Source organism: Saimiri boliviensis, chromosome 2 (genome assembly GCF_048565385.1).
Source record: "Saimiri boliviensis isolate mSaiBol1 chromosome 2, mSaiBol1.pri, whole genome shotgun sequence".
NCBI classification, from domain to species: Eukaryota; Metazoa; Chordata; class Mammalia; order Primates; family Cebidae; genus Saimiri; species Saimiri boliviensis.
Window position 1 is genome coordinate 132,057,089 of NC_133450.1, and position 60,948 is coordinate 132,118,036.

The 60,948-nt window shown below is 60.3% G+C and overlaps 2 protein-coding genes across 7 annotated transcripts; both read right to left on the reverse strand.

Annotated features, from left to right (window-relative positions):
- Nucleotides 1-16,867: 16,867 nt before the first annotated feature.
- JAG2 (jagged canonical Notch ligand 2) lies at nt 16,868-42,962 on the reverse strand. 3 transcript variants are annotated; one of them, XM_039462849.2, is made up of 26 exons: nt 42,860-42,962; nt 42,263-42,613; nt 32,251-32,308; nt 30,288-30,539; nt 30,126-30,186; nt 26,731-26,861; nt 26,507-26,626; nt 26,197-26,310; nt 25,863-25,976; nt 25,557-25,670; nt 25,431-25,477; nt 25,138-25,311; nt 23,955-24,090; nt 23,709-23,861; nt 23,521-23,634; nt 23,144-23,257; nt 22,902-23,015; nt 22,586-22,702; nt 22,303-22,330; nt 22,135-22,220; nt 21,354-21,467; nt 21,129-21,244; nt 20,493-20,735; nt 19,715-19,846; nt 18,597-18,753; nt 16,868-18,353 (listed from the first exon to the last, which is right to left on the reverse strand). In XM_039462849.2, the coding sequence occupies exons 1-26, from the start codon at nt 42,923-42,925 to the stop codon at nt 17,857-17,859; spliced, it is 3,723 nt and encodes a 1,240-aa protein (XP_039318783.1). In that variant the 5' UTR covers nt 42,926-42,962; the 3' UTR covers nt 16,868-17,856. The 3 variants fall into 3 exon arrangements, with proteins under 3 accessions (XP_039318783.1, XP_039318782.1, XP_039318784.1); XM_039462848.2 differs by having other exon boundaries at nt 23,940-24,090; XM_039462850.2 differs by lacking the exon at nt 25,557-25,670 and having other exon boundaries at nt 23,940-24,090.
- Nucleotides 42,963-48,157: 5,195 nt separating this feature from the next.
- Nucleotides 48,158-56,414, reverse strand: NUDT14 (nudix hydrolase 14). Of its 4 annotated transcripts, XR_005577558.2 has the most exons (6): nt 56,249-56,414; nt 52,598-52,641; nt 51,776-51,840; nt 51,358-51,595; nt 50,065-50,833; nt 49,459-49,545 (listed from the first exon to the last, which is right to left on the reverse strand). XR_005577558.2 is itself a non-coding variant. In XM_039462852.2 (5 exons), exons 1-5 carry the CDS (start codon nt 56,327-56,329, stop codon nt 48,238-48,240), a joined length of 669 nt encoding a protein of 222 aa, XP_039318786.1. In that variant the 5' UTR covers nt 56,330-56,414; the 3' UTR covers nt 48,158-48,237. The 4 variants fall into 4 exon arrangements, 3 of the variants coding, with proteins under 3 accessions (XP_039318786.1, XP_074250489.1, XP_074250490.1); XM_039462852.2 differs by lacking the exons at nt 49,459-49,545; nt 50,065-50,833 and adding an exon at nt 48,158-48,478; XM_074394388.1 differs by lacking the exon at nt 49,459-49,545 and having other exon boundaries at nt 49,718-50,833.
- Between the last annotated feature and the right edge of the window lie 4,534 nt (nt 56,415-60,948).

The window sequence follows — 60,948 nt, forward strand, 5'->3', positions numbered from 1 at the left end:
CGAGCCCAGTCATGTGAACCAACCCCAGATTATCATAGAGTCTGACTCCGTTTTTTTCTCTTTGATGGCTGACAGCTTTCAGGTAAGCCCATCCCCTGCAGCCTTTTGCCCTGCATCTGAGCAAGCCAATAAGAAATCCTGTGTTGTGTCTCTCTAGGCAGGAAGTTCAAACCACACAAACTCCAGCCCCAGCCCCGTCCCGAAGAAACACCAAAGCAACCCATGGCTCTCTTTGCTCAGCTTGTGCCTGCCCCGCCCTCCTCAGAAAGTTCATTGTGTGAGCAACACAACTTCCCATATGCTCACCGGGACCCATTCTGGGTGGTGCGACTGCAGAATGCAGATCGGGGTCCTTCTCTTGGGTGCACTCCTGATGCTCCGTGTAGATCAACTTCGGTGCAGACAGGAAAGAGAGACCACTCTATGTGTTTCTAACAGGAAGGATTTAATGCAGAGAATCTGTACAGAATACAAGGGAGTGGGGGTGCTGCCCAGCGAGCCGGACTGTGGGAAGTAGCGAGACGTCCGCAGGAGCCTGACCTAGTCATCCCAGCTACTGCACAGCCACCACCGGGGATGGGCTTGGATGGCCTCCACCCTGCAAAACCTCCGTCATCTGAGCCTGAGCTCCTCTGCCATGATGTCACTTTGAGACAGCTGCTGCTGCTGCTGCCACGGTCAAAAGCAACGTGGTCCTTCCTTATCCCTGCATTCTTTTTTTTTTTTTTTTTTCAGATGGAGTCTTGCTCTTGCTGTCCAGGCTGGAGTACAATGGCACGATCTCAGCTCACTGCAACTTCCACCTCCCAGGTTCAAGCAATTCTCCTGCCTCAGCCTCCAGAGTATCTGAGACCACAGGCACCCACCACCACACCCGGCTAATTTTTGTATTTTTAGTAGAGATGGAGTTTCACCATATTGGCCAGGCTGGTCTCGAACTCCTGACCTCGTGATCCACCTACCTCAGCCTCCCAAAGTGCTGGGATTAGAGGTGTGAGCCACTGTGCCCGGCCAACCCTGCATTCCAACCCTGCACTAGTGCCTCCAATTACAGAACCCCACAGGAATCCATTTGGCAGGGGGCCTGGGGAATGTAGTTTTCAGACTTCCAGCCCCAGTGGTACAGAGGAGAGCTGGTAAGGGCTGAGTACACCAGAGACAACATCCACTATAAATCCTGCAGCCACACAGGCAGAAAAATCAACTTACCACAAGGAAGGAAACACCAGCTGACCCCAGGCTTCTCCACAGCAATATGCAATGCTGAAGGACAGCAGAGACTGAAGAATTGTACAGCACTCTTTTCAAACATGTCAGAATCCAGGTATTAGGGCACCTAGGAGTTCTTATTTCTCTCTCTCTCTCTCTCTCTCTCTCTCTCTCTCTCTCTCTCTCATACACACACACACACACACACACACACACGCACGGAAGCGCTGTACTGAGCCATGACCATGCCACTGCGCTCTAGCCTGGGTGACACAGGGAGACCCCATCTCTAAAAACAACCCCAAAATCCACTTGATACTGAACTGTAACGGCAAAACTGACGTGAAGCAGGTGCAGGAGATCCTGGGTTGCCAGCAGTGTCCTGTGAACACCCGCAGGCACCAGCAAAACAGGAACAACAAAGGGAACTTATGAAAAGTAATTGGATACTGCTGTTCATTCATTCGTGCAGGCAGCACCTGCTGGGTGTCTGCGATATACCAGGTCACACCCTGGGACAGTACAGGGGAAACTCAGTCTAAGTCTCTGCCCTCCTGGACCTTTGGTTCTGGAGGTAGACAGACAATAAACAGCTCCAGCAATGAGAGGCGCGTGGGGCCATGAATCACACAGACACTCCCGGGGCCAGGGAGGGGTGTGGGCGACAGGCAGAGGAAGTGGGCAAGAGCACAGGCCTGGGAGGCCGCCCAAGGAACCAGGGCAGGCTGGAGGCGGGGGCGCTGGACCACGGGACCTGGGCTTTTTCTCTGAATCAGGTGAAAAGCCACTGCAGGGTTCGGATAGTTCTAAAGGAGAGGAAGAAGGATGAGGAAGCTGAGATCTCCTTGCCCCTCTAGCTGCCCAGGGTAGGATGCACTTGATCAGGAAAGGCTGCTGCAGGGAGGACTCCTCTGTTTCTCCCGCTTTGGGCCCTGAAGGGTTGCTTGGCCCTGGGAACTGGGGCATTCTTACGCTGAGGAAATTGGTGCTGAGCACCAGCTGGACTTAAATTATTGCGTTGAATTATATGAAAGTGCTGATGGGTGGCTGTTTTTTTTTTTTTTTTTTTGAGACGGAGTTTCGCCCTTGTTACCCAGGCTGGAGTGCAATGGCGCGATCTCGGCTCACCGCAACCTCCGCCTCCTGGGTTCAGGCAATTCTCCTGCCTCAGCCTCCTGAGTAGCTGGGATTACAGGCACGTGCCACCATGCCCAGCTAATTTTTTGCACTTTTAGTAGAGACGGGGTTTCACCATTTTGACCAGGATGGTCTCGATCTCTCGACCTTGTGATCCACCCGCCTCGGCCTCCCAAAGTGCTGGGATTACAGGCTTGAGCCACCGCGCCCGGCAAGGTGGCTGTTTTGATTAAAAAGAATCCATTTCTTTTTTTTTTTTTTTTTTTTTTTTTTTTTGAGGTGGATCTTTGATCTTGTTGCCCAGGCTGGAGTGCAATGGCACAATGTCAGCTCACCACAACCTCTGCCTCCCAGGTTCAATTGATTCTCCTGCCTTAGCTTCCCAAGTAATTGGGATTACAGGCATGAACCACCACACCTGGCTAATTTTGTCTTTTTAGTAGAGATGGGCTTTCTTCATGTTGGTCAGGCTGGTCTCGAACTCCCAACCTCAGGTGATCTGCCCACCTCGGTCTCCCAAAGTGCTGGGATTACAGGTGTGAGCCACCGCACCCTACCTGGCAAAAAAAAAAAAAAAAAGGCAATTTCATACCATTCAATCAAGTAGGAAGAAAGGCCACCCAGCTGTGGAGGTTAGGTGGGCGAGCAGAATGCAACGGACTGGACCTGCTCAGCAAGGACTGACAGGAGGGTGAGAATCGGGGCGGGAAGTCACCTCTTCATCCCTCACTGCACGCTGCCTGACCGTCCAGTCCATTAGTTCAACACCACCAGATGTCGTATTTAGACAACAGCACAGAAAGTGTCCTTTAAAATGACACTCCATGCCATGCGCACAGGAACTCACACAGGGCCCTCTTTCCATTTGCTGATACTCAGATAAATTGCCACCGGACACCTGGAAAAGCTATGAGGACAATGCTGGTAGGGCAGAGCCTGGTGCAGGACCCGGAGCTGTTTCCCAGACAACCCCATGGCTCGGCCCCACATCCCACAGCCTGCCTGGTGGGGGTCGGGAACACAGGAATGCCCCTGCTGTAGTATAAGTCAGCAACTCTTTTTGGAAGCAGTTTGGCAGCACTTATTCAAAAGACTTCCTTGTCCTGCAACCTGGTAATTTCATGTCTAGAAATGGAAATAGCAGATTGGCTTAGATGACTCAGTCAACACCTCCATCATTAGCAGAGCGCCTGTCGGTTTTCTAAAAGGCAGAAGCCAGAACAAGGGAGTTTAGCAAGGTTGTCGGATGTAAGGGCATTAAGCAAAAATCAATTTTTTTGGAGACAGTTTCACTCTTGGGGCCCAGACTGGAGTGCAGTGGCGCTCTGTGCCACTGGAGGCACCGCAACCTCCACCTCCCGTATTCAACAGAGTCTCCTGCCTCAGCCTCCCAAGTAGCTGGAATTACAGGTGCCCACCACTATGCCCAGATAGTTTTTGTATTTTCAGTAGAGATGGGGTTTCACCATGGTGGCCAAGGTGGTCTTGAACTCCTGACCTCAGGTGATGTGCCTGCCTCAGCCTCCCAAAGTGCTGGGATTACAGGCATGAACCACTGTACCAGGCTAAGTCAATTGTATTTTTATGTACTTGCAAGAAACAATTGGAAATTGAGAAATTTTAAAACACCACCCACCAAGGCATCACCCAGTATGAAACACTAAGGGTAAATTTGACAGAAGCTGTGTCAGGTGTATAAACTGAAAACTAGAACGCGTGAACTGCACACTTACAGATGGTTAGCATGGCAGATTTTATATTATGTGATTTTACCACAATAAAAAATTTTAATCAAATAAAAGGGCAGACAACAAAACAACAATCCCAAAACCTTAACTGTGGTTGTCTCTGAGTGGTGGGATCATGGATTTTCCCCCTTAGTTTCTGTATTTTTGTCTTTTTCAAATCCTCTCTAATGAACAAGTGTTACTTTTGCAAGACAAAGGAGTAAATGTAAGAAGCCATGTGCGCTCCTTTCTGCTTGCAGTAAAATTCCACAAACCCCTGGCTCTTCCAGACGTATAGCTCTCCGGAAAGATGCTTTGGAGACAGAGCAGGGCAGAGCACCTGGCCTCACATCTCTTGTCTGACTCACATTCCTTCAAAGATAAATGACCCCTGCCAGGCCGAGTGCCTCACACCTGTAATTCCAGTGCTTTGGGAGGCCACTGTGGGAAGATCATTTGAGGCCAAGAGTTTGAGACCAACCTGGGCAACATGGCAAGACCCTGTCTCTATTTCAAAAAAAAATTTTTTGGAGACAGAGTCTAGCTCTGTCACCCAGGCTGGAGTGCAGTGGCACGATCTCAGCTCACTGCAACTTCTGCCTCCTGGGTTCAAGTGATTCTCCTGCCTCAGTCTCACAAGCAGCTGGGATTACAAGCATGCGCCATCACGCCCGGCTAATTTTTATATTTTTAGTAGAGATGGGGTTTCACCATATTGGCCAGGCTGGTCTCAAACTTCTGACCTCAAGTGATCCATCAGCCTTGGCCTCCCGAAGTGCTGGGATTACAGGCATGAACCACTGTGCTTGGCCTTAAAATTTTTTTTTTAAGTAACTGGGCATGGTGGCTCATGCCTGTAGTCCTAGCTGCTTGGGAGGCTGAGACAGGAGGATCACTTGAGTTCAGGAGTTTGAGGTTACACAGTGAGCTATGATCAAACAAGCCTGGATGGTCGGCTCTGAGTCCCTTCATGGTCACCATGATTGTTGATTAAATTTTAAAAAATCAATCACTGCACTCCAGCCTGGGTGATGGAGCAAGACTGTCTTTGAAATTGGTGGTAAAGTAAGAAATAGAAATGTCTTCAGAATTGTCAGCATACATTTTTGTCTGCGTTTAATGGTCAGACGGGTTTATACTAATCTGATAAATATTTTAAGGTGTCAGGGTTTGGCACAAAGACTATAAAACTATAAACGTAGCCAGAAACAGAATGATCTTTGTGTAGTATTTTATAAGAAAAATTGTTTAGGGTTGGGTGCGGTGGCTCAAGCCTGTAAACCTAGCACTTTGGGAGGCCGAGGGAGGTGGATCATGAGGTCAAGAGATTGAGACCATCCTGGTCAACATGGTGAAACCCCGTCTCTACTAAAAATACAAAAAATTAGCTGGGCATGGTGGCACCTGCCTGTAATCCCAGCTACTTGGGAGGCTGAGGCAGGAGAATTGCCTGAACCCAGGAGGCGGAGGTTGTGGTGAGCCAAGATCACGCCATTGAACTCCAGCCTGGGTAACGAGCAAAATTCCGTCTCAAAAAAAAAAAAAAAGTTTACTATTATTGGTTTAATAAAAACAGCTAAATCTTCTGAGTTATCAGAAAAATATCCAAATATTTAATGTTAATGTTCTTACTTAGGTGAACATCTAATACTCACAGGCTATAAAAATGGTTAGCAGGAAAATAACTCATAAAATGATAATTCACTTTGATATCTCAGTTTTTATAATTAACCTAGGCAAAGACATTATCTTGAAGGTCTAATAAAATGATTTACTAAATAAGTAAATGTCAATGAGATAAATGCCTATAAATAAATTTTTTATGTTTGAAATCTTAAATTCAATAATAGATATTCATATCTGCATTTCCTTTTTTTCTCTCTTTTTTTTTTTTGCATTGCCAACTAAGAAAAATTATGTTACATGTTTCTAAAAATTATCATATGAGCCAGGCATGGTAGCTCATGCCTTAAATCTCAGTATTTTGGGAGGCCGAGGTGGGAGGATCACCTGAGATCAGGAGTTTAAGACCAGCCTGGCTAATATGGCAAAAACCCATCTCTACAAAAATACAAAAATTAGCTGGGCATGGTGGCACACACCTGTAATCCCAGCTACTCAGGACCTGAGGCAGGAGAATCATTTGAACCTGTGAGAAGGAGGCTGCAGTGAGCCGAGCTCCTGCCACTGCACTCCAGCCTGGGTGATAGAACAAGACTCCATCTCTAAAAATATATATAATACAGTTCTCATCAATAAAATTCTAATATGTGACAGACAATTCAAGATTTCTTGCTTCCTAGGTTTTTTTCTAAAATTTAAGCTTACTAAGAGTTAAAAATTCTAGGCCAGGCATGGTGGCTCACACCTGTTATCCTAGCACTTTGGGAGGCCAAGGTGGGTAGATTGCCTGAGATCAGGAGTTCAAGACCAGCCTGGCCAGTATAGTGAAACCCTATCTATACTAAAAATATTTTTTAAATTAGCTGAGTGTGATGGTGTGTGCCTGTAATCCCAGCTACTCAGGAGGCTGAGGCAGGAGAATTGCTTGAACCCAGGAGGTGGAGGTTGCAGTGAGCCAAGATCACACCATTGCACTTCAGTCTGGGCAACGAGACCAAGACTCCATTTCAAAAATTTTTTAAAATTCTAATTTATATATAATTCTGTATATAAATATGCCAAAATGTGCTTTTAATTTAAAAATTATTTAAAAGGCATAAAAATCTGTTCTTTATTGAGGAAAAATAATTTTTGTCTCATTTTTCAGGTTATTTTTTTAAAATATGAAACAAAATTAAAAGAAGTCAGTACGTAGGAGGGAGAGATGTAAAGAAGCTTATGGGTATGAAGTTGTATTTTTGGCAATAAAAGTTAAAAAAGAGAGAGATAGAGAATTTTGTAAGAGAAAGAAATTTGTATGGTGAATTTTTTGTCCTGAAGTAAAATGACTGATTATAGGACAAAGCAAAAAGTCCACGCATGACTTAAATGGCCTGTGTAAGTTGTGATAAAGTTCATGAAAATAAAATTTTATAAAGGGAATTTTGCATGTAATTAAGTTAGCTATGATTTTAAATATTTACTTAAAAAATACTTCTAAGGTTTGAGCTTTGATATTAAAAATACGCTACTACAAAACTAAAAATTGGTTCCCTGTATTAGAACAAAGTTTTCTTAAAATCTTGATTTGCTCTTAATAAAATTACAAGAGGCTTTGGTTCTTATCTGTTTCTTTTTTTAAACTTCTCAAATTTATATCTCAGAAGTTTAACTTTTGCCATACCTCACTGTATGTGATGTGCAGTCATATATCATTGCCTTCTGTTCTGTTCTCTCTTGAAAAAGCGTATCTTTTTGTTTGGCTGGGATTATAACTCTCTCCTTCAATCTTTTCATCAATTCCTGTTCTAACTTTGCTGTTATCATCCGATGCTTAAATGTTTATCTTGTCAGCCTAGAAAAGCAATGTTTTCCTCCAGTGTAATTTGATTTTGTGCTGTTGGCTTTTTCTCTTTGTTTCCTTTCTTTTTCTTTTTTAGAGACAGGGTCTCACTTTGTCACCCAGGCTGGAGTGCAGTGGCTTGGTCACATTTGGCTTTTATTTCTTTTTCTTTTTCTTTCTTTTTTTCGTGTGTGTGTGTGTGTGTGTGTGTGTGCGTGTGCAGATAGGGTCTTGCTATGTTAATCAGACTATTCTGAAACTCCTGGCCTCAAGGGATCCTTCTACCTCAGCTTCCCAAAGTGTTAGAGTTACAGGCGTGAGCCACTGTGCCTGGTTAGCTTTTCTTAATATGTCTGAATTGTTCAGTGTAACCAGGATACTTCCCTTGCTGTTACTAAGAGCCATGTATTCCCCTGTTCAAGGTACTAGTTTTCTTGTTTACATTCCCCTGTAATGTAGTGTATACTCATTACCCTGGACACACTCTGTGTCTGATTAAGTTCAAATACCCTTTCTTAATGAGGTTTGTTTTTTAGGTTACCTAAATGGGCTTCCCATAAAGAGAAGCAATCACATATTACGGGAGGTTTTTCTTTACCTTTTTAGTCACTGGCCTAAAACACACACACACAAGAGTTTACATTTTGTCAAGATAATTCCTGTGTTGTCTTTATTAGGTTTTTGATTACTTAGAAGAACTGAACTTTTAAAGGGTTAGGGCTTTTATATCCATGTAAATTTTTTATTGCCTTTGAGGTCTTTTAATTATCACTCTGGTTAAACAAATAACTATTATTTTTAAATGACCTGTGATTCTATTTCAGTCAAGTGCTTTCAACCTTTTGACATTTTTTAGAGGTTCTCCAGGACCAAAATCCTAAAGTAAGCCTTTTTGAATTACATGATTAGGTTTATGTGGTAAATTGTATGGGAAATATTGTCAAATGGTAAGTGATGCTAGACCTTCTTTCAATTATATTTATGGGTGTATTATTGATATAAATGTTCCAAAATGATATAAATTTATAAAAACCAAGGATCAGTCATAACTTTGTTATATTAAAACCTATTCTAAACCTACGTTTATATGGATATGTTACTAACGTATTTTAAAGATTGCCTAAAATTTGGCTAGGCATTATAGTTCATGCCTGTAATCCCAGGACTTTGAGAGGCTGAGGCAGGCAGATCACCTGAGATCAGGAGTTCAAGACCAGCCAGACCAACATAGCGAAACCCCATCTCTATTAAAAATATAGAAAAATTAGCTGGGAATGGTGGTAGGTGCCTGTAATCCCAGCTGCTTGGGAGGTTGAGGCAAGAGAATCATTTGAACCTGGGAGTGGGAGGTTGCAGTGAGCTGAGATTGCACCACTCCAGCCTGGGCGACAGAGTGAGACCTTGTCCCAAAAAAATAATTAAATCCCAGCACTTTGGGAGGCCAAGGTGGGTGGATCATGAGATAAGGAATTCGAGACCAGCCTGGCCAAGATGATGAAAAAAAAAGAACACAGATCATCTCAACATCACTAATCATTGGAGAAATGTAAATCAAAACCACAATGTTATACCACCTCCCACCCAATAGAATGGCTGCTACTAAAAAAAAATAAAACAAAACATAACATAACAAATTGAGGCTGTGGAGAAACTGGAATCCCTATGCACTGCTGGTGGGAATGTCATCTTGGAAAAAGGCATGGTTCAATGCAGAATGACCACACAGCGGATCCCACAATTCTGCTTCTGGGTATACACCCAGCAGAACCAAAAGGAGGGTCTCAAAGGGAAGTTTGCAGTCACGCTCACAGCGACATCAGGCACAGAAGCCATGAGCCAGGGCCGTCAACAGATAATTGAATAAGCAAAGTGTGATCTGTGCATCCCAGGAATTATGATTCTGCCTCAAAAAAGAAAGAAGTTCCGCCATATGCAACAGCGTGGATAAACCTTGAGAACGTGAAGCCAAGTGAAATACAAAGGGCCCGGAAAGACAAACGCTGCTTGACTCCACTTACATGAGACATCCAAAGTAGTCAAACTACAGAGACAGACAGTAGAATGGGGGGCGCCAGGGGCTGCAGGGAGAAGGAAATGGGGAGTTGGTGTTGAATGGAGACAGCGCTTCAGATTTGCAAGATGAAAAACTTCTGGAGACCCAAGGTGATCAGCAATGTGAATGGGCTTAGCACTGTGGAATTACACACTTAAAAATGGTTAAGAGAGATATTTTATGTGTATTTACCACAGCGGAAAATTTTTTAGGCCAGGTGCAGTGGCTCAAGCTGTACTCCCAACACTTTGGGAGGCCGAAGTAGGACAATCACTTGAGGCCAGGAGTTGAGACCAGCCTGGGCAATATAGTGAGACCCTATCTCTACAAAAAATTAAAAACTAGTCAGGTATGGTGGCACTCACTTGTGGTGTCAGCTAGTCGAAAGGTTGAAGCTGGGGCGGGAGGATCCCTTGAGCCCCAGAGGTTGAGGTTACAGTGAGCCATGATCACACCACTGCACTCCAGCCTGGGTGACAGAGTGAGACCCTGTCTAAAAAAGAAAAGAAAAGAAAAAACTGTTAAAGGTCAACCATGGTAGCTACGTAACAAGTGAATGTAGCTAATGCCACTAAACTGTCTACTTAAGAAGGTCTGAAATGGGGCTGAGCAAAGTGGCCCACTCCTATCATTCTAGAACTTCGGGAGACTGAGGCAGGAGGATCACTTGAGGACAGGAATTCGAGACCAGCCTGGGCAACATAGGGAGAACTCATCTCTACAAACCAGTTTTTTAAAAGTTAGCCGGGCGCGGGGGTGTGCACCTGTAGTCCAGCTACTCCCAAGGCTCAGGTGGGAGGCTCGCTTGACCCCAGGAGGACAAGGCTGAAGTGGGCTATGATCGTGCCACTGCCTTCAAGCCTGGGCGACAGAGTGGGACTCCATTGCTAAAAATAGTAATTTTTTAAAGTGATTAAAATGGTAACATTATGTGTATTTTTCCACAAAGAAAGTAAAAACAGAAGAAACCCCAACAAAAACCAAGCACAGAGGCCAGGCATGGTGGCTCACGCTTCTAATCCCAGCACTCTGGGAGGCCCAGGTGGGTGGATCGTTTGAGGCCAGGAGTTCGAGACCAGCCTGGCCAACCTGCTGAAACCCTGTCTCTACTAAAATTGCAAAAAAATCGGCACCTATTATCCAACTACTCAGGAGGCTGAGGCAGAAGCACTGCTTGAACCCTGGAGGCGGAGGCTGCAGTGAGCCGAGATCGCCCTACTGCACTCCAGGCTGGGAAGCAGAGACCCCATCTTAAAAAAAGAAAAAGCAAGTACAGACCATATCACAGGGTGCCTTGGTTCTGAATCCCTCGTTTCCAGTTCCTCCCGACAGCGCAACAGCTGGGCAGCTGCAGCAGTGTGCTCACTGTGAGCCTGTGCACTCCCCACAGCCCGGGGGCCTCCGCCGTGGCCTCTCCCATGGCAGACGTTGCCTGGCGCCTGGTACCTGCCAGCCTGGCTGTGCAGCTGCAGCCCTCTGAGGCCTGGGTCCCTTGTGGCCGATGCTCCAGGTTGCTGCACTGAAGGGCACCTGCGCTTGACACCGGTGGCTTTGCCAGGCGCCGGCCGAAGGGACGGGTGCATCTGCCTTCCTTCTGCAGGCTCCGAAGTGCCGCGGCCTGCCACCCGCAGTGGGGCGGAGGTCCCTTCCGTGGCACTTGCCGCATTGGTTCACCACACGTCCATTTTCTTTTCCCTTAACGGATGGTCGGCCTGTGTCTTTGGAAGCTCTCCCGTTCCCCAGGCCCTGCCACAGCACCAGGTTCCCGCCAGCACAGCCTGAAGCCAGGGGCCCGTCGGCTGGCTCGGGTCTCCACCGAGCTCAGAGAAACGCTCTTTCATGTAATGCTGTCCCCTCGCTCTGCAGCTCCTGCTACTCAGGGGCTGTGTCCCGAGTCTCCTCTCCCAGGAGGAGGCTCCAGGCCCTCCAGCAGGTCCTTGTACCAGCTTCCCCGGTTCTTCTGTGTTGCTGCCCAGTTGTTCGTCGGGATGTCAGGGCTCTAGCTCCAGAAAGTCCTTTTGTGCCACACTTTGATCGCGTCACATGAGCACCTTTGATGATGAGGCACGTGGCCACACCTCTGCAGCTCCACGCTGTGGGCCCAGGCGGGGCCTATCTCTGGCTTCCCAGCCCCTCAGGGCCATCATGGCCCGCGTGGCTGGGAGGGTCCTGGCCTCCAGAGGCCTGCAGGAGTGGAGGGCGTAGCAGCCTCCACCGCACGTGGGGAGGGAAGACAGGCCGAGCTCCTGGGGACCTGCACAGAGGCAGCAAGGGCCCTGGGGGCTTCGTGGCCCAGGATGTGAGCTTCTCTCCACACAGCGAGAAGCTCAGCTGCAGAGTGGGGTGGGACAGGTGTGGACATGCGGAGACCCGACCCATTTGTGGAAATGGGAAAGTGTGGGGTGAGGGCTATGGGGCCCACGGGTGCTCCTGGCCACTGTGGGGGGAGGCTGTCTTCAGGACCCCAGGCCACGCAGCCCTGCCCATGTGAGGCCTCCCACCTGAGTGATGTGTTCCATGGCCTGGGCGCTCTCCCAGGACTCATTTCTGCCTTGTCCATGGTTGACACATGTGTCCTTGCCAGTCCTTGGGGTCAGGCCCCCTTGGGCCCCCAGAACCCGTGATGGACAAGGAAACGAGCTGGCCGTTCCGTCAGAGCAAGGATGCCAATGCTCTAGCCCCAGGGGCCTCTTGGCAGCCTCCTCCGTGATTCTAGAATCCTCCTCACCATGTGGGCTTCCTTCTCCCATGGAAGGACTTCAAGCAAGCGCTTCCCAGTTCCCAGATCCACAACAGGATGACGACCTTGCAGCTGAGCCGGTGGCCCGCAGAGGCCACTCCTTCCAGCCTAGAGTGAGCTTCCTGGAGCCCCTGCCTCTGCCTCTGCAGACACTCCACAGGGCCTCTCTGCCCAGAGGAGAAGGTCCCCGTGCTGCCCGGCTGCCACCCCGGCCCCCTAGCCCAGAGCTGCACTGACTCCACTGCCACCGACCTGGAGCCACCGTGACTCTACTGTCCCCAGCGAGCCCTCCCCTGGCTCCATGCCTCCTGGTGGCTGCCCTTTTCTGAGAATGCCACCCCAAGACCCAAATTCTAGCCCCTGAATCCACCAGGGCTGGGGAGCCATGAAGAATGTCACAGAGCAGGTCCCTTCGTCCCAGGCCTCAGTTTCCCCTTTTGTATAAAGAACTCCAAGCCCTGGCATCCAGATGCTCTCCATCCAAAACCCTCACAGGTCCCTGCTGACATCGGGGTCCCCTTGGAAGACCTGGGTCTCAGGGTCTGATGGAGAACGGGCAAGCCCTGCCAGATCTTGGGGCAGCTGGAGTTGGGCCTGTGGCCATCAGGAGCCCCACACCACCGGTGGTGCTGCCTGGCCTGCAGGGTTTTTTTTTTTTTTAGATGGAGTTTCACTCTTGTTACCCAGGCTGGAGTGCAATGGCGCGATCTCAGCTCACCGCAACCTCCGCCTCCTGGGTTCAGGCAATTCTCCTACCTCAGACTCCTGAGTAGCTGGGATTACAGGCACGCGCCACCATGCCCAGCTGATTTTTTGTATTTTTAGTAGAGGCCGGGTTTCACCATGTTGACCAGGATGGTCTCGATCTCTTGACCTCGTGATCCGCCCGCTTCGGCCTCCCAAAGTGTTGGGATTACAGGCGTGAGCCACCGCGCCCAGCCTGCCTGCAGGGGTTAATGGGTCTGGCCACCCCAGGGACCAGGCTCTGTGTGGAGTCTCCTCTCTGCGCCCTGGGGCCCGGTTTCTTCGGAGACGTGGCAGTCAGAGCTGTCGCCAAGCAGAGCCAGCAGGCGCAGTCCCAAGGGCCAAGCAGCAAGGATGCAGCGGGCGGCCCTGGCAGCAGTGGGTGTGGGAGGCACTGCTTCGCAGCCTGAGGGGGACCCTGCACCCACAGCAGGCCCCTGCTGTGACTTGGCCCCAAGCTGGGTCAGATGGCAGAGTCAGGACGCACCCCTCCGGCCAGGCCAGGCAGGGATCGCTGCTCCCTGCTCTGACGGTATGGCAGCCCAGGGAGGCGGGCGTCTCCAGGGTATGCGTGCACGCGACCCGCCCACACCATCCAGCCTGCAGGTTGGCCTCTGTGCACAGGTCACTCTGCCTCAACAGTGGTGGCACCCTGTGTCCTCTGCCTAAGTGAGCACTTGCTGTCCAGGGCCTCCTCAGCCAGGCACCCCCCTGGAGCCACAGTGGACACCTCAAAGTTCCCTCTACCTCCAGACCCTTCCCATCCAGGCCACACAGCCAACAGCCAGGTCGCCCATGGGCCCAGCTGGGAGCAGCTCTGAAGTGTGGGGACAGGCCCTGCCCCCTCCCCATGTGCCTCTGAGCCTGGTATCCTGGTATCCCCCAAGCTCACTGTCCATCAGGCTTGGGAAGGCCCAGGAGCCCACTTTGGTGACATGCACCCCAGTGACAGAGGAGCTCTCCCCCTGCACAGTGCGTCAGAGCTCTGACCCGTCAACAGGGGGCCTCCACTGAGGCCAGGGTTCCCCCTACTTCACAGCAGTGCAGGACACAGCAGGCTCCAGGAACTCGGCAGCCAGGACAGGTGGCAGGGCATGCCTGCGAGTCCTGAGGAGCAGACAGGAGCAGAGGGGGTCCCAGGCCCAGCGGCCAGTGTCTGGGAGGCCGCCAGTTCCTGCAGCCACAGCCAGAGAGGCCCCAGGAGCCTGGCCCCAGCCCAGGGGTGCCAGGGAGCCTGCCTGCCTTCGCTGGACTTGCTGACCACACAGCACCCTCTCCAGGGGCAGCCACCCACCCGCCCACAGGGAACAAGACTTTGGTGGCAGCAGGATGACCCTCAGGCCTAACCCCCACTTGTGGACCCTGGCCTTAGCATAGCAAACTGTGTGAGGCAGGTGAGTGGCACTCTGGTGGCGTGGAGGTGGTCTAGGGGCCGAGGGTGGGCCCTGCCAGGCTCACCCCAGGAGACTGGGCCAGAACCCAGCCCAGCTTCATGATCACGCCACGGGGCAGTGGCACTGAGATGAAGAAAAGCCCCATCGTCTGCCCTGGCGTGGCATGAGATGGTGAGCAGGAAGCCTGCCACCTGGGCCTGGACCTCTTGGCACTGCCATCCACACGGGCTGGCCATGGCCAGGCACCAGCCAGGCTTGAAAAGGCACAAGGTCACCTGGGTGGGAGTTAGGACTGAGTGTGGGGTGGAGGGAGGCCATGAACTCCCAGTGGGCTCAGGACACTGGACAGCAAGCTCAGAGTTGGGGGAGGCAGGCCTGCCCATGATGGACACATGCCGGCAGCTGCAGAGGCTCTCAGCTCAACCTATGCACACATGGCACACACATGCCCCATGAGTGCCCTCCACCTTTAACAGCTGCACACCCTTACACAGGCACAGAGGCCTATGTCCTGTGAGACTCCAAGCCAGATGCATCTCCCCGAGGCTACAGGGCTTCCCCAGAGTCTGGGGAACACACTGGCACAACCAGGAAGGGGCAGGCCTGTGGGACACTTCCTGCAGAAGTGATTGGGCAACCCAGCCCCACCCATGACACCTGCTGTACCTGCTGCACCTACTCACTGCTCACCCCACACCTGATGGGCTCCCGTGGGCCTCAGTACAGCCCCCACTAGGATCTTACCTGGGTCCCCCTCCTCAGCTGCCGATGCTATTTTCTATCTGTTGTCCTGGGTTGCAGCCTGGATCATTTCTTTTAACTTATGTTCTAGTTCACAAATTTTCTCTTCAGCAGTGTCTAAGACTGGCTGCCAAACTACTCCTGGAGTGTTTAGTTTGAGGGTTGTATCAGAAGTTCTACTTGGTACTAGGTGGAAGTTTGTTTGGCCTATCAGCATTTGCAAGCCTGTCTTGGAGCACAGCAAGCTTTTTACAATCCATGTCAGAGACTTCCAGTACACGTCCATGCCTCTGCACGTTTCCCATAGCTCTCAATCACGGCACCAGGTTCCCACGTGCTTGGTGTGCTTGTGGTCTACTCACTGACATTGAAAAACCATTCATGAGGCATACAGGCCTAGGACAAAGGTGATTTCTACTTGGTTCTACCAGGAGCCGGGGGAACCACAAGTTAGGGAAACACTGTTTAAACGGAAACCCAAAGCCTGCCGTCTTTCTGGCCAACCTGGTGGTGGGAACATGGGCTTCATGTCCACAGAAGTCATTGTGTACGACTCCTCGGGGCCACCCTTCTGCCTGAATTGCCTGGGCAACCCCTCAGGGCCAAGGCAGGAGGCAGGTTTAACCTGTCCCCACCCTGAGGACACAGGCCTTAGGCTTGTGAGCAGGGTCTCCTACCAGCATGTGTCCCTGCATACCTGGATGAACACAGTGGAGGAGCTGCGGGGACAACCCCAGCTGGAGAGACCGTCCCTGGAGGGCACACCACAGCTCACTTGCACGGCTTCGGGAGTCCACAGCAGCAGTGCTCAACAGCAGACATCCAGGGTAACTTCTGCAGCAACCAGCAAGTCTTAAGAATCACCAGGTCAGAATTCGCATTCATTCATTCATCTGTTCATCTGCTTGACCTGTGCAAGGCAGCCTCCCTCCCCGGCTGTCAGCAGGGATTCTTCCTTCTCTTTCGTACAGATGTGGTTCTTGGCTCTGCTCCTTGACTCAGTTGACCTCCTGCCCCTCACAGCAGGGTAAAGACTTGCATCTCACTGACAGACGGCTCGAGTCAGCCTTCCATGCCCAGCCCTGCAGCCACCATGCCACGTTCCAGGTGGCTCCGTCAGTGAGATGCAAAGCCAGCTCCAGGGCCAGGTGGAAGGGCTGCTTCCCTCCTGCCCGCAGTCTCTCCCATGTTGACCTTGCCTCCGAATGGACAAGCGTAACAAATGAATGAATGAATGAATGAATGACAATTTTGACCTGGTAATTCCTTAAGACCTTGATAGTTCTTCAGGGGTAAGCAATTTTCTATTTTATAAAACCACTTTCAGCTGTCTGTCATCAGGGTCCACTGCAAGGCACCTGCAGCTCCCTCCTGGTACTCGGAGACTCTGTCCCAGTCTCCTCTCCCAGCGGCTCCAGGCCCTTGCATGGGTTTCAGGACCAGCTCCCCCATTCCCAGGAAGGTTTTGGCCAAGCCTGCGTCCACCACCTTGGCATGTCAACATGTTTGAGGCCCTGACTCAGCAGAACGGTCTCACCCTCCACGGCCACCAGAGCCACGTGGACCAACACCCAGCATGGGCCCCAGGGCCCCACGCCTCTCTGCCGGCATCGCTCTCCCAAATCCGACACCAAATACAAAAGGAACAGCATCCAAAGAACAAGGGAGGCTGGACTGTTGAAGTTATTAAATCAAATATACAGAGTGCTTCCTTTAATATGTACACATTTACAAAAATGCACTTTCACGAGGAGGGGCAGCCGGGGCCGGCAGGGGGGCAGCGCCTGGTGCCACGGCACACATGGACAGTTGCAAGGGGTCTGTGTGAAGGCACTTGTCACAAGCTTCAGTACTGCCGCTGTCCCAGGAGGGGAGAACTGCGCAGCAGGAAGGGCACTTCTGAAAGCACAGTGGAGAGATCGCTGGAGCGGGCGTTCTGGGCAGGAGGAAGCGCGGGCGGCAGGCGGGACGGGGCTGGACAGCGAGCGTGAGGTTGACCCGCTGGCCTCAGGCCACTCCGATGAGCTCAGGCCCCACTGACAACCACAGGTGCTGCCAACAGCCACGGACCATGCTGGGAGCCGGGGCTGCATCAATAACCAGGGTCCCACTGACCACGTAAGTCCCACTGATGGCCACAGGTCCCATTGACAGCCACAAGTCCCACTGAGAGCCACGGGCCACACCATCAGCCATGGGTCCCAATAGCCACAGGCCACACCATCAGCCATGGGTTCCACTGACAGCCACAGGCCACACCAACACAGCCATGGGTCTCACTGGCACTTTGGCCTGGAGCCACAGAGAAACCCAAGTGAGGAATAAAAGGAAGATTCTGTAAACAGTGCACAACCTCTGGTAACAAACGCTACACGATTTGGTGAGGACGCAGATACCCTTTGCTCTCTCCTGCCACACAGCGAGTGCCATGCACGGGAACTTTACAAAAATAGCAACTATCCGAGAATTCGCCGTTGCCTTCTGCCTGACAGCTACTGAATAATTTATACAAGGTTAAAGAAAGGTAGAAAATAAACATTTGTTTTTTGTTTTTGGTGGTTTTTTACACAAAATAAAGAAACTATGCACATGGCCTTGGCCTCCAGGTCTGGCAGGTGGCGTGGCTCCCATGAGGGTCCCAGTCCCGGCCCAGCTGGTGGCCGCCTCTACTCCCTGCCGGCGCAGCGGGTCTCGTTGATGCTCCTGACCGCGCGGTTGTCCACTTTGGGGCCTGAGGCCCAGCGGGCCGGCCTCCCCGGCGAGTGGCCAGGATCTTTGGTGAATTTGTGCGAGAGGAATTTCTCCGCTTCCAGGGAGTCCTCCTCACCACGGCCCAGGTCCTCGTCCTCCTCGTCCTCCCTGACGCCGGCGTGACTCGCTGGCCCAGGCAGCGCGTCGTCCGCCCCGCGCGGTGGCGGTGTGAAGTTCTTGCAGTGGTAGAGCACGTCCTTGTGGCCCCCGCCGCCCCAGGGGCCGCCCCCAGGCCGTTCAATGGGGTTGCGGATGGGGTTGAGCGGGGCCCACTGGTTGTTGGTGCTCTCCTCCCGGGGCAGCCGGCTCCTCTCTCGCTCTTTCCTGCGCTTGCGTGTCCACCACACGCACAGAACCACGCATGCCAGCCACAGCATGCTGAAGGCTCCACATAGCACGGGCACCAGCAGACCTGGGGGCCAGGGAGAAGGGCCAGGGGTACTGAGGCCAGGGCAGCTGCAGGCTGCTAGCCACACACCCAGACCCCACCTTCTGGTTCCTGGCTTGTGGGGAGAGCCCCAGGACGGGACCTGGGGGGCGGGGCAGCAGGTGCCAGGGATTGCTGTGTTCCTGGTGGCTGCACAATAGGCCGGCTCTGTGCCCCAACGCCTGAGCTGCCTGCCTGGTGCCTTCCCAGGCCCACCTCCCGCCTCACCTGTGGAAGAGCCTCCCACGACAAGCGTCTCCACCTTGACCTCAGTGACAGCCAAGAGCAGCGAGCTGTTCCCCCGCTGGGTGATGGCGGCCACGATGGCGTGGGCTGCACCCTGGATCAGGCTGCTGTCAGGCAGGTCCCTGGCAGGGCTGAAGGACTGCAGCAAAAAACAGCATTGTGGGCACAGCCCGAGGGCCCCAGAGCCCACCCCCAGAACTGAGGCCCTGGCCACGCGGGAGCATGGCGCATGGGAGAGCCTGGGGTCCTGTGGTGGGGACCTCAACATCCCAGACACTGAGTGTGACGAAGGGGAGGGGGTGGGGGGTGGCACTGTCCAGTGACACCTGCCTTGATGGCTGTCCCTTCCCATCTGCTCCCAGCCCCGACCCCACCTGGGGCCACGCCCCAAGGGCACCACAAATCTAGCACCTCCATGAGGCCACGGTGACCCAGGGATGTGCCCTTGTCTCCACCACGTGCCTGATGGTGCCGTGACCCATGGTGGCTCACTTCTCACATCTGTCCTCTGCCTCTACTGCCTTTCTGTCACCTACAGCACCCACCCATGTCCCCCGACCCCATCTGCAGTGGCTTTAGGACACCAAAACGCTGTGTGTCCCTCCCGTGCCTGGCCATGACCTCCGCCCGTCACACTGTGTCACGGCCACACCCACTGCTCTGCACACACCACAGCCCACCCCCACCACACCATGATCCGGAACATTCCCTCTCCTCTCTGGGCACATGCCCACCCCAGTCTCACTCGACTCCCTTGGTATTCACTCACATCTGATACCCCCCAGGGCTGGAGCAGTCCCAAAGCAGGCCTTGCAGGGCGGCCTGAGCCCGTAGACTCCCCTGCTGCCTGTGATGTGAGGACACAGAGGCAGACGGAGCAGGGGACCAGGCGAGGACACAGCTGCAGGGGAAGCTCCACCCCACAGCCCTGCCCGTCCTGATACTGGCCCGGCCCGGGGAGCAGTTCCTGCACGGACCACAGCCCCAGCCTGGGGAGACATGCCTGTCTCCAATCCCTCCACACCAGGACCAGCCTTGCCAGAGCCTCTGCCTAGCATAGCCAGGACCCACCCAGGTGCTGCACACCACTAGGCACTCACCACAGCCACCTCCACGGCGCTGGCCTCTGAGGACGCCCGGTCACAGACAAGCACTAGCAGGCGGTCCCGTGCCACAGCCCTCGTGGCTGGCAGAGAGCGGATCCCAGAGCAGATGGCACCCACCGTGGTGCCCTGGGTAGAGACAGGCAGCACGTGGGCAGGGCAAGGCGGGGCCGAGAACCTGACACCTATGTCCCTGGACCGGCGCTGTGGGTACACGCAGGACACACCCCACAGCCTGCCCAGGAGAGTAGAGCAGAGATGCCACGGGCCTAGTGGGGGCAGCTTCCCACCCAGCTGCGCCCTACACCAGGAGGCAGGGGACAGCGCCCCCCACCCATCCTCATGGAGGAGCCAGCTCCACCTGCAGGCGGCAGGAGGAAAAGGCAGAGGTAGCTGCAGTGTGTCTCCTGTTCCGAGCCCCTCCTGAGACGGGACCCAGCTTCAGGCACACAGCAGACAAAGGCAGGTCCCTGGCCAAGGCAAAACTGCCCGTGGAGCTGCAGCCCAAGAGCCAGGCGGAGGCAGCCATGGCACCATCAGGACAGCTGGACAAACAGGCACCCCACGCTGGCTGCTCTCACGGCCCCCTCTGCCACCCCCACCCAGCACTGAGCCCAATGTCCCTCGCATCTGACCCCACAGGGTCACTCTCTGTGACCAAGAGTGACTGTTCGGCCAACCAGGGCCTCCCTGCCCCATGGGGCTGGGCTCTGGCCACGCCAAGAGCAGATGCCGACGGGTGTGTGGCCTGTGCAGACGCCGCCAGGTCCCTCACCTGTGGCACATGGTCTCGACTGAAGCGCAAGGTGAGGCGGGCGCAGTTATTGTCCAGGTGGCCGGAGCGAGGCAGGCAGGGGGTGCTCGGTGGCTCTTCTGTGCCGCACTCTCCCCAGGCCTCACAGGGCGGTCGCAGACACTGGCCTGGGGCCTTCTCCAGGCACCTCTGCCCCAGCGGGCACTGGGCGCTCAGGGCCTCGGGCTGGCCGGACAGCAGACAAGGCTTCCACCCGCACCACACCTGGACAGGTGCACACAGGAGAGTCAGATGCAGGCACACGAACCAGGACCCACAGGCAGGTGCAGGTCCCACATGGCGGAGAGACACCGTCCAGGTCTGCAAGCCCCAGGGCCCCAGCCCGGCCGCCCCAGGGGCTCCCAGGGAGGCAGGTCAGGCTGGACAGCAGACAGGGCAGGCAGAACACGGCAGGGACCAGGACAGGCCTCTGCGTCCCAACCTCACATTGAGGCGTGGGGCCTAGCTGGGCTCCCTTTTCCCTGGGTGTCCCTCAGAGGTGAGCAGATAGCTCTCAGCCCACCCAACCTCAGAACCCGCCTCCTGATCTCACGGAGTGGTCAGGGTCAGCGAGCACCAGCCTCGGGCAGGGCAGGGAGGCTCCCAGGCAGCCCGCACCTTGCTGCAGTCACGGTGGCCGTCCAGGCAGCGGCAGCTGTTACAGTCTTCCACCCAGGAGCTTCCGTGTGGGAAAGGAGTGCCCCGGGACCAGCAGGACCTCCCGAACCCGATCACTGTGGGGAAAGGGGGCTCGAGGGTCAGCCGTGGGCCTCTGGCCCTGGGGCCGGGTCTCATCCATGCCCCCTAATCCAACCCAGCCCAGGGCAATCACACGGGGCCTACCTTCCTGGCACCGGAGGCCGGCTCGGCCGGGTGGGCAGCTGCAGCGATACCCGTTGATCTCATCCACACACGTGGCCCCGTAGGCGCAGGGTGAGGACTGGCACTCGTCAATGTCTGCCGGGAGAGCGGCCGCTGCTCAGCGAAGTGAAGCCAACGTCCACCGCAGGAGCAGCATGGCCTAGGGCAGCAGGGAGCCAGGGCACGCGGGCGCAAGCCCCAGGCTGATGAGCAGCCCCTGGGCCGGCACGAAGGCCTTGCCAGCCCTGCAGGGCCCACCTACCCCACTGCCCAAGCTGCTGCCTACCCGAGGCCTTCCTGAACCCAGCCTGACCCTGGCCCAACAGCACCCTCCTCCATCTATCTGCCTCTGCAGTGGGTCTGTCCCATCCTGGATTAGCCCCAGTGGCTGGGTCAGACCAGCCAAGAGGCGCTGGACAGACAGTGGGGCCGACACCCAGGGCGACAGCCCTCCAGCCACAGAGGGTCCCACGTCAGGCCATGTGCTAACCCCTACGGCTCCCGTCCTTCTCCTCCCTTAGCCTCAGAATGTTCCATGGGGCTGGGGCCCCCTACTTCATTACTTGGCAGGGTATGCCCCAGGAACCCCACAGGACACAGACGTGGGGAAACTAAGGCTGAGAGGCAGGAAGTGGTTGTGGCTACACTGGCCTTCAGGGGATATGGACATTAATGTCCCCAGACTCCTGCAGACTCCTGACCCCTCAGCTGGGCTGGAGAGGCTCCCAAGGCTGAGGCCCACAGCCCCCGACAGGCCACTCACTGATGCGGCAGTCAGGCCCCGCGAAGCCAGGCGCACACTCGCAGCGGAACCAGTTGACGCCGTCAACACAGATGCCACCGTTGTAGCTGCAGAGCAGAGGGTGGGCGTCAGGCGGCCCCTGCGGTAGGCCAAGTCCCGCCCCTGCTGCAGCCCCAGGGTGCCACTCACCAAGGCAGAGGATTGCAGTCGTTGGTATCTGGTTTGGGAGAAGAAGGCAGAGAATCAGTACCCAGCCCCAAGCATGCCAGCCTCTGTCCAGCCTCAGCGTGATCACACTGTGGGGCTGGGGCTGGGGAGGCTCAGGGGGCTGGGCACGGCCATCAAGGAGGGTGCCTTTTGTTGGGGGCGGGGCAGTAGCATGAGGGGCTGGCAGAGGGAATGAGGAGAGTCAGGGCAGGAGGTGTCTGGGTGGAGAGAAGCGACCCCCACCCACACACGTTCCCGCACTCACTGTGGGTGCACGTGCGTCCCTCCCAGCCATCCCGGCAGATGCAGGAAAAGGAGGCCCCACTGCCCACGCAGGTGCCCCCATTCACGCAGGGGTTGGGCAAGCAGCTGCTGTTCTTGGCTGTAAGAAGAGGAGAAGGAGGAAGGAGCGTCTCACCTGGCCCTGGGGCAGGCTCCGGGTCTCCAAACCACACCGCCAACCCAGACAGGGCAGACAGACCCGGGGCAGGGGGCAGGTGTGGCCCTCAAAAAAGACGCCTCGGCGAAGCATGGGTGAGGGAGCGGCTCCTGGGGTGGCAGGGGCATCAGGGGCTCCTCACCTACAGTGCAGGTGCCGCCCGTCCAGCCAGGGGGGCAGGCACAGCGGAAGGTGTCGCCGCTGTCATAGCAGGTCCCACCGTTGCTGCAGGTGTAGGCATCGCACTGGAACTCGCCTGTGGGCAGATGGGCCGCTCAGCAGTCGGGCCCCAGACTGCCAGGGCCAGGGTCCCGGGGCAGCCACCAGCAGCCAGGGCCAGGGTCCCGGGGCAGCCACCAGCAGCCAGGGCCTGTGGGCACTCACGTGAGTGGCAGGTCTTGCCCTTCCAGCCGTCGTCACACGCACAGTAGAAGTCGTTGACCAGGTCGTAGCAGCGGCCGCGGCTGTGGCAGGGATCGGGAAGGCAGTCGTTGGGATCTGGGGGCGAGGACGCCGGTCAGCGGGCGGGGGCTCACCGGCGCTTAGGGAGGGCTTCCCGGGGGAGGAAGCACTGGAGCTGGGCCAGGGAGGACAGAGGGGCAGGGAAGGCACGTCGGGGTGGGGAGCTGGTCCCGGGCACGGGGCAGCAGCACCCTCTGGCTAGGCCCTTCCGGCTACCAGCCCAGCAGCGCCCAGGCAGTGGCCACCTCGGGTCGCTGAGGGGCCACAGGGGCCGCGTGGGCGGGCGCCGGGACACTCACTGGTGTCGCAGAGCTCGCCCTCCCAGCCGCTGGGGCAGAAGCAGCGGAAGGCGTCCACCCCGTCGATGCACGTGCCCCCGTTGCGGCAGGGCTGGCCCAGGCAGTCGTCGATGTCTGCGGGGGCGAGTGGGTGAGCCGAGGCCGCAGGCCAGCCCAGCCCCACCCCAGCCCCTGTCTCGGCCACTCACTCTCATGACAGTAGGTGCCGGTAAAGCCGCTGTCACACACGCAGGAGAAGTTGCCCCCGGGCTGGCTGACGCAGCGTCCGTGGGGGCCGCACACGCCGGAGGCTGCCGCCCTAGGAGCCCCGGGCCCCGCGTCCAACCCGCAGCCGTCGATCACTGTGGCGGCAGCATGGTCGGAGTCAGGCCTGCCCCTGCCCCACCATCTCCCCCACCACCCCATGCTGCAGCCAGCACCTCTGCAGGCCCCACCAGGGCACGGCTCCCGGGGCACAGAGCAGTTCTTGCCAGCAAAGTCATCGGGGCAGGCGCAGTAATAGTCGCCCTCCAGGTTATAGCAGCGAGCACCGTTCCGGCAGGGGCTCGGCTCACAAAGGTCAACATCCACCTGTAGGGTGGGGGGACTCCTGTGAGAGCCCAGGCCAGGGACACAGGCCAGGCCTCTGTAGCCATAGGAAGGCAGATCCCAGGGAACCTCAGGCCCCTCCACCCTGGCCTGGGCAGTGCCAGCCAGAACCCAAGACCCCTGCCCAACTGAGACTGCCCAGGCCTTGTCAGTTGAACACTGACACCTGAGGGCCCCCACCTCCACTGCAATCCAGCTTCCTCTGCCTCCCTCAGGAGGGATGAGGCCTTGGCACCACTGCTGGCAGGAAGAGCAGCTCCTTACCCCCTCACATACTGCCCGGCCACCCTCAGAGCCAAGACTGTGGGTTTTTCCAGGGCCATGGAAACAGGACCTGAGGTCAGACTCCAACCCCTTCCCTGGGGCCCAAGAAGCCCTCTGGATAGGAGGCCCATCCTCTGCACCAAGGTGAGGGCAGGGTCTTGGGCTGCCCAGGGTGGGAGGGAGGGAGGTCAGGGGAGGTGGGGGAGGGGGTGGTGGGAAGACAGGCAATGGGGAGGCAGAGTTTGGGGGGTAGGGGAGGGGGTGGTAGGGAGACAGGGGTTTTGGAGGCAGGGGAAAAGGGGAGATGGAGAAAGGGATCCAGCACAACACACGCTCAGAGGGAGACGAGAGCGTCAGCCCGGAGAGAGATGCTCACTGGGACCCAGGACTTACCCACGGCAGGTGCATGCTCCTCCACCATCAGGCACCCACCTTGCCCCATGTGCTCTGCCCACCAGAGCGCCCTGCCCTCCAGTCCCAAGGGGGTACACAGATGGACAGATGGGCCTGGGCAGCCAGCAGCCTGGGGGCTCCTGGCCTAGGACACCAGGATGGCCTGTCACAACAGTCAAGGCCCACAGGGGGCCAAGCCTGTGACAACTCCACGTGCCCACCCAACACCCAGGGGGGCCTAAGCCCGGGACACCACGGGGACAACTACCCCTGCATCACCCCATGGTCACTCAGGCCCTGTGGTCAGGGGAAGAGGTCTACCCTACAGATCCCAGAGCAGCAGGTGGGGCAGGGTGGCCAGGCACACCTCACCTCGCAGAGAGGCCCGGAGAAGCCCTGGGGGCAGTGGCAGCGGAAGCCGTCGGCCAGGTCCTCGCAGAGGCCGCCGCTTCGGCAAGGGCTGCTGGCACACTCATCACGCTTCAGCTCGCAGTGCCGGCCTCCAAAGCCCCGTGGGCACACGCACTGGTACCCGTTCACTAGGTCCTGAGCAGGCCAGCCGGGTGAGCCTCCTGCAGGCACCCCAATGGCCCCACAACCCCCACACCACACATTCTCCGGGCCCCACAGTCCCCGTGCCACACACCCTCCCGGCCCCACCTCACCTTGCAGGTGCCCCCGTGCTGACACTGCCCACGACAGTCGTTGATGTCTGGGGGCAGAGGAGCAGGGTCAGAGGCGGAGTCCCATGCGCCTCGGCCCGCCTGCCAGTGCCCACCCCCCATACTGACTGATGTGGCAGTTGGTGCCTTTCCAGCCCGGGATGCAATCACAGTAATAGCCGCCAATCAGGTTTTTGCAAGAAAAAGCATTAAGGCACGGCTTCCCTTCACACTCATTGGCGTCTGTGAAAGAGACAAGGGGGAGCCATGGGCTCGGGCCCTGCCTGCTCTGCAGCACCATGCCTGGTGCCCGCAGCCCAGCAGCACCAGCAGCACAAACAGCACCCGCAGCAACCGCAGCACCAGCAGCACCAGCAGCACCAGCAGCCCCGCATGCACAGCCCATGCTCCTGTACACATGCTTGGAGCCCTTACCCAGCTGGCAGGTGGCTCCCACCCACTGCTCGGGGCAGATGCACTCGAAGCCATCCACCTGGTCCACACAGGTACCACCGGCTGCACACGGGTTCGAGGCACACTCATCAATGTCTGCAGAAAACAGAACGGTGGGGCCACGGCAGTGTGATCCACGGGGATGAGGTCCCCGTGAGCAGGAGGGACCACAAGTCGGGGTCTTCCTGCCACTTGTCCTCGCCAAGACACTCACAGCCACACAAGGGGATTTGACCACTGAGCCCCACCTCAGTGAACTGCCCCACTCCCACCACTGATGCCAGGCAGGGTCCCCTGCCCATGTGCAGACACTCACCAAGGGCACAGGTGGGCCCGCTCCAGCCTGATGGGCAGTGGCATTCAAAGCCAGATGGCACCTCATGGCAAGAGCCCCCGTTGGCACAAGGGTTAGAGGTGCAGGCATGCTCAGCTGCAGAATCACACAGGGGGTCAAGGCTGGCAGCCAGGCCCCCAGCCTTCCACAAGTCCTCCTCCCAAAGCCCACGGGGCCCCAAGCTGGGAGTCAGGCGCCCACCACACAGGAGGCCAGAGGGATGGGCCTCACCGGCTCCCCAGGGAACCAGTCCCTGCCTGGCTGGGACCTGAGTGGCATCCCCCCGGCATACCCTTCTCACAGTTCCTCCCCGAGTAGCCGTCGGGGCAGGTGCAGCGGTACTGGTCGGGCTCGGCATTGATGCACGTGCCTCCGTTGGTGCAGGGGTGGTGGTTGCCACAGTAGTTCAGGTCTGCAGGCAGGGGTGGGATGCTCAAGGGAAAAGCCTGGCCCCCGCTCCCGGCCCCCCGCCCCGCGATGGTGAGCATCCAGTCCGTTCCCCATCCCCACCCCCACCTTTGTCGCAAAGCAGGCCGCCCCAGTTGGTCTCGCAGCTGCACTGCCACGGCTCCACGCAGCTGCCGTGCACGCAGCCGGGGTAGGGCACACACTCGTCACAGAACCTCCCTTGCCAGCCGTAGTTGCACCTGGGGGAAGGGGAGGGACGTGAGACCCGGTGAGCTGTGGCGCCTGAGCGGGCAGCAGAGGAACCAGGCACAGTCACTCGGGCCACACCCAGGGCCAGCGGGCGGCCTCAGGCCTTTGAACTGTAGCAGCCCCATCCAGGCAGGGGTTGCGGCCCCGCCGGCCAGCCCCAATGTCACGGGCATTCCCGGCCGCTGGCGGCTGACGGTCAACCCAGCTGTCCCATCACTCCTCCCCTGAGCTATTTTGGGACTCACCCGTGAGCTGGGCCCCGAGAGCAGGCGCCAGGAAAGGAAGGCCCTGCCGGGACCCCGTGTATGAGAATGCCGGCTTGGACTCACCAGATGCTGCCAGGGCCAGGCGGCACCAGGGGCTGGGTAGGCCAGTGGGCAGCAGGGGAGCACTCCTGGCCCTGCCTCAGCCATGTGGCCCTGGGCACAGCACACGCCCTTACCCCCAACTCAAAGGCAGTTGTTTCTCTCCCAGTAAAGTCCCACAGTGTCCATCTCCCAGATGGATCTACTGAGGCCCACGGGCTGCCCTGGGCCAGCCCTGCGCAGGGTAGTTCCTCATGCTGGAGAAGCTCCAGCGCACCCTCGAAAACACACCCTCCAGAGGCCTCTTGGCCTCCAGGCCTGGTTCTGCCACAGGCTATAGGTCAACATCCCCTCTTGGGGGTCCTCCAGGAGAGGGAAGGTGGCCAGGGCAGAAGCTGGCCTGACTCAAGGGTGCCACCGCCAGCCTGCAATGGTGACACCCGAGGCCCAGCGGGCTGCCACTCAGGCCCTGACGGGACGCTGGGGGGCCCTTCCTAGAACTCTCAGGTCTTGCAGGACAAGAATGACGTCCAGGCCACGTCACTTCCACACCGGCACCCGCCACACTTTATTTTTGTAAAAGGAAAGAACCACGGCCCTTCCTGAGCCGCCCTCAAGCCACACAGCCAGCACCAAAGGCCTAGTAGCCCAGCTCAGCTGCCACAAATGGGGAAACTGAGTCTGGGGAGAATGTGTCTGCAGTTCCCAGCCCTGAATGCAGTGGTCCATGTGGGTGGCCTCACATCCCGACTGGAATCCCTCCTCCATGGACATAGAGACCCAGGCTCAGGGCAGGGCTGTGCACACCTTGGGTCACCCACCAGGGAGCATCACGGCCAGGCTCAGAGCCCAGCCCTCGTGGGTCCCAAGGGCGTGCTCTCAACCCTGGGCGGGGCAGCCCACGCAGGCCCCCATCTCCCGGTTTCCCCAGCCAGCAGCCCCAGGGCCCTGGAGGGGCGGCAGCAGGAAAGCACGGTCATCTCCGCAGCATCCGGTGGGTGGGGGGGGCGCGTCCTGCGCTGGAACCTGAGCCGAGGCTTCGGCAGCAGCTGGGCCTCCCCGGCAGGGCCAGCGCGAGGGGTGGGCGGGGCTCACCTACTGTCCCCACCCACCAGGCCCCTGGACGCCTGCTCCTCATCTTCCTGCGGGGGAAGGGCGGGGACGGCCGCCTTCCTCCAGCCTCGGTGGGACATTCCGGCTGCCAGCCCACAGCCATCCAGGTTGTGTGGTCCCTCAGGGCCAGGCGACTCCCGCAGGCCCACCTCTGCCCAAACCAGGCCCACCCTGCTGCGTCCTGGGCTGACTAGAGGCTGGCGCACCTGGCCGGGCTGTGTGTTCGAGTGACCGGGTGGGTGGCCCTGGCCCTGCTTGCCTCCTTGCCCCGGGACTGGCCAGGGCAGCTCCTCACAGGAGGCTCCAGGTCACTCAGCCGTGGGGCCTGTGGAAGGGCCACCCACCTCCCCACCCTGGCTCCCAACTCAGCTGGGTCCCAGACTCCGCCCTCCAGTCAGAAACACCAGGCTGTGTGACCCTGGGGAAAGCATCTCGCCTCTCTGTGCCCCAGTGTCCTTGTCTGAGAAGCGTCCATGGAGGAAAACCCACCCCTCAGAGAGAGATCCTGGGACCCCTGCAACCCAAGGCGGGCTGGAGGGCAGCACTCACGCCTACCTGCTGTCTCTCCGCCAGCTTGTCCCCCCGCCCTCCCGGGCTCCCCAGCCGGCTCAGACACAGGAAGCTCCCCGATCAGAGCCCACACCCACTCCAGACCCCAGGCCCCAGCCCCTCCTGCTGCCCCCCTACTTCTCTGCACCACTCTAAGGCAATGCTAGCCCCCCAGCCTGATCCCCCACACCCTGGTCCGGGTCCAGAGGTGTCTGCTGTCTGCACTTGGCTAGGAGACCCCGGCCACTGGTGGAGGCCCTTGCCGGCTCCTCATCTGTGCACCCGGACCTGTGGCAGCCAGGACTGGGCCCTCGGCCTCTCTCCACCTTTCAGGCTTTAAACACCTCCTGAGTGCCACAGACCCATGTGGCTCGGGCTGGGCCTCACCCATAAGCTTTCTCGGTGGCTTTTGGCACCGGGCAGGAGTCCCCCTAACGCCATCCACCCCACGGCTGCCCCTGCCTGCTCCTTTGCAGCCGCTCTTCCTCCAGTCACAGGGTCCACTCTTCAGCAGTTTGGGGTCTTCCTGACTCCACACTCTTCCTCCTTTATCAAATCCATCCACAAATCCCTGGGCTCCACCCCAGGGTGTCTGCAGGCCCCTCTCTACCTCCCACTGGCCCCTCTCCCCCAGCCCCCACGTGCCCTGCAGCATCCTCCCCGCAGCCTCCTCCCTGCAGCCTCCTGACAGCCTCCTCCCCGCAGCCTCCTCCCTGTAGCCTCCTCCCGACAGCCTCCCTGCAGCCTCCTCCCCGAAGCCTCCTCCCTGCAGCCTCCTCCTCAAAACCTCCTCCCCGCAGCCTCCTCCCCCAGCCTCCTCCCCACATCCTCCTGTCTGCTGCTTCCACATGCAACAGCTTCAGCCCTTCCACCCACCCTGCCCGGCTACCACCCTGCCAGCAGCCTGTCTTCCCTCCCTGGCCCTGCAGGCCTCTCTCCCACCCTGTCTGCTTGGTCACCTCTCACCGCCCACCCTCTCCCCATGGGCAGTGCTACCGAGTCCCCTGCCAGTGCCCCACCTCCGGGTGGCTGGCAGCCTCCAGGCCTCTGCCCCCTGGTCCCGTGGCTGTCCAGCCAGCCTCCCTGATCTCCTCATCGTCCTCATGGGGCCGTCATCAAACATACCCCGGGCTCAGACACGCACCTCCTGCACTGACTGCAGAGCCTCCCGCTCGCCATGTGCCCGACCTCCAGCCAGCGACAGGCGGACCCTGAGAGCCAGGCTGTGTGTGCCGGCGCCGTCTGCTGCATCAGGTGGAAGGGCGAAGACGGGCATGGCACACTCACCTGCACTCCCCAGGTACGCTGCATCCGCCGTGGAGCAAATTACACCCTTGTTTACACACAGCTGCCAACAGAGGGGAGGAGGGGCTCAGCGGCAGCCAGCCAGCCGGCCGGGCCATGCCCGGGCGTGCCAAGGCCCCCGCTGCCCACCGCGGCGGCCCTCACCTTCCTTGCACTCCCGGCCCATCCAGCCGTCCATGCAGGCCTTGTTGCCATACTGGTCACAGGTGTAGTGGCCAAAGAAGTCGTTGCGCGGCCGGCAGAACTTGTTGCAGGTGGCGCTGTAGTAGTTCTCATCGCAGCGCACGCGGATCTGCAGCTCCAGGTGCGCCACATGGCCGCTGAAGTGCAGGCTCTTCCAGCGGTCCTCGGGGTTGATCATGCCGGCGTGGGACACCCGCTCGATCAGCAGCTCCTCTTGGGGGGGCGGCAGAGTCAGCACAGGCTAGAGGAACCCACCCAGCTGGGCGGCTTCCGGGGCAATGGGGAGGCCGGGTACAGCAGGCGGCAGCACAAGGAGGGCAGGCCCGCTGGCCAGGCTGCTGCAGAAAGCTCAGGGCCCAGGAGGCCTGTCCCTCCCACCACCAGCCTGCGCTCCCGCTCCCACTTAAATGCAGAGGGTCAGGGGGCCTAGCTAGGAGCTGGGGGGCTGCAGGGAGGGCTGCTGAGACCACGGGCTCCACAGAGAAGGCACGGCTGTGACCAGGGTGTGAGTCCTGGGTCCCACACCCGTGCCCGCCCACTGCGGCCCTGCTCCAGCACCTGCGCCCACCTGGGCACTGTGTCCAGCCCTCGCCAGCACAGGCATGGGCGCTCCGCTGCCCTCCCGTCTCCTGCACTGTGACTGGCTCCCACAAGTGCCAAACACTGCCACCGTCCCCACCTCCAAACAAGCCTCCCCGAAGGTCCCCAAGACAGACAGGTTCAGGGACCCGCTGCTAAGCCTCACTTTAAGTAAAGCCAGTGGGAGACCAGGGGCTGGGGACAGCCGCAGCTGCTGGCGCTGATAGGCAAGGTCCGTGCTGCCGGTACCTGCGGCTCAGCACAGCTTCAACTTTTTCCACAATAAGAGATGAAGGGGTTCTCCAGACCCCACCTCTCCTGCCTCATGGGCCAAGACCTGGGAGGACTCTGCGCTGGCCCACTCCCCATGGGGCCTCCCGGCCGCCCCAGCCTCTCTAGGTCCACATCATGAAGAGCCCTGCTGACCTTGCTCTGGCCTCAGCCCACCTGAGCCTCTGCCACCCTCTCAGGGAACACCCCTCCCCTGAGCCACTGGGGTCCCCACGGCTGCTGCTCCCCACCCAGATACCCCCACCACCATCCCTGCCCTGTCAACAGCCCCTCCACTCTGCTGGCAGCTGAGACACCCTGGCTCCGCTCTCTCACCATCTCCAACCCACTGGCCAACCCTGTGCCTCCACTTCTGAGAGCAGCTAGAGCCCCTCACCCCTCAGAATGCCCCTGGTCAGAGTCACCCTGACATGCTCAGACTCATGTGGCAGCTCCTCGATGGTCTCTGTCCTGGCCCCACAGACAAAACCCGTGTCCTCTCAGTGGCTTGCCAGCCCCCGTGATTTGAGCGTGGCCCCAGATGCCCCTCCTGCCCCTCCTGCCCCCTGACACAGCGAGCCGGCTCCTGCCTGGGACTTCACACGAGCTGCTCCCTCGGCCTGTGGGTGCTTCTGCATTCACCCATGGAAGCCCTCCCCACCTTACCCCTGCAGGGCCCTGCACAGGCCAGCCAGCCAGCAGGCAAGCCTCAGGGAGACAGCCACCAAGGCCCCGTGCTCCAGGACAGATGAGTAGAGGGGGCCACAAAACCAGAGCGACACTCAAGGGTGTCACCTCCACTGAGTCACTGACATGAGCCCCCAAAGAGTACATCCAATGGGACAACAACGTAGACAAAGCCAGGACTAGGGAGGAGAGTGCAAACACAGCTCTGCAAATCCCACGTCAGCACGTGGCTGACGTGCTCTTCCCAGCAGCCAGAGCAATAAGGGATACAGCACGCGTGATCCTCTGGGTAAAGGAAGCCTTTGTACCAAGCAGGCAGAGGACCTGGGCCCTGCCACCGGTGCCCTGAAGCTGAGAGGAGCGGCCGCCTGCCCCAGGGCTCACTCACCATTCGGGGTGGTGTCGTTGTCCCAGTCCCAGGCCTCCACGATGAGGGTGAAGGAGCGCTGCAGACATGGGGAGGCGCGTCAGGTGCCTGAAGCCGCACCTGTGCCCTGTCCAGGGTGGGACAGAGCCCGGGCTTCCAACTCTGCCCTGGGTCTGCCAGGCTCTGGCCCTTTCTCCCCAGCCAAGGACCCCCTCCCAGAGTCCTCACAGGACCCACCACCCACCTCATCCTCAAGCCACGTCCTCTGCAGTCTCCAGAAAGGGAGACTGCCCCTCCGGGCCACTCAGGCTCAGGGGCTTGGGCTCCCTACTGTTGGGTACCAGAGGCCCAGCCTGCCCTGAGCTGGCTCAAGTCAGCACGGAGCACAGGAAGAGCGACTGTGGGGGAGGTGGGCAAGCAGCAGCCTGGCTGGAGTAGCCACGACGGGGGCCCAGAGGCCCGGGACCTGAGCGTTTCCAGGGGAAACGCCTCACAGGGGGTGACCACTGGAGGGAATGTGAGGCCCCACCACAAGCCTGCCAGAGAGGAACAGGGCCCATCGCCCTGCCGGCTGCCCTCCACCAGGTGCACGGGGGTGGGCAAGCAGAGGGTGCCCAGCCAGAGGCTCCCGACAGGCCTGAGCTCAGGTCCTGCAAGTACATGGCACATGGGCAAGCCCACACCTCCCTCACCCCCCAGGACGGGGGCCAGGAAGGGGCACACGGGCAAACCCACACCTCCCTCACCCCACAGGACGTGGGGCAGGAGGGGGCACACGGGCAAACCCACACCTCCCTCACCCCACAGGACGTGGGGCAGGAGGGGGCACACGGGCAAACCCACACCTCCCTCACCCCACAGGACGGGGGGCAGGAGGGGTTCTCGCAGTACAGTTGAGGAAACCGAGGCCAAGAGGCCCAGGAACTGTCCCAGCACAGCCTTATCCCATGGCCACTCTGCCTCTGCCCCCAGGACACCTGGCCCCTGTGCACCAGCCATGGTGACAGATGATGCTGTCAGCCAAGTAATGTGACCACACAGCCAGCCTCCTACTCCACCCAGCGCAGCCCACAGAGACTGTCAGTCACAGGCAGGTGCTCAGACACGAGGGACCCTGGGACACACCCCACACTGCCCAACACCAGGCACCACATGCCACAGCTTCTCGGCCCTCACTGCCCAGAAACCCCACAGCTCCACCTGACATGCCCACGGCCCAAGCCCAGCCCTGGTTCCATCCAGGTGGGGCCCAGAGGAAGGGGCTAGGGCTGAGCCACCTTCGGGCCTGCTGGCTTCCCGTCCCGGGAGAGGCTGCATTGGGCAGTGTCCGAGCAGGCCAGGCCCACTCCATCCCTCAGCGCCCACCATCCACCCAGCCCCAAGGCCCTGCTGTGCTGGAAAAACCAAACCTAACCCACACTTCCCCACTGAGCCAGGGCCCTACATGTCCCCGCAAGGCCCAACCCCATGCCTGCCAGCCCCTCCCTGGTCCCCACCCCAGCCCCACCCCGGTGCCTCGGTCCCATCCAGCTAAGGACAGGCCTGGCTTCCCAGGACGTCGAAGAAGACTGCGTTCCCATGTCCAGCCCCTCCCTACTCAACCTGCTGCCAGCCACACCCAGCCTAGCCTCCAGGACCCTCCCCAGTCCCCCGCCCCACACCTCCAATTGTCCCTCAAATATGGACACCTGGGGCCTACCCTGCGCCTCCCAGCTGTACACACCCTGGCACCCCCTCCTGAGCCCCTGCCTCCAGAGCACCAGCAGAGAGCACAGGCTAGAAGTGGACAGCCATCCCCAACCGGCTTCCAGAACCCTCCCTAGCCACAGCAGGCTGTCACCAGGCCCTCAATCCCACCTCTCAAGTCTCCCTTAAACCTGTTTTCCCACATCCCACATGGCTCCGCCAGGCTACAGGGTCAAGTAGCTGCCCATCTCCAAGGCTCCCTGAGGCCATCATGGCCTACAAAGCCCTGCCCACGGGAACCGGGAGATCTCCAGAGACATGTCCACATGCCTCCCAAGGCTCCATCCACACCGCTTCAGAGCTCCATCCACACCCCCCACAGGGCTCCATCCACACTACCCCCAGGGCTCTGTCTACACCCCCAAGAGCTCCATCCACACCCCACACAGGGCTCCATCCACACTACCCTCAGGGCTCTGTCTACACCCCCTAGAGCTCCATCCATACCCCACACAGGGCTCTGTCTATACTCCCTAGAGCTCCATCCACACCCCACACAGGGCTCCATCCACACTACCCCCAGGGCTCTGTCTACACCCCCTAGAGCTCCATCCACACCCCCCACAGGGCTCCGTCCACACTACCCCCAGGGCTCTGTCTACACCCCCTAGAGCTCCATCCACACCCCCCACAGGGCTCCGTCCACACTACCCCCAGGGCTCTGTCTATGCCCCCTAGAGCTCCATCCATACCGCCCACAGGACTCCATCTACACTATCCCCAGGGCTCTGTCTACACCCCCAAGAGCTCCATCCATACCCTACACAGGGCTCCGTCCACACTACCCCCAAGGCTCTGTCTATGCCCCCTAGAGCTCCATCCATACCCCCCACAGGACTCCATCTACACTGTCCTCAGGGCTCTGTCTACACCCCCTAGAACTCCATCCACACCCCCCACAGGGCTCCGTCCACACTACCCCCAGGGCTCTGTCTACACCCTCTAGAGCTCCATCCACACCCCCAACAGGGTTCCGTCCACACTACCCCCAGGGCTCTGTCTATGCCCCCTAGAGCTCCATCCACACTCCCCACAGGGCTCCGTCCACACTACCCCCAGGACTCTGTCTATAACCCCTAGAGCTCCATCCACACCCCCCACAGGACTCCATCTACACTATCCCCAGGGCTCTGTCTACACCCCCAAGAGCTCCATCCATACCCCACACAGGGCTCCATCCACACCCCCTCAGCTCCATCCACACCCCCATCAGGGCTCCATCCACAGCCCCCCAGCTCAGAGCACCCTTGAGGCTTCCGAGGCTCCTACCCACCCACTCCAGCCTGTCCACCCCCGTCCTCCTGGAGCACCAACCTCCAGGCGGCACCTGATCAAGCCCTTCCCCACCCCTGGTAACAGCTGGAGCACCCAGCCGCTTCCCAGGCATCTGGCGTTTGGCTCCTTCATTAACATCAAGTATGCAGCAGGCATGGCTTTGCCACCAAGGATGACAACCTCTGGCCGGTGGGACTTAGGGAAAGTGGCAGGGAGCAGGGGCTGTTGTTCTGATAAGGCCAGGCCAATGAAGCACCGTGGCTCACACCTGTAATCCTGAGGTCAGATTGAGACTAGCCTGGCCAACATAGTAAAACCCCATTTCTACTAAAAATACAAAAATTAGCCAGCCGTGGTAGCAGGTGCCTGTAATCCCAGCTACTTGGGAGGCTGAGGCAGGAGAATCACTTGAACCCAGGAGGCAGAGGTTGCAGCAAGGAGAGATTGTGCCATTGCGCTCCAGCCTGGGCAACAAGAGTGAAACTCAGTCTTAAAAAACAAACAAACAAAAAGGCCAGGCCAGACTTCAGAGAGGTGATGCCTGGGATTGAGGCTGCAGGGTGTGGGGGAGGAAGTGAGGGAGCTGCATGGCAGACCCTACAAGGAGGCCTGGGGCTGGGAGCGCATAGCCCACAGGGACGGGGCGTCACGCCATAGACCCAGAGCCCAGCACGGACTTCCTTCCTGAGGCTAAGCGAAGTGGGTGACTACTGGGGGTCTGAGTGAGGTCTGGGACCCACCAGGCTTTAACAGTCACTCTAGCCGTTGGACAGGAACTGCAGGGCCAGAAAGCAGCAACAGTGGGGTGAGAGGATGGGGCCAGCATGGGTCTGAGAGCAGCTCCGGCCACGGGGCAGGCAGAGGAAAGCCAGGCCCCCTGGTCTCCCAGCACAGCCACACCTGGGTCTCGGGGCCAGCAGGGAGCTCCTCTCCACTCCCAGGAAACCCCATGCCAGCCGCTCAGGTAGGATTACTGCCACCTTCGCCTGAGCCCAGGGCTCTGGTTACGTGCTCCCACAGGGATGCGCGCCTGCCCGCCGCCTAGAGGGCCCCACCGCCCGCCAGCTGGGGTGCCTACACCTGGATGGCAAGAAGTCATCCAGAGAGAACCTGAGCCGGCTCACGGGGCGGTACCTGTAGCCTCACTCCACCTGCCGCGCCCTCCCAGCTCCTCTTGTTCCCCAGGGGCCAGCCTCCAGGACTCAGTTGCCTCCTTTGCAAACAGCAATCTCTCACCCCTGTCCTTCCTGCCTGGTGGGCCACGGTCTGGCACAGGGTTTCATCAACACCAAACCCCTAGAAAACAGGACGGACGGCCGGGCGCGGTGGCTCACGCCTGTAATCCCAGCACTTTGGGAGGCCGAGGCGGGTGGATCACGAGGTCAGGAGATCAAGTCCATCCTGGTCAACATGGTGAAACCCCGTCTCTACTAAAAATACAAAAAATTAGTTGGGCGTGGTGGCGCGTGCCTGTAATCCCAGCTACTCGGGAGGCTGAGGCAAGAGAATTGCCTGAACCCAGGAGGCGGAGGTTGCGGTGAGCCGAGATCGCGCCGTTGTACTCCAGCCTGGGTAACAAGAGCAAAACTCCGTCTCAAGGAAAAAAAAAAAAAAAGGAAAAAAAGAAAACAGGACGGACACGAGGGCCTGGGTTGCGGGGCGGGGGGGTGGGCATGTTGTGCCCTTCCAGGAATGGGGCTGGGGCCTGTGGGGATGTGGGCCTGGGGCCAGCAGGGGCAATGGGGACAGGTCAGAGACCCGCCACCTGCCCAGGTTCCCCAGCAAGCAGGAAGAGGAACCCAGACCCTTTCTTGAGGCCAGCCTAGCGAGGCTATGCCCCGACCAGCCTCCGGAGGCCATGGGGGTAGGGCTTCATTCCTGTAGGCCCAGCTAAGCCTCTCCCTGCAAGCCTGGCCTGACTATCTGATCGCCTCCTTCACAGCCCAACCTCCCAAGACTAAGTCCAAACCCTCCTGCTGTTCCCAGGCAGGGGCACAAGTCACAGGAGAAGCAGACATGGCATTAGATGTCCCACTCTAGGCCTAGGGTACCTCAAAGCCCAGGACACCCCAGGTCCAGGGCCCCCAAAGTCCAGGGTACCCCACAGCCCAAAGCACTGCATGCCCAGCACACCCCAAGGTCCAGGGCACCCCAAAGCCCAGGACACCCCAGGTCCAGAAAACTCCAAAGCACAGAGCATCCCACAGCCCAGGGCACCCTAGAACCAGGACACCCCACAGCCCAGTGGCTCAGTGCACCCCCAGTCCAGGGCACCTCACAGCCCAAAGCACTGCATGGCCCAGCACACCTCATGACCCAGGGTACCCCAAAGCCAAGGTGCTCCAAAGCCCAGGTATCCTAGGTCCAGTGCACCCCACTGTCCAGCGTACCCTCAATCTACAGCATCTCAAAACTCAGGCCACTCAGGTCTAGGGCACCCCAAAGCCCAGGGCACCCAAGGTCCAGGACCCCAATAGTCCAGGGCCCCCAGAGCCCAGAGCCCCGACTGTCTGGGCCAACACAGCCTCCTCGCCCTACTGCCCCAGGCCAACGCCCCAACTTGGTTTCTTCCCTCAGCCTCCCGCATCAGCCTCCCGCCCCCCATGGAGCACAGAGCTTGGTGCAGGCGCCAGAAGATCTAAGCACAGATACATTTCCTGAAACCTGAGCTTCTGAGAGGCCCAAGCCTCTGCCATCATTGTCGCCCGAGGGAGGGAAGAGGGGGTGGGGGCAAACAGCATCCCCTGGGCTCTGGGCCCCAGGGCCACAGCAGGAGGAGCAGACCAAAGCCCACCCCATGCAGGGCGCAGGCACGGATGCACCACACCAAAAACCAGTCAGGGCCATGCTGGGTGCACCCCACCATCCCCAGCACACGCCCTCTAGGTCCGAGACCCTCCACTGTGAAGACAGTGGCGGCTGCTACCACCTGCCACAAAGCCAGCCACACCCCGCTCAGGCCTGGGATGTGGGGACACGAACCCTGCTCAGGCCTGCAGTCTAGGGACAGGGACTCCACTCAGGCCTGGGGTCTGGGGACAAGGACTCTGCTCAGGCCTGAGGTCTGGGGATAGGAACCCTGCTCAGGCCTGCGGTCTAGGGACAGGGACTCCGCTCAGGCCTGAAGTCTAAGGACACAGACTCCGCTCAGGCCTGGGGTCTAAGGACAGGGACTCTAGGGACAGGGACCCCGCTCGGGCCTGGGGTCTGGGGACAGGGACCCCGCTCCTGGGATTGCAAATAATTGTCTCCCCGTCCCCACCCCACCACCAGCAGCTCAGGCCGGAGCACGGCTCCACAAGTGCCCCTTTACTGGCCTAGCTCACCCCTCTCATCGAGACACCATGGAGCAGCACCCACTGAGAGCCACAGTCTCCTTCCACCCCAGCCTGCGGCCCCCAGCCCCCACTGCCCTCCTTGACCCCCAGCCCACCCTGAGGAGCCCGTGAAAAACATCCAGCCCACTCCCCAGTCCTCCCTGGCCAAGGCAGCCCTCTCTGGCTCCTGTGGTTCCCATGTTGCCTGGGCACTGAAAACCCCACCCTGCCCCATACCAAAGCTTTGAACCAGACCCCCAGTGTACAAAGCAGACCCACCCTGAGTCCCCCCACAGGGCCACAGCAGGAGGAGCAGACCAAAGCCCACCCAACACAGGAACCCAGGCACCCACGTTCCATACCAGATTGGACAGCTCTCCTGGTCCCCAATGGGCAGGCATGGGAAGAAGAAATGGTCCTCAGTGTACAGACGGGATACCCTGTAGGGAGGGCGGGAGGCCAGGGCCCTGCCTGCCCCAGCCCCAAGCTCAGTACAAACAGGAAGTAGAGGGGGACTAAACCATACACCTGCCATGAGCAGCTTAGGTGGCAGCACAGCCACACAAGTGTGGCCCACCTTGAGCCCTAGGGCCAGATGCAGGGGGAGGGTTCTGTAAGAGTCTTCCTCCCTGGGGGTAAGGGAGGGGAGGGGAGGGAAGGCAGGGAAGGGGAAAAATTGGGCAGGTCTGGGAGCCAGGCTGGGAGCAGGAGCACAGTCTGAGCTGGGTGCTCAGCAGCCTTATCTGATTTCATGAGACCCCCCCAACGAAAAAGGACTACCATGCCCATTTCACAGGTGAGAAAAGCTCAGCCCCAGTACCTCCATATGGCCCAGGACCTCAGGCCTCCTGAGTAACTGGACACAGGGTCAGCCCCAGGCCTACCTCCTACATCTGCAGGGCCCTCGCCCGCCCTGCTCTCCCCACAAGCCCAGATCTGTCTGCCACGGGGACCATGCTCCAGCCACGTCACCCCACACAGCTGCCCTGGAGCCCAGCACGTACACGAAAGAGACAGAGCAGGAAAGACCCTCGCTGGCAGGCGGGCTCCTGGCTCCAGAGATGCGCCAGCCAGGCAGGTGTGGCTTCCAGCTCCACCTCTGAGGGCGGGGCCCTGGCTGCCCAGGTCACAGCCAACTGCCACCGCCCTGCTCCTCCCTCAGCCAGCACATGCCCCCTAGGCCTGCCATCTACCAGGCCCCTGCTGCACCCACCACGATACTACTCCGCTCCAAACCTCCATCACCACCTGTCACGCCCACAGAGCACCTGGAGGTGCGTACACACACCAACTGGGAGAATGTGGCCTCACCCTGCCAGCTACAAGCTAGGCACCAGGATACCCCAGGGGTCGTGGGGATGTCCAGGGGTGGAGCCAGGAGGGGTGGGGCCCAGGCATCCTGCTGGCAGGTAGTCCACTACCTCTCCATGTCCAAGACCCTGGCCTATCCACCAGGGGAAGCTGAGCCCAAGACCAGCACAGATCCATGCGTCGTAGACAGCACACAGACCTCGGCCACAAGGAACCAGGCCAGGGGGCAGAGGGCCACCCAGCCAAGCCTGGGTCACCAGCAGAGACCACAGGGTGGGAAAGTCACTCAGGGGCCAGGGGGAGGAGTTTGTGCAGAGCCCAGATGCCCCCGCTCCTCTTCCCACCTATCCTGGCTCCACCCCCATACATCCCCAGGACCCCTGGGGTGTCCTGGTGCCTAGCTTGTAAGGCTCTCTCATACCCCTTACTCCAGGGAGTCCAACAGTCCCACAGGCTTGGGCAGGATGCCACCCTACCCTCCAGCTGAAACCCTCTGCAGGTCCCAGGGAGCCTGAACTCAGTCCCTGCCTTCTTGTCACCACCACGTACACCTCATCTCACAGCACAGAGCTGGACCCTCAGCAAGCCAAGGCAGCATGGCCATGGGCTGCCATCACCCAAGTGAAAATACCAGAATGTTGGCATCACGGCTCGGCTCCCGCCTGGCAGGCTGGCCACATAGCAAGAGACCAGGGCTGGCCCCAAACACACAGCTATGCCACTACCCTGGCCCCCCACCCAGAGACAGGCCAATCGCCCCCTCCTGGGGCATTCGAGGAACCAACTGGGACCAAGAGGCAGGGAGGAGAGCTGGCCCCAAAACCCAGTGCCCGGGCTCCAAGGAAGGCAAGGGCCTGCCCGGTCCCATCCCACACCTGACCGGCTGGCCAGCGGGGCGAAGAGCCAGGGCAGACACGCGATAGCCCGCCACATTCCTCCAAGACCTCCCTGCCCCCACACCCCCTGCTGCCAACTCGAGCAGAAAACACATCCTCAGGTAGCGACGTGGGGCCACGCTGGCTCAGGCCCAGGTGCAGATGACAGGCTGCGGCCCTGCTCAGACCTGCCTGTGCCGCCGTGGGGGTGAGGGGCTGGGCTTCTCACAACCACCTGGGCCCTCCCATGCCCGCCCCTGCCTTTTCCATCTGGGGGACACTTTCCCTGGGTGCTCAGGGGTTGGGGACATGGCCAGAGGGGACCGTGGCCAGCTTCCACAGTGGGGAGCCCAGGAAAGGGTGAGGATGGGGCAGCCAGCAAGGCCGCAGCCAGGGCTCCAAAGGTACAGCACAGGACTGGGAGCCAGACCCGGCAGGGCCTGTCCTCCACTCGAAATCTCTCTGGGACCCAGGGTACCAGGTGGACACACTCCTGTGCCTCCTGCTAGCTGGAACCACTGCCTGGCTCCCAGCTCCGTCTACTCCCTGATCACAGGTGGGCATGGCCCTCTCGTTCCAGCCCTCACCTACTTCCAGGCCCCCAGCACAGTGACCAAGCAGAGAAGGACCTCGCGCACCAGTGCAAGGCCCTGCTCCAGACAATGAGGTCAGGCGCCTGAGGCCTGGGGCTGCCCCACTACCGCTACCACCCGCCAACCCAGCCCTCATCCACGCCCTGAGAACCACTGGGTGAGTACCTGTCTCCCAGCAACACTGGACCCCTACTCCACTTCCTCCCAGCATACCCAGGCCAGGGCCCCTACCTGAATGGCCACCTCCCAGGGGAGAGCAAAGAACACCGACTCAGCTTCTGCCCCTCCCAAGAGTAAAACCAAAAAAAAACCCCACAAACAGCACAGTGGCACAGAAGGTCACAGCACCAGGATCCCGCTATCTCTGCTTCTGAGGGATCTTGGATCAGGGGCTTCCGCCGACACGTGTTATGCGTTAGACTATCCTGGGCCTAAGTCCCATGGCGCCCGCCCGTGCCCCCTGGGCATCCAGGAAACTGCAGGGCAAGCGCAGGCTGGCCACGGGCCCGGGGCGGCTCCGTCAGGGCCTGCCCTAGACCAGCCCCAGCACGCGCTGCGCACTTGCCTCCACAGCCTGCCCGGGACAGGGGCGCCTCGCCTCGCCTCCCCGCCCAGACAGACACGCGCAGGACGACGCAGGCACACGCCGCAGACCGCCGCGCACGCGGAACGCCGCCGCCGCGATCCGGTTCCCGGTGGCCCCGCGGCCCCGCGGCCCCGCGGCCCCCGCGCGCCCACGTGGCCAGGCGCGGACCGAGCCCCCAGAGCACGCGCCCCCTGCCGGCCCCGCCCCGCCTGGGCGCGCGCGGCCCGCACGCAGGCCGGGCCGCAGGTGCTGGGGGGGCCGCGGAGCGCGCGGGGCTGGGGTGCGGAGGGAGAGGGAGGGGCTGGAGCGCGAGGGGTGTAGCTCACGTACCGGCCAGGCGAACTGGAAGGGGATGACGACGAGGCCCGGGTCCTGGTCGCCGCCTGCCCGAGCCCGCGCCCGCGCGCGGTCCCCCGCAGCGCCGGCCGGCGGCAGGTAGAAGGAGTTGCCGCCCAGCACAGGCGTGGCGCCGTGGCCGTAGTTGCAGGGCCCCGTGGGCGTCACCTTGGCCTGATACTCCTTAAGGCACACGCGCACGTACGTGTCGCACTCGTCGTGGCCGCAGCCCCCCGCGCGCGTTGTCCGGCCGTCCCCGTCACAGCAGGCGCCGCTCAGCAGCTCCCCGTTCACGTTCCGCAGCGCGCTCAGCTGCAGCTCGAAATAGCCCATGGGCCGCGCCGCCTAAAAATAAGGCAGCGGGAGAGCGGAGGGAGGCGCGGGCCGGGGTCGGCGGGCCGGGCGCCAAAGGTAAGGGAACAGGCCCCGCCGCCCCGCCCCCACCCAGCCGCGCCCGCCTGGAGCCCCCGCCGCCGCGCTCAGCCCTGAGGGCTTTCGAACCGCGGCGGCCCCGGGCAGTACCCTGCGGCCCCGAGAGGCGGCCCGGTGCGCCCCGTCCGCGCCCCCCGCCGCCCCCGCCGCCCCGCTCACCTGCACCCAGAGCGCCAGCACCAGCAGCAGCCGCCGGGGCAAGCGCCCCCGGCCCTGCGCCCGCATTGCCCCTGAGACCCGCCCTCCCGGCCCCGCCGCCGCCGCCGCCGCCCGCGCCCGGCTCCCGGCCGCCGCGCCGGCCTCCCAGCGCCCGCCCGCCCTCCTAGCGCCCGCAGAGGCAGCGGCAGCGGCAGCGGCAGCGGCAGAGGCAGCGGCGGCGCGGGCGGGGTCGAGCGCAGCGCCGCGGCGCGCGGGCCTGGGAGGCGGGCGTGCAGGGGCGGCGGCGGCTCCGGCTAGCAGGCGGCCGCGCTCCTGCGGCCCGGCCCGGCTCCCACCCGGCGGCGGCGACGGCGGCGGCGGCGGCGGCGGCGAAGGCAGCGGGTCCCGGCCTCGGCTCTGCGCGCCCGCGCTCCCGGCACCGCAGCCAACAAGTTCGGAACGAGACTGACAGCTCGCTCGCCCATTCGTCACCCGCTCACCTGCATATGCATGAGGGGGCGGGGCCGCGCCGCGGGGTGGGGCTGGGGGGGGAACCCGGGTGCGCCCCAGGCTTTAAAGGCTGCGGAGGGCGTCGCCTGCCGGCGCCCCGGCGCGCCGCGCGCCTCCCAGGGCGCCCGGGCGGCGGGGGCACGAGTCCTCGGGGTCAGCGCGGGGGTCCCGCTCACACCTCCGCGTGAGTCTGCGAGGCGGGCGCCGGCATCGCTAAGCTGCCTCCCCTCCTCCGCCCGAACTCCCTCCGGTTGTCAGGAGCCGGGGGTGGGGCGCCCCGAGGTTGCCGTGTGGTCCCCTCCCATCCGTGCGCCACTGCCGCGCTCCTCGCGGTCCCAGGGGAGATGCTGCCTCCTGCTCGGATTAGGGCTCGGCCGCCACGCAGGGTGGCGCGGCCCTGAGGCCAGAGCCCGGCTCAGCCCCTACTGCCCGCCCCCCACCTCCTCCGGGGATCTCCCCCTCTCCGCGTCGCTCCTGCCGCCTCCACGTCGGCTGCAGGGGGCGCTGCGCCCCTCCGACGCCCCTGCCCTCCTCTCTGCGAGGCGCGCGGGTCCAGCAACCAGTCAACACATGCTCCGGGGCGCCGACTGCCCAGCTTGGCGCTGGCATGGGGATCGCCAGGACATGCCCTCAGGATATGCTCAGGCCGCAGATCTGGGCTTTGGGGGGCGAGAGGCGGGAAACCGGGACAAAGGTCGGCAGTGCCTGTCCCTGAGGGCTACCCCACAGAGGCCTCCCCGTGCTGCCCTGGTCACCAGGCTTCCTGGTCCGCAGGCTTCCGCACCTCACCAGCTCCCTGGGTGACCTCACAGCTACTCCACAGGGTCAATACCAACGCCACTTGCCTCTCCACTGAGTGTGGTCCCTTCCAGGGCTAGGGGTCACCTTGGTGGTTAAAGATCCCCATATGGCCCGACGGGTCCCCACATCCCCATCATCACTGAGCTGTCTTCTCTCCCCCAGCTACTGTGGCAAATCCGCCCTGTGCCTGGAGCTGGGTGGCAGTGCAGCCCCCCTGCCTCGAGCAAGTCAATGCCACCATGGGGCTGGGGGTGAGGGCTGAAGGAAGACAGCGTCGCAAGCACAGGTTTGGGCTATATTCAGGTGCTGGGGGACTGGCCAAAGGAAGGCAGGAACGTAGGCACTGCCCTCTCTAAGAGTGCCAGTACAGTCTGCACAGGGAAGCAGTGGCCTGTTAACAACGCACATGCAGGTTTCAGCAGCCCCTCCAGGACCCAGGCCACAGGCTCAGCTGAAGGTCCCTAAAGGGCCCCCCCCTGCCCACCTCAGCTGGCTCTGCTCAGAGTGCCCACCCCAAACCTAGTAGTGGGTAGGCTTTGTGGGGATGAAGACACAAGCCAGAATGAGGCCTGCACAGAGACTCCCACCAAGTAGGAGAGTTGTGTTCAGAGCTGCCGCCTTCCCGTGAGTGGGCCGGGATTATGTGTGCAGGTGGAGGGGCTCCCTGTGGCGATGCCCCTCTCCTGTGCTTTGACCTGGGGGCAAGTACTCAGGTACTTGAGAAAGGGGGGGCCCTAGGAGGACAGAGGAGCTCCCTTCCCAGCTCTAGAGGCCCAGGGCTCCCCACCTGTGCCCACTGCCTCACTGTGGTGGGGGAGGGGAGCTGGGTGCCTCTGCTGGGCACTCAGCCAAGTGGGGAACAAGGGAGACTCGACCCCTGCACACCCTATACCCTCAGGAGCTCCCAGCCCAGGGGTGGCTAGAGGACTTAGACAAGTGACGCAGAACCTGGCATGGGGGGCCGCCAGAGGGTGGGTGGGCACACGTCAGCCAGGGAAGGAGCTGAGAACAGCTTGTGCCAAGGCCCTGAGCCACAGAAGTGGTACCCTGGTAAGGGTCCTGAGTACAACCCAAGGCCAGTGGGGACACGAGAGTCGTCCTGTTAAGACCAACAGGGTCACAAAGGCAACTGAGCTGGGTGGGCACCACAGTGACCCTCATTTTCACAAAGACCCCAGACTGTGGGGAGGGGCTGGTAGCTGGACTGAGGTGGGGAATTCCAGGGTAGGAGGGCACCCAGGGAACAGCCTCTCCAGGTTCCTCTCCCTGTCCAGCTCCCGCTTCCTGCTCTTGGCCAGCTGTGGGAAGAAAGGATTGAAAAGGCTGGTCATGCAGCGGCTTGTGGTGGTGCGGCTGACCCTCGGGGGCTCGTGGGGGCCTGTTCTTGCAGCGGCTGCATTTCGGCTGAGGCGCCCCCAGCTCAGCCGTCTCAGCAGGGCCCCCAGTGAGGGATGCACACTTATCTCAAGACTCAAGCTCAACCTGCAGGGGCCGAGGCCTGCCTGGAGCCCTGCTGCTGGCCTGTCCAGCCTCAGGGTACAGAGAGCCCAAGCTGCCCTGCCAAGCAGGGGAGTGGTGGCCCCAGTGCCTCCCTCCAGGCCCTTTGCAGTGAGAACTGCCTGGGTACCCATGGCTCAGGGAAGCTGGGTGAGCATCAGGGCAGTACCAGGGGATCAGTCCCCACCCTCTGCCCAGGGTGGCTCCCTCTCCTAGGAGCCACTCCCTGGACCTCACAACATCCAGGAAAGACCCAGGTCAGAAGGTGACCACACCTGCCCTTAGGAAGGAGGGGGACAGAAGAGGCATTGGAGAGGGGGTCCTTCCCTGCAGGAATTTCTGCAGCCCTTGAGCCAGAAACACCAGGCAGCTGGGCCCAGGTTGGAGTTACCCAGAAGGCAGCAGTGGGAACCCTTGCGCCCCACATAGATTTCACAAAACACATTTGCCCTGGTGCTGCACCTTGCTGGGGTGAGGGGTTGAGATGAGCAGGGCCAGGGCTCCAGCCCCAACTCTCATCAGACCAGGCTACCCAGTATCTTCCAGAAAGGTCCCTTGTCACTGTCCTATGGCACACTGGACCACAGCACCCTCCAGCCTCCCAGAGCTACCCGTGCCCCGGCCTGGAGGGCTCCCACTCTGAGGGGCTCGGCTGTGCTTTCAAGCAGACGGTGCCCAGCTTGTATGCAGAAGGCAAGGGTGCAGCTGCTCAGCCCAGCCGGGGATTTGGGCCCACAACGCATTCCTGGGGACCGGGCTGGGGACCGGGCTGCCAGGAGTTTGGAGAGCCAGCAGGGCTCCAGAGTGAGCTATGCTTCCGCCGGGTCCTGCAGTGCTAAATATAGTGGACAGGGAGGGGAGTTTCCGGTTACAACCCCGCTCCAGTGCCGGGAAATCAATGCCAGCTCCATTAGGCCCGGCAGTGCTGCCTGCTGACCCGCCCCATTGGCTGCAGAGCAGAGTGAGGGGCTGGACTACACCCAGGTCCAGGTGCCCTGTCACCTGTCCCCTCGGTGCTTCAGGGGGCAGACCCGCCTGGTGCCTGCCAGAGGTCCCTCTGAGGCAGTGGGCAGCCCCTGCTGGTCAGCCCGGAGGGCCCACCACAGTCTCATGGGGTTACCAGGCCGGCTGCAGGGAAGGACAGCACAGCAGGGCTGCCGGGGTCAGGCAGAGCTCCTGTCTTGTGAATGTTCTGCTGGGGCCTCACCTGGGTAGGGTGAAGCTGATGCTGGCCCAAACCCACACACCCCGTACCCAACAGCCCTCCCTGGCAGTCCTGTCAATGGACTTGCTGGCACCCACAGGGCCCCACCTGGGCCACAGCCAGCATTTGCATACAGGTGGCGCTGCTTTGGTGAGCCCCTGAGGCACAGTCTCCTCAGAACAGCCTCCAATGCCAGGCTGTCTGGCACTGTACTGGATGACAACAGGGAGTCAGTCCCCACTTCCCCACCCAGGGCGGTTAAAGATCCCCATATTGCCAGGGTGTCATATGGGGATGCCACCCTGCAGGGTACTGAGGCTTCCTTCCCTCACAGTCCCCTTCACCTTCCTCCTGGGAGCCCCAGCCTGGACCTAATGATGTCCAGGAGAGGATCCTGCCCCAGACTGATGGCCCAGCAGTGCCCTTGAATGCCCACAACCAATGCCAATGTGCCCATTTGCCTGCAGAGCCCTTACTGTGCACCTGTGGCTGGCCAGGTGAGCGGGGTCCCTTCCTGCCCCACAAGCACTCTGGGCACCTGGGGAGCAGCTCTGAGCTTCACAAATCTCCCACAGCCCAACCCTCAGGACAGGTCAGCGGGCAAGGCCCGGGCACACAGGCCAGAGATGCTCAGGGGCCGCAAAAGCCTGGTGCTGGATGGGCAGGGCTGAGGCCACACCCCAGGACCAGGACCGGGACCAGGCCCATGTCAAGACCACTGGCCCCGTGTCCCCACCCTGTGCCGCCACCCCTCCTCTTGAGGCAAGCCTGCAGACATTTCTGCATACCCCACAGGCCCAGGAAGGTCCCCTCAAAGACTTCCAAGCCCCGGGGTGCATGGAGCACTACTGGGGCACCTGGCACGGGGCAGCTTTGGCTCCGGGATCCTGTGGAGTGGCTCTAGCCCAACCCCAGTCAGAGCGGGGACTCCTCACTTGCCCCAGGAACAGGAAGGACTTTTCCTGCCTGAGCAGCCTGCCCGACCCCAACTCCTGAGTCCTGGCTCAGCCACCCTTGCTGCAGGCACAGCTCACTCTGCAAGGTCAGAGATGGAGAAATTCTGTGCTGTCCAGCAGGCCCACCCCAGGCCCACCATGCTACCCTCGTGAGTCCCAGACCCCAAGAGGAGGCACAGCCTGGCCCTGCCCGTGGAATCCCTGAGCCTGTCCTCAGCCTGTTGCCAGCGGCTGCTGCTGCCTGAGAACTCACCGTGTCCCCAGGCCCATCTCAGGTTAGTCACTGCTCCCGCCCTTCCCCAGTCCTCTCCGAGGCCCTGGTCACAGAGCCCAGAGCCAGAAGGCAGAGGCTGGAGCGGTGCAAGCCTTTATTGGGTCTGTAGGGTGAAGGTGAGTGGCCAAGGCTGGTCTCTGACTAGACCCCCAGAATCTCACTGGAGATCCAAGTGGGGTGCCACCTGGCTGAGGAACCACGACACACCAAAGATGACACCGAGGGTCTTGGGGATGTCCGGGTCGTCCACAAAGGCCTGGGCGCCTTCCAGGGGCAGGTGCACCACCTCAATGAGCTCACCCTCCTCCACCAGGCCCCCGCCTAGACCGCGGCGCTGGGCGTCTGTCACCTCTGTGTAGAACATGGTCTGTCTGGAGCCAGTCAGTCCTACTCCAGACCTATGGGTTGAGACAGGGTCTGCTCAGCCACCCACACAGGCCCCACTGGCCCCCACCCCTCCTACCACCCTCTGACCCACCCTCTCCGCTCTGCTCCCTCCGTCCTCCAGCAGGCAGAACTCTGGGATGGCCTCTCCCACCCAGATGCCCACCTGGAGTGCACACCTGCGGCCCCTCCCTGACTGGGGCAGCCCTCCCCTGAGCAGGTTGTACTCCCCAGGCGGGGAGGGTCTTGCAGATGTGATTAAGGACCCTAATGAGTGACATGAGCTCATGAAAAGGGAAAGTGTCCGAGGTGGGTCTGGCCCAATCCGGACGCTCTCAGGAGAGGTGTTTCAAGATTAAAGGTGGAGAAATCCAGAGTTGTGCTGCCAGCCCTCAGAGGAAGCAGCGGCCATGCTGGGAGGTGGGAGGAGCCAACAGCCGGTGGGGAGGGGGCCCTAGGTCCCCGGCCACCAGGAGCTGAATTCTGCCACCAGGAGCTGAATTCTGCCATAACCCCACCAGCTGGGGAGACCCCACGCCCCCATGAGATGGCAGATCCGCTGACACCCTGCTCCCAACCTGGCAAGGCCCTGAGCAGAAGACCCCACCCCCACCTGCAGCCCCCAGCACAGAAACCCTGAGGCTGTTCCCGGTGTTGGAGCTCCTCAGTGGGTGGCCAGTGTCCAAGGCACAGACACGGGCTGCAGAGGCCCAGGCCAGGCCCCAGCCCATGCCCAGGACGAAGGCTGGCTGGGAAGCAGGGACAAGCACAGCAGGCCCAGCACAGCCTTCCCGCCGGGTGCCCCACCAGGCGCCCACGAGACCTGAGATCCAGACAGTAGACAGCATGTGATGACCTCCCAAAGTACGGCAGTGTGGGGCAGGGTGGCAGCAAGGTCCTCAGGCCCAGGCCCAGTGGCCCAGGCTGGGGAGAGGCGAGAGGGAGCCCCTCGCTCAGTGGGCAGTGGCCAGAAGTGGGCTGCTGGCCGTCAGGAGGGCAAGACACCAATGGCAGCACCCTGGACTGGCTGTGTGGAGGGTGGCCACGGCTGGGGGATATGGCAGAGGGGCCAGGTGTGGATCTAGGGAGAAACGAGACCAAGGGGCATTTGGGGAGATGGCCGGAGTGGGGGAGCCCTGGCTCGCCCCAGAAGGGGCTGTTGGGGGGCATGAACTGAGGCCGGCAGAGGCCTGCAGGGTAGAGACCTTCTGAGATGTGCCCAACAGAATTGGGGGCTTCCATGCCCCACCCTCAAGGCCTCCCCGCCCCCAGGATGGAGACCCACCCTAGACCGACCTCACCCAGCTGCTTCCTCGCCCTCCAGCCCTTCACCTCCCGCAGACCCCTTCCTGATGGCCCATTTCCGGCGGCGGCCACCACAGCGCCTCTGAGGGAAGTGGCAGGTCTGGGGTTTCCAGCCCCCGTTTCCTCTGGTTTGTGAAGGAGATAGGCCGGCCCTTGGCCCGGCTGAGAGGAATCTGCCAGCCAGGCTGGGCCACACCTCCCCCACCCCCGGGCACGTCCCAACCTCCATCACGCCCCAGCTGACTGCCTCCCTGGGCCCTGTCCTCTGCTTCGGCAGGTAAGGGGCCTGGCTCACCTCCAGAATCAGAGAAAGAGCCACGGGCTCTGCCACCGGGTGGCTGGACTCTGCTGTCAGCCCAGCCCCACTCAGGCCCGCAGAGGCAGACGTCCGGACCCCCGTCAGCCCCATCTCCAGTCCTGCGTCCCGGAAGCCACGGCCTGCTCTTCACAATGCAAGTCTTCGCAGACTGCTCACTGCCCAGAGCCCTCCTTGGCTGCCCAGCACCCTCACCATCGGGCCATGCCCGCAGAACCACCGCAGCCCGAGAGCCTTCACCGTGCAGCCCCTCTGCCAGGACTCTGCTCAGGCCACCTCCTCCAGGGGGACTAAGGGGACTCCAACCCCTCCCATGCCTCCCAACTGTGCTCAGTACCACGGGCCGGGGAGGTGAGGACACAGTGGGCATAGTGGACACCTGCAGAAAACCGAGGCCCCACCCTTCACACCCAAGTCCACCCTTCAGCGTGGAAATTCTGCCTTTAGCTTGCAGGCCACCCCACCCAGCCAGGGGCAAGTCCAGGTGAAGCCCTTGAGGCTGCCAAGGCAGGAGGGCCCCAGGCTCAACCCCAAGTGGCCCGTGTGCCAGGCTGACAGGTGCAGAGACTCCCGGTGCTTCTCCTGGTGGAGTGGAACCTGGCCTCTGGAGAAGGCCATGGAGGCTGGTGCTCGGCTGGTGGGGTTGGGGCTCTGTGACACCCTCCTCCTTCCCAAGACCTCAGCTGGGGTCAGGAGCCCATCATCGTGTCCCTGGGGAAGTGGATGGGCTTCTTCCCAACATCTTGTCCTGAGAAGGTAACCCCAGCTGGCAGGCCTCATAGAACAGGAGTCGGGGCCTCAACTTTGGTGGGGTCAGGTCCCAAAGTGTAGGCTCCAGGCAGTGTCTCTTCCCGGGAGGGCTGCAGCCGCCTCCTCTCCAGCCCAGGACACAGCTTCTCCCTCATCCCTAAGCCACCCTCTGAGAACAGAGCTGTGACTCACCCCCACCCCCAGCGCCGGGTCTTAATCCCACAGGAAGTAGAGGCATCTGTCAGCAGCAGCTGCCACCCGTCCTGGCCCCACATGGCTGGGGGCCGCAGGCTGGGGGCACGGGGCCCAGCACACTCCCGAGAGAGCCCCAAGAGCCCAGGTTCCGGCCTGGCTGAGGATCTGAGGCACGTTCTGTCCAACCCTCCCCTCATCCCACATTGAAAAACAAGGAGGAATCCATCCTGCTTGCACGCCCCCAGGAACGGGGCACTCACTCTCTCCCAGGAAGCCTTTCCCATCTCCTGAGCTGCACCACAGGCCGGAGGGCCTGGTCCCACTCACCAGTACGTGGCGACCTGCCGCAGATCCGAGGGGGCTAAGTTGTAGCCACACTCCTCCCAAGCCTCCTTGCAAGCCACTTCCTCCAGCGAGAGCCCAGGCTGGTCCACAAGGCCGGCACACAGCTCAACCATCACCCCCGCTGAGCCAGGCAGGGCTGGCTGCAGCTCCCAGGGCCCGTCCTGGTCTACAGCTGCTAGGGACCCTGGGAATTGGCGCTCCACCTCGCCCGCATACACGGCTGCATGGGAGGAAGCCAGACCACGCTCATAGCCGCGTGGCGGTCACCTCCAGGTCACTCACTCAGCCAGACCCCCTAGCAGAGCCTCAGCTTCCCCTGGAGCCCCTTCCCACATCTGTATTCAGACCCTCAGGACCACAGGGACCCTTCGGATTCCCTTCCCACCCCAGCTGGCCTCACCTGGCCGGAACTGCTTCACCAACACCAGGCTCCTCCGAGAAGAGTTGAATAAGAGAACGGTCACACTGTGCACGGGGAGAGGGGCTCAGCACAGAAGCAACCACAGGCCCTGCCTGGTGCCCCGCCTCCCATCCTTTGTTCCCAGCGGGCCCATCCCACCTCCTTGCCAGCAGCCCAGGGAGGTCAGGCCCCTTGCTCAGATAGGATGGCTGAGGCCCAGGCAGGGCCAGAGCTTTCCAGGGTCACGGTCGAGCCAGGACCCAGACCTGCTGCATTCCAGCTGGCAGGACGGGAGGCGGGGGGCAGGGAAGGACACCAGGGCAGCTGCGTAGGTCAGGGTGCCAGCAGCTGCGGCTGGGTGACTGACAGAACGTTTGGCCCTTGCTGACCGGCTGCCCAACAGCCACACCCCTCGAGCCATATCGCCATCCAGCCCAGACCCTGGATGCCAGGGGCAAAGGCTCCAGGCTGGTCTCTCCCTGCCAGAAGAGGCCTGCCTGCTATCATGGTCCCGGCAGCCTGAGCAAGGACCCAACTCAGTCCCCAGGCTTCAGGCTGACCCCTCAGGGACAGGAAACCCAGAGGCCAGGAAGGACTTTGGGGGCCAACACAGGGAACAGAAACATCAGGGAGGGCCCTGCCTGGTGCCCCACCTCCCATCCTACTGTTCCTAGCAGGCTCATCCCACCTCTTTGCCAGCAGCCCAGGGAGGTCAGGCCCCTTGCTCAGATAGGATGGCTGAGGCTCAGTGTCCCCTGGGCCAAGTGTCCCCTAGGCGTCATGTGGGGCTTCCCCAGTGGCTGGGCTGGGCCAGGCTCTCACCTGTCATGTGTCTTCATGAAGTCCCATGACTTCTGGGTACCATTCTGGAAGAGGCAGGATAGCGGTCAGGACAGGCCAGGATGGGCAGAGGTGCCTGGGGAACCGAAGAGGCCACAGACCCACTGCACCCTCTCCTAACCAGGGAGATGTGCTCACAGCCTGGGCCCACAGGAGCCAGGAGCTACAGCTTCTGTGGGCAGAGGAGCAAGTGGCCCTGGAGGGGCAGGGAGGCCCAGGACAGCCTCAGACCCTGAAGTGAGGCAGGAGACCAGGGTGAAGGAGAGGCGTTCAGGCACCCCATGAAACACTGCCTGGCACAAACTGAGCACACAGGGCTGCAGAGAGATTAATGCAGTCACCAAGTGTAAGCAGGCTCATGGAAGCTGGGACAGGGCAGGCATGACTCCCTCACAGCAGGGCAGGGAGGGACCCTGCAGGCAGGGGAAAGGTCGGGTTTTCCTGCCGAAGCTTCTTTGGGCCACTGAACAGAGGAAGATGGGAGGGCAGGAGGGGCAGGCACCAGGAGCAGATGGGGCAGGTGGTACCCGGCCAGGTGGGAGACCACACTGCAGGACTCCGTGACTCAGTGATGGTGACCAGGCTGGGCCCTCTTCCCACCTCCAGATTCTTTTTTTTTTTTTTTTTTTTTTTTTTTTTTGAGACGGAGTTTTGCTCTTGTTACCCAGGCTGGAGTGCAATGGCACGATCTTCGGCTCACCACAACCTCCGCCTCCTGGGTTCAGGCAATTCTCCTGCCTCAGCCTCCTGAGCAGCTGGGATTACAGGCACGCACCACCATGTCCAGCTAATTTTTTGTATTTTTAGTAGAGACGGGGTTTCACCATGTTGACCAGGATGGTCTCCATCTCTTGACCTCGTGATCCACCTGCCTCGGCCTCCCAAAGTGCTGGGATTACAGGCTTGAGCCACCGCGCCCGGCCTCCCACCTCCAGATTCTAGCCTCAGCTCTCCCACATACACTGTGGTCCTGCTCTCCTGTGGCTGGCCTCCATCTTCCCACTCCCCCAACCTGGGCACACTGCCCTGGTGGGCCTCCACACCCTGGTGGCACTCAGTGAATGGAGAAGGCAGGATGGGCAGGCGTGTGGGCTGGGCCTGCAGGGGGAGGCCGGAACTGACACTGATGGGGTTCTGAGGTGCACACGCATCCTGGGGGCTGGGGTCCCGCGGGGTCCCATCTCCAGCATGCCCGGCCCATCTGCTGCTCCGTCACTGGGTCAGCCCCGAGGCCCTAGCCAGATGCTTGTACCCTGGGGGCTCTGCCCAGGCTGTGAAACGGACAGAGGCCTGAGCAGCAGGGACACAGAAAGTGCAGCCAGGACTGCAGAAGAAGGAAGAAGCCTTCGTGAAGACTTCCTGGAGGAAGTGACAGAGGTGAGGGAAGGGATTGTGGGCAGGCAGAGGCACAGAGGCCCTCTGAGCTTAGCTGTGAGGCAGAGGAGTCCTGGGAGGAGAGTGCTGGTTTCCCAGGGGAAAAAGGAGAGCTGGTGTCCTGCGCAGGTCAGGCTGCCCAAGAGGCCATGGGGGCACTACTCCCGGGAGGTGAGCCCAGGCCTGCCTGACATCCAGCCACCTCAGGGCCAGTCACCCACCCAGGGCAGGCTCCAGGGAAGCCCCCTGCCCATAGCCTGCAACATGGCTCTGTGCCATTCCCCTCCCCACCACAAACACTTCCCTCACCCATGCAGGTCTCAAGGACCCTCTCGGCTTAAGCTCAAAAGAGTGTCACACTCTTAGGTCCAGCCAGGTCAAGGTTCAGGGAGGCCACTGGGGCCTGGGAGGGAGGGTAGGGCTGGTCAAACAAGGCCCCCTCTGCCTCAGAGTCATGGGGTCCCCTGCCTTTGGTTCCACAGGCCTCCCCTGGCTGGACCCAGCAAAACGCTGAGGGCTGCAGCTGTCCCTGGGTGGCAGGCAGTGTCCAGCCCAGTGTCCCTTGGCCCTGAGGAGATGCCGCCTGGCCTGAGCCTGCGTCCGTGTCCACCATAGCCATGGCCCACACCAGCTCAGTTCTGGTTCTCAGCACCCTTCAACAGCTGTGCCAGTGGGCTGCCCTCTAAGGCTTCGAGGGCTGCCCTGCGAGCTTCAGGGGGAAGTGGGGGAGAGAGTACCGCCACCAGGGCCACAGTGGCGACCTGCCTGGGCCACCCTGCGCCCCTGCTGCCTGAGGCCCAGCCCTGGGCGGGGCTGTGGAGAAACAAGCAGGCATCCCGTGTGGCCAACTTCAGGGAAAAGGGCAGTGACCCCATGTCCCCACCGGCTGCACCTCGACTGACCCCAGCTGCCCCCTGCCAGTGCCACCAGCTCAGCTTCGCTCTGGGGAGAAGGATCCCCTGTCCTCCAGAGCCAACAGGACTCCCGCAACAGGGAAGTGAGGGGCAGAGGGCCTCTCTCAGGCTGGGGGCCAAGAGGGCTTCACAGGGATGGTGAGAGGCAGGGTCCTGGACATGATGGTGGGAACGGGATGCCCCCCGGGGGAGGCAGGCAGGCAGAGAGGCATCATGACCTGGACCACCTGACCTGATAGAGAGGCAGCGGGCAGGACTGACTGTGGCCAGGAAGACTGTGGTCTTTGCCAAAATGGCATGCAGGAGCTCTGGCAGAGGGGAGAGCTGCTGGAGGCAGGTGGGCGTGTAAGCAAAAGGTGGGACCCAAGCCACACAGGGCTGGGCATGGAGGAAGGCGCGCCGGGACTCGGCGATCCACTGGATGAGAGAAGAGGATGGCAGCAGCAACTCCTTCTCCCAACAAATGCCTCATGCCATAATCCCCTTGCTGTGGGAGGCCAAGGCAAGAGGATCAGTTGAGGCCAGGAGTTCAAGACCAGGGCAACAGTGGTCTCACTGGGCAACAGTGAGACCTCTCTTGTGCACCTGTGGTCCCAGCTACTCGGGGAACTGAGGCAGGAGGATCACTTAGGCCCCGGAGGTTGAGGCTGCAGTGAGCTGTGACCATGCCAGTGCACTCCAGCCTGGGAGACAGAGCAAGACCCTGTCTCAAAAACAAAACAATATTTCTTGTGAACCTACCATGTGCCTGGTGCCATGTCAGGCAGCACAGCCCCTTGTCCCGGGGACTGGCATGGGAGGAGGTGACACCCTGGGAGGTGGGGAAGGCTGAGCTTAAGCAGATGGAGACTACAAGGAGGTGCCCTTCCTGGAAAAAAAACCAAGGAGGGAGCCAACTTTGAGAGGCTCTCTCCAGTTCTCACTCGGCTCCTTCTCCTACCGCCCTGCTCCCTCTGCACTCCCTGCTCCTTCCTCCTCGGCCCAGCTGTCCCCTCCCTCGAGCTGCAGCCTGAAAGCCACCACGTCTGGGAAACCTTTCCTGATCGCCAGGGCAACCAAGGAGTCCCACTGCCAAAAGGGTCTGATGGGGCGGGCGGGAAGGACAGGGCCCAGCAAAGCGTCCTGGAAAGGATGAGTGGTCCTCCTGAGATGTCCCTCCCCCGCCTGGGGGCTCAGTGGGTCAGGGAACCAGCGATCCAGTGGGCGGAGACTGGGTGGGGAGGCGGGGGGGGGGGACGCGGGGAGCGCGGGGGCGCGGGGAGGGGGGGCGCGGGAGGCGCGGGGGGGGCGCGGAGGGGGCGCGGGGGGCGCGGGGGGGGCGCGGGGGGCGCGAGCGCGGGCTCACCTGGCGGTAATGCAGCGTGAGCGGCCGCAGGTAGGGCGAGGCGGCGCAGCGGCCCACGGATGCCCCCTCGATGCGCTCCATGGCGCCGCCGGAACAGGCCGCGGCCGACGCTGGGCAGCGCCCAGTCCACACAGGAGCCCGCCGGCGGGCGCGTGACCGCGGCTCTGAGCATGCTCAGTGGGCGCGCGGGGCGGGGCGGGGCGGCCGAGGTGGGCGGGGCTCGCAGGTGCCACCTGTCGGGTGCCGCGCGCCTGAGGGCGCTGGGAGCCGCGCAGGCACGTGGGCGTTGCGCAGAGGAAGGACTGGCCGGGTCGACCCCGGCCGCCGGGCGGGGCCAGACGGCGGGGGTTCTTTGCTTGGGTGGGACTCGGGACCTCTTGTCTGGGAGAGGGAGGGCTTGGAGGTGCGAGGACCCCTGTCAGCGGGGCTGGAGCCGAGGGCCTGCAGCTCTGGGGTGCGATGAGCCGAGCGGATACCTCCCCACTCTGTGATGGGCCTTAAGCCCAAGATTAAGTTACTCCAGGGGTCCACGGGCGGGGCATCCCCCAGGGAAGGAGGGATTGGACCCAGGAAGAGCAACCCCGGAGACCGAAGACTGAAGTTGGAGTGTCTAGGAACCCAGGGAGAGCAGGAGTGTAGACACTTCTCAGAGCCAGTCAGAAGAGAAAGGGCCCTGGAAGGAAGCCAGGGGAGAGGAGAGTGGGGAGCAGGAGGGGCCAGAGCGTGGGCTGAGGGTGCCTCCCCTCGAGGTTCCAGGTGGCAAGGGTGGCTGAGAGCTGCCCTGCATGGGAGCTGCCACGCTGTCTCTGGAGCTGTCCCTCCACTCAAAAGACAGCTGCCCTTCCCTCCTTCTGCAAGTCCCACCTTGATGACGGCCCTTCCTGGGTGTGAACAGGTTCCAGGCAGCTGCAGTTCTTCCTTGGGCATGGATTCCAAGGACCCCCTCCAAATGCCACCATGGCCTCCACAGGGGCAGGAAGCAACGTTGAGGGAGGGGAGCTAAGGCCCACAATAGCCCTGAACCCTGATGGGCACTTGCTCTGTGAACTATGGCTGTGGGGGCATGCTCAGAGTAGACTGGCCATGTGGGCTCTGAATTGACTCCCAGGTCCTGTTAACTGTTGCCGTGTCACAAATCACTCCAAAGCCTAGTGCCTCCAAGCGCCCCTTTGTCATCGCACAGCCTGTAGATTGCCCAGCTCAGCCAGGCAGCCCTGCTTTGGGGTCTCTCTGCAGTCATCAGGTGGCAGCTGGGGCTGGAGGCATCTGAAGGCCAAACGGGATGAACCGTCCGGGATGGCCTCTTCGCCCCGGCCCTGTGCCTCAGCTAGGTGGCTAGAACAGCCAGGGCCAGCTGGCCTCCCCTGCGGCTGGTGTGGGCTTCCCGAAGCGTGGTGGTCTCAGGGTAGTCAGATTCTCCTGTGGCAGCTGGCTCCCTCCAGAGCACATTCACCAGGCCAGGCCAAGCTGCCACGCTTTGTGTGACCTGGCCTCATACAGTGTCATTTCTGCTGCATCTTGTGGGTCAGAAAGTCCTGGGCCACCCGCAGATTGCAGGGGAGGGACATCACCAGGTGGGAACCACACCAGGGGAGTGGTTCATGGAGCTGGCACACGAGTGCAGCTGTCACCGCCCCAGTAGCTCTGCAGGGGCCTGTGCCTCCTGATTTGGCCATTCCGCCTGGTGTCCCAGAAGCCAGAGAGACCACCCACCAGAGCACCCAGCCCCGAAGCTGGCCCACCCCACCCGGCGGCCAGGCAGGCACCTTTTCCTGTGCAGGAGGGGCCCAGGGCAAGCATGCACCCCCGGGTGTTGCACAGGCCCCTTCCTGCCTGTGGTTGTGTGGAAAATGAGGTCAAGTCTCAGCTTTCAGCAGCAGCAGCCCCAGGCAGGCAGAGGAGCCCTGGGAAAGCCAGCAGCTCCACAGAGCACCGTGCTCCCCAGACTCGCTCAGCCCAGGTGGCCAGCAGTGCAGACTCCAGCGCTGAGGTGCCTGAAAATATCCACAAGCTGCCCCGCTGTGGGACACAGCCTGGTGGCTCCTCAAAAAGTTAAGTGTAGAATTACCCTGCGGTCCAGCAACTGTCTTCCAGGGTGTCCACCCAGAGGAGCTGAAAACAGACACTCAGACAGATGCGTGTTCACAGCAGCCAAGGGAAGAACAACCCAAGCATCCGTTGCTGGGTGAATGGATCCACAAAATGTGGTGTAGACGTGTGAAGAAACATGATCAGCCATGAGAAGGAGCGAAGTTCCCACACACATGCTGCAGCGTGGATGAGCCTGGAAAACATGGAAAGAAGCCAAACACAAACGCCACATCTTCCACGACTCTGTGTATATGAAACGTCCCGGTCGGGTGCAGTGGCTCACACCTGTAATCCCAGCACTTTGGGAGGCCAATGCAGGCAAATCATGTGATCAGAGTTCGAGACCAGCCTGGCTGACATGGTGAAACCCCATCTCTACTAAAAATACAAAAACTAGCCACGCGTGGTGGTAGGTGCCTGTAATCCCAGCTACCCAGGAGGCTGAGGCAGGAGAATTGCTTGCACCTGGGAGGCGGAGGTTGCAGTGAGCTGAAATCTCACCACTGCACTCCAGCCTGGGCAACAGAGCAAGACTCCATCTCAAAAGAAAAAAAACAAATGTCCAGAACAGGTGAATTCATGAGACGGAAAAACAGATGCAGGCTGGTGGGGCTGAGGGAGGGAGGATGAAGAATGTTAACTAATGGGCACTGGGTTTCCTTTCCTTTTGGGGTGACAAAAGCATTCTGGAACTAGACAGTTCTGGCCGTTGCACAACAGTGTAAATGTACTAAATGCCACTGTGTGCACTGCGAAGTGGTTAATGTTCTATAAATTTCAGTTACATGTTTAAAAATTTTTATTTAGAGACAGCATCTCATTATGTGGCTCAGGCTGGACTTGAACCCCAGGCCCCAAGCAATTCCCCCAACTTGGCCTGCCGAGTAGCTGGGACTACAGGCTCGCACTACCATGCCTGGCTCAGTTCAATTTATTTTATTTTATTTTTTAATTTTTTAAATTTTATTATTATTTTTTTTAAGACAGAGTTTCACTCTTGTTACCCAGGCTGGAGTGCAATGGCGCGATCTCTGCTCACCGCAACCTCTGCCTCCTGGGTCCAGGCAATTCTCCTGCCTCAGCCTCCTGAGTAGCTGGGATTATAGGCACATGCCACCATGCCCAGCTAATTTTTTTTGTATTTTTAGTAGAGACAGGGTTTCACCATGTTGACCAGGATGGTCTCGATCTCTTGACCTTGTGATCCACCTGCCTCGGCCTCCCAAAGTGCTGGGATTACAGGCTTGAGCCACCGCACCTGGCCTTTTTTTTTTTTTTTTTGAGATGGAGTTTCGCTCTTGTTACCCAGGCTGGAGTGCAATGGCGCGATCTCAGCTCACCACAACTTCCGCCTCCTCGGCTTAGGCAATTCTCCTGCCTCAGCCTCCCAAGTAGCTGGGATTACAGGCACGCGCCACCACGCCCAGCTAGTTTTTTGTATTTTTTTAGTAGAGACGGGGTTTCACCATGTTGACCAGGATGGTCTCAATCTCTCGACCTTGTGATCCACCCGCCTCGGCCTCCCAAAGTGCTGGGATTACAGGCTTGAGCCACCGTGCCCGGCTTTTTTTTTTTTTTTTTTTTTTTTTTTTTTGAGATGAAGTTTTGTTCTTGTTGCCCAGGCTGGAGTTCAATGGCACAATCTCGGCTCACCCCAACCTATGCCTCCCAGGTTCAAACGATTCTCCTGCCTCAGCCTCCTGAGTAGCTGGGGTTACAGGTGTTCACTACCATTCCTGGATAAATTTGTATTTTCAGTAGAGACCGGTTTCTCCATGTTGGCCAGGCTGGTCTCGAACTCCCGACCTCAGGTGCTCCACCTGCCTCAGCCTCCCAAAGTGCTAGGATCACAGGTGTGAGCCGCCGCTCCCGGCTTGTTTTCTTAAAAAGGAAAAACCCATGTCAATGAGGCTGTTCAGCAACATTCCATGCTGTCTGTGGAGCTGAGGACAGGGCAAGTGGGGCCTACTGTCCCTCTGAGATGAAAAGGGAGAAGCAGCCCAGCCATTTCCCCAGTTCCTGCTGTGCACCGGGGTGGCTCGGAACAGGGGGTTCGGGGCAGGCCTGATGTCAGAAAGAGTTAGGACGGGCATGCCTCCCCGAGGACACGATGCTCCCCAGAAACCCAGAGATCCAAGGCAGGAGAAAGGAAGCTGTCCTGGCAGGTTGAGGCCAAGGCAGGAAGCAGCATTGTGGTGCTGGGGGCAGCTCCCTTGGCCTGTGCTTGGCACATCCCCTGGGGACACTGGCAGCCTTGGAGGGATTGGTCAGGGCAGGTCATCAGATGAGCCTCTGGGAAGTCACCATGGCTGTCTGGGGCCAGGGGAGGAAGAGACTGGTCCGAGGGCCTTTGTTGTCCAGAGCGGTGGCTGTGCAGAGGGTGGCTTCGGTCCCCATGGAAGAGGGTGCGGGGGGGTGGGGGAGGAGGAGGAGCTTGGGTGGGAGGGGCTCCAGGAGGGGGAATGAGAGGACTTGGTGTGGCCAGGTGGCCTGAGCCACAGTGGAGAGCTCTGAAAAGCCACCTCTGGCTCTAGTAGTGCGGGGTCTTCAGAGAGCCTGCTGAGCGTGGCGTGGTGGCAGAGCCCTGAAGAAGCCTCCTAGCTGGGCCA

Bases quoted from the DNA above. Each gene is read 5' to 3' on its own strand.
- JAG2 (XM_039462848.2), bottom strand. From the start codon at position 42,925: ATGCGGGCGCAGGGCCGGGGGCGCTTGCCCCGGCGGCTGCTGCTGGTG. The intron at 24,091-25,137 runs GTGAGGTGTGCC...CCCACCCTACAG, and splicing joins TCTCCGGGCCTCTCTGCGAG to GTGGATGTTGACCTTTGTGA. The intron at 23,635-23,708 runs GTGAGTGGCCGA...TCGCCCCCGCAG, and splicing joins CGGCACCTACTGTCATGAGA to ACATCGACGACTGCCTGGGC.
- NUDT14 (XM_074394388.1), bottom strand. From the start codon at position 56,329: ATGGAGCGCATCGAGGGGGCATCCGTGGGCCGCTGCGCCGCCTCGCCC. The intron at 51,841-52,597 runs GTGAGAGCCTGG...CCCCGTGCACAG, and splicing joins TTCATGAAGACACATGACAG to TGTGACCGTTCTCTTATTCA. The intron at 51,596-51,775 runs GTGAGGCCAGCT...CCTCCCATGCAG, and splicing joins GGTGAAGCAGTTCCGGCCAG to CCGTGTATGCGGGCGAGGTG.